Here is a 51,202-nt window from a genome sequence, read left to right on the forward strand (position 1 = left end):
TCCTCTATTTTGTATGTGGGACACCGCCACAGCATGGCTTGATGGTGGTGTGTAGGTCTGCACCAGGGATCCGAACCTGTGAACCCTGAGCCGCTGAAGCAGAGCGTGTGAACCCAACCACTACACCACTGGGCTGGCCCCACAGTATTGTTATTTTTAAGGTAAACATTTTTTTAATTCTTAGGTTTTTTAGGAAGATATTTTTTTAGAGGAGTTTTAGATTCACAGCAAAATTGAGAGGCAGGCTTAGTTTTATTTTCAAGTACTGTAAATTATATCTATATATCTCTCATAAACAAAGGTTCTTTGGGGTCCTCAATAATTTTTGAGTGTCCAGGACTACTGAGACCTGAAAGTTTGAGAACTGCTGCACTTCTTCCAAATGAGGTCATATTATACATGATCTTCTATAATGAGCTTTTCTTGCCTAGCAATATGTAGTGGATCACTAGTTGTCAAGATACAGATCATTATTTTTAATGTCTGCACAATAGTCCATTGTGTGTATGATAACTAGTTGGTCCCTGACTAATGGATATTGAGTTGGTGTCCAGGTTTGGCTATTATAAACAATTCTGGATTGTGAATTTGTCTTTTGATGCTTGTGAGTTCATCTAGAAATAAGATTAAATGGTTTTAAAGACGTGATTAAATTTAAGTTTCTTATTTGGAAACTAAGGTTTCTTCCTCCATTTTGTATTGCTAAATATTAAATACAAACAGAAAAACACATAAAACATATGTGCCGTTTTAACAAATACACCCAACGGTTTGGGGGCCCATTGGTTTGAAAAGGCTGACCTGCTAGTCTCTCAAAATTTAAGAAAACCTGTTCTTCTTTGTAAACTATAATTATTGTCCCTTTTCTACAACTCTTATCCCCTCCTCTGGAAATCTGGATTCTCTCTCTAAATGGCTTTACTGTTGGCTTCACTAACAGGCCTGGACTGTTGTCAATTTGCTTTCAGCACAGGGCTAATATGGACCCAGCTTGAAGGTGCCGCAGAAGGCAAGTCCTACTGGGGGAGCTGCCCAGGAGTGTGGGAAACATTTTGACTTTCAAAGATCTGGAAACAGCTGTTGTTTAATTGATGGGCATCTTGTCAGGGCCTTTCCAAACTCTTTATTGGGCAACTTTAGTAATTCGAGAAGACCAGGGACTTCATAAGAGTACTGGAATTGAAGAGCTATGATATTTAGGATTTATTTACCTCCTCAATGCCTTGGAGACATGTAATTAGCTATGCTAAAAGACTAGGATTGAGGTGGTGGAATAAGATGGCAAATTTTAGTAGATGGGACTACGGGACTTCATAGCCTTCTCTTCCCAACCTGAGGGAAGAAGAACTAGCTTTTTTTTAAATGCCCACTATGCCCAGGCACTTAGTATGTTATTTTGCATGAATTTCACAGCAATCTTCTGAGATAGGTGGTATTATCATTAATTTATAGATAGAAAATAGATTAGGTAATTTGCCCAAGAACCCAGCTAGTAAGTGGGATTCTACCCCCAGTCCACATGACAACAAACTGTGCTCGTGCACTATACAGTGCTGCTATTCAAGCCGGCAAGCATATAAACCCGTGCCTTATTTACTGCAAGACGAAGACATCAATGGCCAGGGCCTAATTACAGCGACACCTCTAAATCCAACTGCAAAGGAAAAAGAAATCACGGAAAGGGAGCTATTGTTTTCTGTGTTCCCAAGGGGACCCCAGCCCAAGCCATTGAAGCATTCAGAATTCCCAGGCAGGGCCGGCCTGGTGGCTTGGCGGTTAGGTGCGCGCGCTCCGCTGCTGGCGGCCCGGGTTCGGATCCCGGGGGCGCAGCGACACACCGCTTCTCAGGCCATGCTGAGGCGGCGTCCCACATACAGCAACTAGAAGGATGTGCAGCTACGACATACAACTATCTACTGGGGCTTTGGGGGGAAAATAAAGAAATAAATAAAATCTTTAAAAAAAAAAAGAATTCCCAGGCAGGCCAGACTCAGCGTTAACTACAAACCTTACAACCTGTGTTTTTTCCTACCGATTAAGATCATGTTTTTCATTGCCTTTGATTTTTTTTTTTTTTTTTTTAGATCAGAGCAACCAAGTCTTTTTTATAAAAACACGATCTAGGGCTTGGGTCCTAAAAGTTCAGTATGTTTTGTCCTGTCAGATTATCTGTTTCCTCTTCAATTTATTTGTAATGTAAACCTCACCCCATTTCTGCTCTGATCTTGTGACTGTGCCCAGCCTCCAGCCTTCCCAGCTGGTATGTCAACACATTTTTAAAGGCAATGATAAGGGTCATGATTGAACAAAAACTAAACACCTCAAACAAAACCAGCTTCCCGCCCCTTCCCCCCCTTCCCCAGCGACTTATTAAAATCAACTTGAAGTAAAACCATGAGCAAATGTGCCTTTTCCAAATTGGCAGCCTCAAGGCAGATGAAATGGTCGGACATTTGCCTTTTAGGGTTGCCCTAGGAGGAGCTAACAAAAGGGGTGGCAGCCCAACAGATGCTTGGGGAGGGGGACATCTGCCTCTGTTGCACCAGCCATTCAGTGCTCAGGCCTTGCCTTGAAAAGAGCATGTGGGGCTGGGGAGCAATAGTTCTGAGGCAGGCAGTTGTATGGCTTTTGTCTTAACGAAGCCACCCATCACTGTAGAGCCATAACTCTCAGGAAGCCAGCTGTCAGGGCTGTGGCGCAGGCCCTCTGCGTGGGAGGCAAGGGGAGAGAAACAGTGTCTGTGGCCAAACTCCTTTTGAGACACCTGAGTCTAGCTGGCTTTGTAACCCTAGAGTTTTGTGTCTTCTCCCCACTCCCATCTTCCCTGGGGAGACCCCAGGGCCCTTCTTGCTCTCCACCCTGGGAGAGGCAGCAGGGACATATCAGGATTCGGATTCCATGGTTTGCAACTCCCTGAGGGCTGGGCTGGGCTGGGCTCCGCTGCGGCTGGCTGGTGTTTGGCGCTCTGATCTAGCGCTTCCCTTTGAAATCTACCCCCTCCTTTTTTTTTTTTTTAACCAGGTATGATGATGTCAAACGTGATGCTGATGCTACAGTTACAGACACGGCCCCTGCTGGCGCAGCCTCTCTGATTCTCTCTCCCTTTCCGCGTCCAGCGCTGGGCTTTTTCAGACAAGTGCATCTCCTAACCAGGTCACATTTCAGCCGCGACCCACTATCCGTCTGTCACCGGAGTCAGACCGCAGGAGGAGGGCTGAGGAACACGACGTTTGCTTCGCTAACTGCAGGGTGAGAGGAAGGACATTAAAATACTGCAGAAGTCAAGACCCCCTAGGTCGCACCCAGACCACGATGCGCGCCCCGGGCTGCGGGCGGCTGGCGCTGCCGCTGCTGCTCCTCGCCGCGGCCGCCCTGGCCGAAGGCCACGCCAAAGGGCTCAAGGAGGGCGAGACCCCCGGCAATTTCATGGAGGACGAGCAATGGCTGTCGTCCATCTCGCAGTACAGCGGCAAGATCAAGCACTGGAACCGCTTCCGAGACGTGAGTCTGCAGCGCCGCGAGGGCCGGCGGCGCGGGTTTAGGGAGGGAGCTTGGGGACAGAGTCCCCGGCGCCGGGAGCGGCGGCTGCACGTCGCAGCCACCGGCTCCCGCAGCCCAGCCACCTAATTGCACCGCGAGTAAACAACGCGCATCCACCCGGGTCGTCACAGCCCGACGCCCCCTCCCCGTGTGCCCCATGGCCCGGGAGCCTGCGGGCTTGGGACCCCCTCAGGCCCACCCCCGCCCCGGGCGAGTCTCGGACGGGGAGTCGCTCCGGGGGCGCGCGCCCGCGACAGGATCTCTCCCGCAAGCCAGGCGCGGAGAGGGGTGCGGGGCGCAGGGGTGGGGGTGCGGGGCGGGAGGGGCGAGGGCCCTGGCTGCGGCTGGGCTCATCTCCCTTTTTGTGGTGAGCCGCCCTCAAGCCTGTCCCCAGCCAAGTGGATGCTGCAGGCTCCACATACGGGGCACTGCAGAAGGGGCAGGTCTGGGTGGGGCTGGCGGGGAAGGGAGCAGCGTCTTGATCGAGTGTTCTCTGTTCCCACCTTGGGTTTTGGGGGAAGCGGGACGGGGCTTTTGGCTGGGGCTTTCAGTTCGGTGTGTGCGTGTGTGTGGGGGGGGTGGTCCTAGCAATCCTCATAAGGCGAGACGGTGAAAGGTGTGTCCGTGATGGGGGGGCGGGCGGCGGCGGCGAAAATACCCGAGGCCACCTCCGGGTGGCCTCCAGAGCCAAGTGTGGGGTCCCCATGCAGAGTGGCGCGAGCACGAACGGAGGCTGGTTTTCCAGGACCAACCTTTCATGGAGGCAGCCCAACCCAGCAGGGGGAGCGGCTCCGATCCAGAGAGAAGACTCAGTCGCCCGGTGGGCTTGAAAAGCAGAGGGAAGAGCCCAGAAGCTGGGTCTGGGGGCCCTTGGCGGACGCCCGCCGGAACCCAGGCTTAACCTTGGGCCGAACTTTGCGGGGTGGGGGGTGGGGAGGCGGCTGCAGAGGAGCCGGCGTCGCTGCCGCACTTTGTTTACGGGCACCTGTAGATCAGAGGGGAAACCGGAGGCGGTGTTCCCAGGGGGGTAAGTGAGAGTGAGGGTGGAGGGCAGAGGGCGTGGCTGGGACCCAGAGAAGGGGGCGGGAGTGTGAAGTGGAGGATGGGCCTGGATGCGGCAGAGGAGACGGACGCTGGTCCCCCGACCTGGTGCTCTCTGACGCCCTGTTCCCGGCAAGTCTCTTCTACGACCCCAGTTCTTGCTCCGCATTGCCCAGATTCCCTCATCGGACCCACTTAGTACCACACAGGCCACACTGTGAACTTGCTCATCTGCTCTTAAATTGCGTGCATCCAGAAGTTCCTTAGAAATGTGTTTAAAACACACATGCTTCATAGGATACCCAGCCAAATGATGGGAAGAGGCAGAGATGCGGATTTTAATGTTATTGTGAGACAAGTGACTGTTTCTCTCCAAAGTCAAACTGGTAGGTTGTAATTCATCAGAAGTAATCGATGCTGCCAGGTCCTTAGGCTGAGTGGCCAGGGCCCCAGAGTGGGCAGTTTGCCCCACCCACAGCTGGTCCAGCCAAGGGAGCCTGGAGCTCCAGCAAGGCCTTTTCCGAGGCCCCTGCAGGCCCTGCACAGATTAGCTGCAGTCTCCTGCCGCTGCCTGGGAAGCAGCCTGGCCGCAGCAGCGAGGGGGCGTCAGCAGGCTGGCCCATCCGCAGTCCATGTGTCACTGATCCAGGCCTCCCTCTGACTAGCTGGCCCTTTGATATTCCAAATGGGACCGGTGGAGGTCAAGGGGAAAAGAAATGCTTAATCAGAACTCGATAGGTTTAAAAATAAAAGATGCTCCCCACCTCCCTTCCTCCACCTGCTTCCAATAGCCAACTCTGTAGGTGAGGATAAATGACTGGCTGCTTGACCCTGTGGCACAGGGCTGCCCACCTGTCTCCCTGTATTGGTGCCAACCACTTCCCCCTTCCTCCCATGCTCATCAGAAGGAAGGCACCAGATTTGAAATTCTACAGGACCTACCTCCATGGGATGCATGGAAAGCTTTAGGGCCTGAGTGGCATCGGGGCCTTTTATAGGGCAGGTTTCCTCTAAAACCCCATTTAAGTTCGCCCTGGCTGCAGGAGGACAGGGTCAGGGAGAGAAGGCGGACAAGGAAGGCTGGGCAGGAGGGTCTGGCTCTGGGGATTCGTTGGCAGCTTCTGCAGAAAGGCAGGAGACTGCTAGCTCGGAGCCACTGCATTGCATAACCCTAGGGGTGCCACAGTGTGAATGGCGCCCCCTGGAGTTGTGCAGTGCACAGACGTTACACAGGGGCTCTGCCAGCACTACAGACACTTCTTGTCCCTCCTCTGTTAGTAGAGGCCCCGCTTCCCACCCTAAGGGCTGAAGGTCCTCTAGTTGGGCACAGCAGCATCAGGCTTTATGTGCATTTCATCAGGCTAGCTTTCTTGAAAATATGCTGCTTGACTCCTCAAAGGAGAGAGAGTTTTTTTGAACCTCTAAGGCATTGCCAGGTTGAGCCAGAACCTTGTTCATAATCAATCAAAAAATGGTGCAGGGTCCCCAGTTTGCCTCGTAGAAGGAAGGCAAGCAAGAGGAGTGGGATAGTCTTGGGGAATAGGATGGAGGAGTTGGCAGTGTGTGTGAGGGACGTGTCTCATCAAATGGTGTTGACTGAACTGAGGGGGAAGATTGAGAGAATCGTGTCGAAGGGGTCAGGAGAACGTAGAAGAGGAGGAAAGCTTGGCCCGTGGCTCCAATGTGGAATTGGACTGAGCTGGTGGGGGGGGAGTTCAGCTTAGCACTCTTTCTCTGAGCTTTAGGATTATAGGGGAGGTAGGATTTACCAGCAGAGTAATCCTCCCCTCCAGCGGGCACAGGGCTCTTGCATCCTGTGCTTGGGTAGATCTCTTCTAATGCCCGGTGCCCTGCTGCCAGGGAGGAGGGCATTTCATGTCAGAGGAGATGGGGAGGTTGTGATCCAGCTGTGCCCTACCCTGGGTGGGCCTGAGCTTTTCGGAGCCCTGCTCCCCAGTGCTACCATCTCCAGCTTCACCCCCTGCAGAACTGGGTGGGATTTTACTGCAGGCTTTAGGAACAAAAGCATCGAGGGCCTCCTAGAAATGGATGGACACTTGAGAGGAGACAGGCCCATTACACAGCATTCTTCCGGGCCAGCTCCAAGAGGCTGGCGAGGCAGCACTGACTGTTCTTTTTCTTCTTGGCTCTTCTCTACTTTGCTCTCTACTTCCATTAAATTTTAATGATATTTCTGAGTGTCTGGCACAGTGCTTGGCACCCAGTTAATTTATGTTGACTCACTGATTGCAGTGAGTGCTTACATCTGCTGGTCCCTGCAGTAAGCATTTGATCTGTATTGTCTCTCGTGCCCCTCAGCAACCTGTGACATAGTTGTCATTACTTTATAGTCTTCCCATTTTATGGTTGAAGAAACGGAGACACAGAGAAGTTAAGTAATTTACCCAGGGGTCAAATAGCTGGTAAGTGGCAGAGGTGGGATTTGAATCCAGGTTGTCTAATTCAACTCTACTGTTGAGGGAACTCTAGGCCTAATCCTTAGTGAAAATGGGAAGGAAGAGTCTACCCTGAAGAATGACGTCTACCCTGGCTTGTGCCCTGTGAGCCTTAAGGATGCCCTGGGCAGAGCAGCACCTCCTAGGAAGGTGGGCCAAAGCCCTCAATGTCTTTCGCAGCCTACTCATAAGCCTGCTCCCCATCCCCTGGCCTAGCGACACTCCAAAGGCAGCTGTCCGCCCAGGAGAGGCAGGAGTGCAGTGTTCTGGGAGAGCTCTGTCCTGGGAGTCGGAAGGCCTGGGTTTGGATTCTGGCTCTGCCACTGGCTGGCCATGTGATGCCAGGTACGTCACATAACCTCTCTGAGCTTCAGTTTCAGGCTAGGAGACTGAAATGAATGCATAAACGTGAAGGCATTTTGTTGGAGGGCTGGAGGGCATCCATTTCAGGCAATGCTCTCCAGCCCCATAGAAAAGCTACAAGATGGATCATCATTTCTGGGGCTAGCCCACACCATGCCTCAGTCCCCATGAGAAAGACGGTGACGTATGTCCGCTAACTTACTACTCACTGCAGGTCTGAGCACCTCCCGTGTGCCAGGGGCTTCACTGTGAGCCTGGGGTCTGGCCCAGGGACACAGTGCCTGCTGCCTACTTATGAGTCTCATGATTGGATAATCACCAAGTAGGCCAGTAGCAAGTTTTAGCCACAAAGGGTCTCCCTTATTATCACCCCTCCCCTCTCCCCACCCCACACACCTAAAGCAATGCACTTGTGGGGATGAGCTGCACAGAGGTTTGTGGATAAGTGTGGGTGTGTGAGAAGAAACCAAAACTGGGTCAGAATGGATTCTACAATTGGGGTTTGGGGATAGGAGGGTGGGTCCTTCCCTCGCCTCCTCCACCCTGGTTTTGAATCCTCTCCCACACTGAAGGGGCTGGCATCTCCCAGAGCGGTGTCAGTATGATGAGGGACTCTTGAACCCCCAGTGGGGCTCAAGGCCTTGGGAGGAGAAGGAGAGAAGAGCACTCTCTGCTGGAGAGGCTGTCATATGCTCCTCTCCTCTGAGGCAGTCTGAAGAGCATGGCAAGCCAACACCATCCCCTCCCAGTCTCAGAAGGTCAGAAGCTGTCAGGAGAAGTGGAAGAAGTCTGGCCTACCTCAGGCCCCAAGGGCTCGGGGAGAGCACTCAGCTGACCTTCCTAGTGAGAGGACAGAACTGGCCATGTGACCTTGCGCAAGCCACTTCACTTCTCTGGCCCTTGATTTTCCCATTGGTTTAATGGGCAGGTTAAACAGAATAATCTACAGAGCACTTAGCATTCTATGACTCCAGGATGATGGCACTGGAGCCTTCAACAGCCCCTCCACCCACAGGCATACCCCACCCTGCCCCACCCAGGGCAGCAAGTCTTTGGATTTGGGGAAAGGATTTTCTTTTGCTTGAGGAAGTACCTTCAAACAGATCAGGGTATGGTAAGTACTAGCCAGAGACGGAGAAGTCTGAGAAACAAGGCCTAATGTCATCTTGGGGCAAACACCAGGCTGGGGATGGAGATGCTGTCTCAGTGTATGTTTCCTTGCAGGTGTGACGTGGGTCTTTTTAGGGCTGTAGACAGGGAAATTATGTGCCCAGGCCTAGGCACCACTGTGTCTAACCTTGGTGGGCAGACCTAGGCCCCGCTGGGGGCTGTAGGGCTATGTGGTAGCTGGGGGCTATAGGGAGATGTGGTCCGTGAAATGTGCCAGCCTCTGACCCCCTGAGGGCTCGGCCAGCATTCAGTTGCAGGTATAGCCCCTTTCTTAGGGTTCCTGCAGCATTTACTGGCCATAAACTCATTTGGCACGTGTTGATGCTACCTCGAGGCGTCTCTTACACCGTGGGCTTGTATCTCAGGAGTCTTCCTGCTGGTATTTTTAACATGAGTTTATCACCTTCCTCCCATGGTAACCCCATGAGGGCAGGGTCTGGGAATAGACTGCCTGTGTGCCTTACCACCCATCCTCAGATCATTGCATGGGGTGTTTGTGCACACAGTCGGGGAGCACGGCCCTGGGGCCTCAGCAGCATTAAGCACTAGGCTCCCACATTTCACAGATGGAGAAACAGACCCAGAGAAGGGCAGGCCCCTGAGAACCCGTCTCCCCTCGCAGCCTCGTGCTCTTTCACCACACCGTGCCTGAGTTTCCTCAGCTCCAATCTCTGGGGTCTTCCTCAGAGATCCCTGGGATTTAAATCCTGCCCCTTACTCATGTTCCAGAAGGGAAACCGAGGTCCTGAGGCAGCTCAGAACAGAACTCCAGGCCACCTCTCCCCTGCACCTCTCCCCTGTTCTCTGCCCTTCATGGACGGATGGGGCTTCTACCTGGCACAGAAACCCAGGGACTGCGGTGGTGGCCTGACATGCCCCTGGGGTAGTGGAGAGGTCAGGCCTGGTGGAATGTGGGGTGGGGGGGCGTTGGTATGGGCATACCTGAGGCCAGGTAGAGCTCCTGGCATGCTGGGAGTGATAAGCACATTTTTGCCCTCCAAGGAAATTCCTCTGAGAGGAGAGGAGGTGAGAGGCAGGGAGTCTGCCAGATGCCTGTCTCCTTCTGTTTGTCCAGGCCTAACACGTAGCGTTCGCCACTCCCTCTGAGAGAGGAACAAATATTTCATGACTGCCTCCCTTCCCAACCTCCTCCACACGGAGGGCACTGCCTCCTCAAGATGCCTTCTGCCCGGGCGTGTGATGAGGGTGTCAGTCCGTAGCTGAGAAGGAGCCCAGGCAGCCCCCACTTCACCTCTTATCATTCCTTCCTGGGTCCCTCACTCTGTGCTCACTGGCTGTTCGCGGGAAGGGGCGGGAAGAGGCCCCAGCCACGAGTCCCTCTACTCCTGGGCCTTCTTGGTGACTAGGCTCCATTGGAGGCTCCCTCGCCTGAGGAATGAGGCAAAAATAACGCTGTGACAGGGCTTTTCAGAGGTGAAGAGAGGCCTGGCCCATTTCCATTTTTAGAGGTTCTTAATCTATTAAAAAATGAAGAAATGCCGTAACAAGTTTACAAAAGTTGTGGTTTATTTAAAGTCTCTTGATGAACATCTTTCGGTCCTGTCGATGTGCCTCTGGCTGTAGATACTCATTTGGTGACATCAAAAGTCTAGATTTGAGGCCCCCTGTGACCGTGAGACCCAAAAGTACCTCTTGGGCCCCCCTCCCCAGGATCCCACCGTGTGCCGAAGAACCTGGGCTTCAGTGGTCCTGTTTTATGGCTTTTGAAAGTACAGAGCTTCACAGTTTACAAGGTACTCTCAGCAATTATCTCGCTGGGTCCCTCCACGGCTCAGGGAGGAAGGCAAGGGGGTCGTCCTCATTTTATAGACAAGGAAGTGGGTCCAGCGAGGGCAAGAATCTCTAGCCCAGAGTCTTGTTGGCAGTCAGAGGCAAGGCTAAGCCGGTTCCCCGTGCCCTGATTCCAGCCCTGGTGGCTGGGGGGTCAGTCTCCCCATCACATGGAGCTGCAAAGAGGTAGGTGGAGGTTTACCCAGGTGGTTCTTAGCCCAATAAATCAGGGCCTTCGGGGGCTGCTCTTCCTTTGCTCGATTCACTGCTGCGTCCCATCCTCCCCACCAGATGGAGAGGCTGGGAGAGATTGGGTTAATTCAAGCTGTGAAGTGAGCGGGTGATTTGGGTGCTAATTAAAATGACAGGAAGTAAACAGCACTTGGAAACACCCAGCATGTGCCCCCCTCTAAGCCTGGCTAGACCTGCGCACGCACTCACCACCACCGCACTCACCACCACCGTTTCTCTCCCAGCTTGGCACAGTGGGCCTGTCTCCACGGCAACCAAGCTGAGCCACAGAGATCAAAGCGGGAGATGGGTTAGCTCCAAACCAGCCCAACCAGGGGCGTGTGAAGGGGTTTCTGGAAAGTGCCTGGAGAAGAGGGGCCCCAGGTGTCTTCCCCCACCACTGCCAGTTCCTCCTCTCTAGCTACAGGACTCCCTGCCTAGGGGTTGAAGCAGAGCTGCTGTGGTGGGAGAAACTACCCACGAGCTGGGATTAGGCCTCTTGGGTCCAGCCCCTGGCCTGGGACTTTCTTCATCTGCTAAAGTTTATGGGTTTATGGAGCAGTCAGAGTCCTGGTTAGGGGCACACATTCTGGAGTCCCAGTTCTGGGGATGCCAACACTCTTCTGCTGTGCAATTGATGTAGGATCCTGCATAAGTCAACCTCCCCAAGCCTCAATTTATCACCCGAGAAATGGGGATAATAATAGTAATTTTCTCTATGGTTGTTGTGAAGAGTAAATGAGCCAATGAATGCAAAGTGCTCAGACAATGCCTCCCACATGGGAGTTGCTGAAAAGCTGTTAGCTGTTATTAGTAGTATTTTTACCATATGCTAGGTGCTGGGCACAGACAGATGAACTTTATGTGGTCTCTGCCCTCACAGAGCTGGCCGTCTCCATAGGGCAGAAGCAACAAACAACATTGCTTTGTGTAACTGGAGCAATAATAAACTTCTACCAGGCGTAGTCAGCCTGAAGGAAAACTAGATATGGGGCGGGTTAGGGAAGATGACGCCCAAGCTGGGTTTTGAAACATGAATAGAAGTTCGGGGGCTGGATGCAAACACACATTCCAGAGGGGGAAGAAGGCTGTGCCAAGGTCTGGCCATGCTGAAACATGCACTGGAAGGACATGGGACTGGGGTAGCCAGGAACAGATCGACAAGATGGACTTTCTTCTGCAGGTGACAGGGAACCAGTGAGGGTTTTTAAAAATATAGTATTTACTGTGGCTTTTTCTCTTCATTAAAAAAGTGGTATATATTAATTGTAGAAGTTTTGGAAACTTGGGAAAAGGCAGAAGGATGCCAAAAGTCTCTGTATTCCTATCCCCCTCACCACTCCCCCCGACTCGAGGAAACCACTCTTAACATTTTGGTACGAATCATTTTTACCTACTCACCTTTAAAAATTTTTTTTAAAATGAGTGAAAACTGTATATTCAGTGAAGGGTTTTAAGGAGGGAGAGATGTGATCAGACTTGTGTTCTAGAAAGATCTCAGTGGCTGCAGTGGTATGGAAGACAGATGAGAGTAGGAAGGATGAGGGCAGGGAGACCGGAGAGAGACTCTGTGGTAATTGAAGCCAGGGTTGTAAGATAGGACCAGTGGGCGTGGTGAGGGAAGGCAGGCTAGAGAGAGATTTAGGAGGTGGAGTGGACAGGTTGGGAAGATAAGGACGGGGCAGAGTCTTTGGCTCGATGTCATAAGATTGGAGACAGTGGTATGATGTGCGCTCCAAAGGAAAAGGCCTGGAGTTGGAAGTCAGGAGACTGGGTTCCAGCCAGTTGGCCTGTTCCTCATGCATTGAGCATCTGCTTTGTGTGAGGCGCCCTCAGAGGGAGGAAAATAGCTGCTCTTTTTCATCCCTGAGGCCGCATGTGAGAGGTGAAGGCACCAGAGAAGATAAGAGCATTAGACATAAGATGCAGGGGGAAAGACCTTACACCTGAGACCTGGCACATTGGGCTCCCTCCACCATGGGCTCCCTCTGCTGCCTGCTTAGCACCAGCAGGAGCTCTACCGGAGCCAGCCCATCCGGGAGATTCCAATGGGCTCAGGTGGTGCTCGGGCAACAGAAGGTTTAAGAAGTTCTGAGAGTGGTTCTAACGTGCACCCACATGGCACAGAGGAGGATACAACCCCGAGAGGGGAAGTAATGTGCCGAGGATGCACAATGAGCCAAGTTTAGAGCAGAATCCAGATCCAAAGTCCTCTCCATCTCTTCCCTGCCCCCTTCTCAGAGCAAGACTCTGCTCTTCTCTCAACAAGAGACCTCCACATTCGTGCAGGGGCAGGTCGGGCCAAGGAGACCCAGCTTGGCTCTTCATCTATCTCATGGCCTTCAGCTGATTGCTCTGCCTCTCCGAGCCTCAGTTTTCTCATTTTTTATGTGGTTGATCCTATCGGTCCTGCCTGCCTCACAGCATTGTGAGGATAAAAGGAAGACAAACACATAAAAATACGTGGAGAGGACTTAATTTAAAAGCACCATGAAATATAAGCCATGGTGCACTTGTACATTCCAAAAGTTTTCCACGGTCCTGCTCTGTGCTGAGCAGGGGGCGTCATGGCTCGTGGTACTAACCAGGTAAAATAACCAGGTAAAATAGATGTGCTCACCTTTAGCCCAGAACTTTGGATCTTGGCCTATGATCCGTCTCCCCTTGGGCCTGGCCCTTGCCTCAGAGTCCTGGAGATGGGCTCTTCCAAGTCCCTGTTTCTCAGGGGAAGATCCGATCGATCAGTCAGCAGCAGAGCCAGGACAGAAGCAGGCCTCTTATTTCCTGAGAAGACCCTGGTGCCTTTACCAGAATTTCTCACTACTGCTTATGAGCCCACTTGGGTGCCATAAATAGACACCGTGGCATTGAAAGGCATTATTCGCACTTGCCAACAAACACCTTTTTCAGCTTATAGACAAGCCAGCCCACACCTGACCTCAGGGGCCCCTACGCATGTCCCTGGGCTCTGCCCCAATGCCACTTGGAGGACTTCCTCATCGCCGCCCCCCCCCCCCACCCCTCAGGCAGCCCTCCTCACACCCCACTGGTCTCTGCCCTCCTCATGGTGGCCTGTCTCTTCTCCATTTGCAGGGGCCCCTCATGTGGCCTCTCCCTGCCCATTTCCTGCCCCTCCACCATTTTCTCCACCTAAAGTCTATGGTCTCTTCTTCTGCTATAACAGCTTTTATTTGTTGAGTACTGTCTGGACACTGGATACCCTGTAGACACCATCTCCTTTAATCTCTGGGTGGTCCCAGGAGACAGGTGCTGAGCTCCTAACGGTCAAGGTGCTTGCCCAAGGTGTGCTGGTAAAGGGAGCATGGGGATTCTGTGTGACTCCAGGGCCCTCTCTCCTCCTCATCCCCCTCTGCAGCTGGCTGCTCCATTCTCCTGGGAGCAGGGTCCTGGGATCCAGAACCACTCAGGCCTCCCTCCACCCCACCCACTGCAGTGAAGACAAAGAGCTTAGCTAGAACCCAGGACAGCACTTGTATACAGAAGGAACTCAATCCCTGCATGCTGAATCGGAGGGAGGGGTCTTACCCATGCTGGGTTGGGGGGTGAGTGGAGATGGCTCTTCAGCAGGGCTCTAACAAAGGGGCTAGAAGGTGAAAGCCCCTTTCTTAGAGCTCCCTCTTTCCTCACCCCACATTGCCCTGGATTTCTAATCAGAAATTCTTAGTCTTGATCTTTGAGAACGCACTTTGTCCTGAGTCCCAAAGACTTCTGCTCACAGCCTGGTTGGAGGTGAGGGCAGCAGGGTGGGGCCAGAGCATGGGAATGAGCAGGCATCGAGGCCCCAGGTCCCTTCCCAGTCCAGCGCAGGTGCGGGTGGGTTCTGAGGCACACAGGCTTTGTTGGTTGGGAGCAGGTGACTCACACCAGCCACTTCCCCCATCCTCGTCACAACCTCATGCCCCCTCCCCTCCCAGGGAACAAAGGAGCAGATGGGAAGACCCTAACTTGATGGAGGTCAGGTCCTACTTTTGCCCCAACCCTAGCCTCAGCCACTTGGCCACTCTCAGCCTCCATTTCCCATCTGTGGTGGAGAGGACACTGGGGGGGACCCCTCCACCCTGAGCAGTTCCTGGAGAAGGGCTGGTCTGGGCTGGCTTCTTTTGGCCCAGCAAATGAGGGAAATTGTGCCTCAGTTCCCTGTCAGATGCTCTGTGGTCTCCTTAGAAGCTTACCCAGGGGCTCCAGAGGGCTCAGGCCAGGCCTGGGGAATTGGGTCTGTCTAGTGCCCCCTGCCCAGGCCAGGTTTCCTGGAAGCCCCACCTGGGCCCAAGGACTGCGGGACACTTGACTGCTTGGACATGTTGCAGGGGCCAGGTGTGGGCAGAGTGAAGGGGGAGAGAGAGAAAAAGAGAAACAGAGGGAGATGGACAAAGAGATGCACAGAGACATGTGTGAAAGCAAGACAGAAAGAGAGCACAGAGCCAGCGCAAGCCAGACCCTCACAGGGTAGGGTCTGCTGGTCTCTTGCCCTCCTCGCTTCCTTCCCATCCCTCCTCACCCTCTCTCTGTGGAAGAGGCAGGAAGGCCAAGCCTGAGGGAGGGCCTTGGCGCCCACATGTGAAAACCTGGGGCTGCTCACAGGAGTGGGCTTTGTTACCTCATTTCTGGATAAAAACCATCTGGCATTGGGTGAGCTGCCTCGAAGTGTCCTTGTTTCCTATGCATATCCAGCATACACTGTTGCTTACACGTGTGTGCATACAGACGCATGCTCACAGACCAGGACACATACACTTGCACACAGACATGCTCTAGAATACGTGCCCGTGAGTGTGCGCGTGTGCACCCAGGGCCCACGCGAATGCACACAGTGTGCAGAAGCACATTCTCAGGTACACACCTGACCACAGTATGTTTTACCTGGGTGGTGATGCCAGATGTCTACCTGGCTCTGGCCCCTTTCTGGCCTTTGCCCAGGAGGCCGTGTTGATAAAGGCCCTCACTCCTGCCTGTTCTTCTGATGCTAGTCAACTTCCAGGGGAGACTTCAGGGCCCCAGAACCCTTGGACTTTCAAAGCCCTTGTGGGTGCCCTCTGTTACAGGAACCCTATGCCCTCTTCCCCCAGGCCTGACAGCGGTCTGGCCCCTTCCCACTCCTACCCCACAGTGTGGCCTCTGCCCCCCTGCCGCCCCTGCAGGCTCTGATCCTTGGGTAGACAGGACTCAGAATGAGGGGTCAGCTGTGCATGGCTCCTCGTGCCCTTCTACCCCCAGCTCCTAGAGCCCCATCTGGAGGAGGCCAGCAGCTGGCTCCTTGGCACTGCCAGCCGCCAGCCCCAAGAAGCCTTCTCTCTGCCTGCTTGGCGGAACTTCCACCGGAGCACCCTGGAGCTGTTGCTGGTTTCCAGCAACTGCCTCTGCCCCATAGGGGAACGCGGGAAAACCACAACAAGTTGGGGGTTTCATGCCAGGGAGCTAGGCTGAGTGGGAGCCACTCTGCCTCTGGCCATGCTGGGCCCAGAGGGCCAGGGGAGGCCCTTGCGGCTGGAGCAGGGTGAGGGGTGATCTCCCATGTGCTTTAGGTCTTAGAGGCTGTGTGTTGTAGCCAGAAGAGAGGTCTGTGCTGGCCATCGGGAAACCTGGGCTCTGCGGCAGTGGGCACTGGGTCAGGTCATTTCCTGTCTCTGGGCCTCCCTGCCTCACCTGCACACGGAGGGGGCTGGGCCAGATCACCTCAGAGGGCCTTTACAGGACCCTCTGACTCTGAAGGTTTGCAGCTGGACCATGGTAACTGAAGAAGCCATTGACATCGGGAGGGACCGTGGCACCCCTTCCTCTCAGTGCACCATCCGAACTCTGCAGAAACCTCAGACCTTGAGTGAAAAACAGTCCCCGTGCAGCCTGGAAGAGAGGCCTTTCCTCTTGCCTCACTCACATAGGGGGCAGGTGTGATAGGGGGCAGGTGTGAAAAGAGGGGACTTCCCAGGGAGGGACTCTGGCAGAGGGAAGGTGGCATTTCTGGGACACCCAGGGCACAGGCATGAGAGTCACTGTTCCCAGGCAGTATGCCCCTGTCCTGGTGATGGGGCCAGGGCTGGGCCACTGGGAGCAGCTTCAGGGCCTGGAGGAGAGGGATGGTCCATGGGCCACAACCCTATGGGTCCTAGGGCCGGCCCTAAGTGGGCCCTGGCCTTAAGTTCTCTGTGGTGAAGACATAGGAATACTGTCCCCGAATTGGAGACCCTAGGGGTCAGAGGACCGTAGCAATCAAAGACCATTGCCCAGCAGCCACAGCCACAGGATGAGGCCTGGGGAGCCCTTGGACCACATGGTCTGAGGGTGGGCCTCACACTGAAAGCTCCGTCTCTCCTTCTCTCCTCCTGCTCCATTTCCTGTGGCCTCCTGCTGCTTCCTGATCCCCAGGAGGTGGAGGTGAGTATTGCCTGGGGCTCCACTGCGTATGGTCCCCCTGCAGCTGCGTACCCCACTCTCCTCCTCTCCCTCCAAACCCTCGCCCTAACTTCTCCTTCCCTGCAGCTTCCGGTGTGGGATGGGGGGAATAAGGAACTTAGGGAGAGGCTGGAAGGGACTCTGCACATTGGTTTAGGGGGATAAAGGTGTGGGGGAGGCAGCTGGCAGGGCCTGGGTGGACAGGGGTCATCTGGGAAGCCACCAGGATGGTGGCAGCTTGCATGTGGAAGCAGTAGCCCAGCCCTCTCTCCTCCTTGGCCCTGGAGTTGAACCTTGGTCAACTCTGGGCTGTGAATCTTCACCCTTCCCTTCTCCCCAACCCGTCTCTGTCCTTCCCCAGGATGACTACATCAAGAGCTGGGAGGACAATCAGCAGGGAGATGAAGGTAACATGCCCCTCCCAGGTAGGGGAAGGTGACTGATACTGATGACGACTTGAGACCAGAGGGCAAGTCTGCTTCTGGCCTTGGGGGCTCCTAGGGCAGCCAGGCCCTGTGGGGTGGGACTTCTGAGCTGGGGAGCTCTGGTTATCAAGGGATGCTGGAGAGAGGGGCTTCCCAGCTCAGAAGCAGGGCTGGAGGCTCCTGGGAGGCTCCTGTGCTCTCTGGCACCGATTCCCAGGTGACCTGTGCCCTGACCCTATGTCCCTACAGCTCTGGACACCACCAAGGACCCCTGCCAGAAGGTGAAGTGCAGCCGTCATAAGGTGTGCATCGCCCAGGGCTACCAGCGGGCCATGTGCATCAGCCGCAAGAAGCTGGAGCACAGGTGAGGGGCTTGGGAAGGTCGAGCCTGCGGAGGCAGGGTTTGCTTAAAGAGCAAAGGGCTTGGCTGACCCTCTCCTATGTATTAGTTATCTATTGCTGTGAAACAAACTACCCCAAGACTTAGTGGCTTAAAATAACAAACCTGTATTACCTTACACAGTTTCCGAGGGTCAGGAATCCGGAAGTGGTTCTGTTGAATGGCTCTGGCTCAGGATGTGTCAAGAGGTTACAATCAAGATGCTGGCTGGGGCTACATCATCTTAAGGCTGGACCAGGGCTGGAGGATCCACTTCCAAGCTCACTTACATGGCTATTGGCCCTAGTCATGTAGACCTCTCCATAGGGATGCTTGAGTGTCCTCACAACATGGCAGCTGGCTTCCCCTAAGGCGAGTCATCCAAGGGAGAGAGAGAGCAAGGAGGGAGCCACAATGTCATTATGACCTAGTCTCGGAAATCACATGTCATTACTTTGCTACTTCTATTTTTTAGGAGTGAGTCATAAGTACTGACACATTCTAGAGGAGTGGGATTGGGCTCCATCTTTTGAAGGGAGGAGTGACAAAGAATTTGTAGACGTATTTTAAAACCACCACACTCTATGAGATCAATTACCAAAGAGTGTGGGACCCAGGGAAAGTTGCATCTCCTCTCTGAGCCTCGGTGTCCATATCTATAAGACAAGTAGGTTGGACCAGATAGTTTGAGGTTCCTTCCAGCTCTGATATGCAACAACTTCACAAAATATTTACAGTTGCAGCTTCTGAGGCTGGCAAAGGAGGGAGGGGGTGAGGGGCATTTGAGGTCTTAGCTCCAGCCCAAGGACAGGACCTTGCCTGGCTCCATGACCCCTGGAAAAGGTCCCATTTCCCTCCTCATTCTCTTGAATCATAGAATCAGGGACCAGAGACTTAGGGTTGCAATCTTAGATGGCTTCAGGGGCCTGGCACATAATGCAAATGTGTGAAGAGAGCTCAGTGACAGACCACTCTGGTGAGCCCAGGCCCTGTGGAAAGAGGGCAGCTGTGTCTCGGCATTGGCTGATTACAGCTATGTGGACATACAGGACCAGGACTGCCACATCTTCCATTTTACTAAGAAAAGCCAGGAATCCAGATTTTTATGTGAACTCTTCCATTTTGTAAATATTGGTGAATAACTCAATTAAACCCAAAACCCTTGGTGGCCAAACAAAGTGAGTCTACAGGCCAGATGTGGCCCGCAGGCCATCAGTTTGCAACCTCTCATTTGGTCTGACCCTTACGCAAGGTGCGACTACCTTTCACATCTTGCAGTCGGACCTGGAGTTGCTGCCTAAAGGCCCTGATGGCTTCAGTAAACCTGGGAAGGGGAAGCTGGGGGTCTGTACCCTGCCCAGAGGGTTCCACCTTTAGGAGCTAGGGGAGGGTCTGGCTGGGGATGATGGGGGAGTGTGGGCAGGGGAAGGGAGGCTGCTGTAGATGGCCCGTACCAGCTTCTTGTTGGAACCAGTCTCCTGAACTTTCCCTTCCCCTGTCCCTCTCTCGTTTTTGCCTCCATCCCTGTGCCCTTCCTGTCTCTCTCCTGTAGGATCAAGCAGCCTGCCCTGAAAGTCCATGGAAATAAAGACTCCGTCTGCAAGCCCTGTCACATGGCCCAGCTTGCCTCCATCTGCGGCTCTGATGGCCACACTTACAGCTCGGTGGTGAGGAGCCCCAGTTCCAGGTGGGGGTGGGGGTGTACCTCAGGTCACAGGCAGCAGAGAGGATGACTTGGCTGGGGCCCCCTGAGGGGTTCCCAGTGCTGACGTGGGGCCAGATGTGCTGGGTCAGGGCCTTCAGTGCGGCCAACCACAGTAGGGACACCTGAGCCCTGGGCTGGGGCTGCCTGAGAGTCCGAGCCAGACCCTGCTCCTGACCTTGGGCAGGTGCTGGTAGGTGGTGGGGCCTGGAAGAGGCAGGCGGGCAGGTAACTGCACGTCAGAGTAGGTGAGGTAGGGGCCTCATGAGAGTAGCGAGGGCTATGGAAAGAAGGGGCTCTGTTGTCCTATTGTTGGAGGGTGAAGGGTGGAGCTTCCCACAGGCAGATTCCCACACGGAGGGGACGGTGTTCACCAGCAAGCACCGGGCATTCCGTGGCAGGAGGAAATAATCCTCCATGAGACGACCATGTGGAGGGAACGATGGTTGGGGGAACAAATTCCCACCTTATGGGATTTTTGTGAAGATTAAATGAGACAATATCTGTGAAAACATTTTATAGAAATGCAAGTGCTGATTATGAATGCTTCTACTAACAACGAGGGCTTGGGAGTTGCTTGCTCTTTGGAGGGCGCTGACTGTTTGGGTTGGGCCCTAGAGCTCAGGAAGCCTTTTGGGGTGAGATGCAGATTTGAGTCACCTGCTGTGGGTGATTATTGAAATTGGGGAGGGGATGAGGTCCCCCAGAGAAGAGAGGTGGGGGAGAGACAGTGGGCAAGAGGCTGAGGGCAGAAGCTGCACTGAGGAGGCAGGGGTGGGGGGTGCGGGTACAAAGGAAGTGGGGGGCTGATAGAGGGAGGAGAAGAGCGCTGTGTCATACAACCCCAGGGCAAAGCAAGCTTTGGGCAAGAAGCTGTGGTCTCAGGGTCACACGCTGTCCTGTAGGGAGGAAGAGGTCAGGAAGTCTGGCTTCCATCCCAGCCTCGTGGCCCTGGGCCTCTCTGAGCTTCCATGTTCTCTGCCGAGTGGGAGAAATACAAATCCTCCCTCGCAGAGCTGTCAAGGACCAAGTGAGATAACGTAAAATGCTGCGACGACCAGCTTCTCATTAGCGGTCATCCCACGGAGAAACCAGACATGACCAAGGGAAAATGGGCACGTTTAGGGGCAAGGAGTGGATGAGCCCCTCTCAGAAGCTGGCTTTAGCAACAGCTGTGGCAGAGTGTTTTTTAGTGAAGGCCGGGGAATTAGCAGATGTTCAATAGCCGATAGCTGTTTGTTATCAAGAGAGCTAAGCAAAGCCCACTGGAGTGACTGTGGGAAGACCAGCTGGCAGCCAGTTACCCGGGGACTCGGGGACTGTGGTGAGGAGGAGGAGAGGCCATGAGGGCAAGGAGAGGGTGGGCAATAGACAGCTCCACAGGGAAAGTGGGTGGGTGGGGGTGAGGGGATGGGGAGATGGGTGTCCTGGGAAAGAGAAAGGTGCAGAAAGGGTGGGCTGGGTGCAGAGTGGGGTTCGTGGAGGCCTTTGATTCCCTGGGACCCCGCTTCGTGGGCCTGCTGCCCCTTACCACTGTGCATCTGTGGCCTGCAGAGGGACTAGGAGGGTTCTTCCGGGCTGTCATGGGTGCCGTCCCTCCTGTCTCCAATGGGAAAGGCAGATGTGGCTGCCACGGTAGGCTTGAGAGTGCCATCAGCTGCAGAGACCCGTGGGTGAGCCCCACATCACCCAGGCCGACTTTTCTTCTTGCGCAGTGTAAGCTGGAGCAGCAGGCATGTCTGAGCAGCAAGCAGCTGATGGTGAGATGTGAGGGCCCCTGTCCCTGCCCCACAGACCAGGCCTCCACCTCCACCACCGACGGCAAACCAGGTAACGAGGAGTGCTGGGCCGCAGCCAGGCTGGGGGTCCTCCCTCACGGCTCTGGGATGGTAAGAGAGGTTTGCAGGGTGGGAAGGGAGAAGTGGCAGAAACAGGCACAGGCCTGAAGGATCTGTGGGTCATGGGGCCTGGTTAACACAGAACAGGAGGGCTTGGGCCTCAGCCACAGGGAGCCCGCACTGTGTGTTTTTAGTGCTTGGGGGAAAGGGGAGGAGGAAGATGGGAGAGGATGGGAGAGGGAGCCTCTGATTTCTAACTCCCCTTCCCTCCGGCGTCTCTGACCACTGCCCAGCCTCCTGGCCTGTAGGGCAGCAGCCCGAGCTTGCTGCTTCACCTCACCTTCACCCTCCACCCCCTTCTCTCTATTCTGCCGGCTACAGAGACCTGCACGGGTCAGGACCTGGCCGACCTGGGGGATCGGCTGCGGGACTGGTTCCAGCTCCTTCATGAGAACTCCAAGCAGAACGGCTCAGCCAGCAGCGGAGCCAGCCTGGCCGGTGGTACAGGAGCTGGTTGCCCCACCTGGGAGGAGGGAGGGAGATGGGGAGACAGGTGTGCACTGGGGCCAGCCTGCCTTGTGCTCTCTCCTGCCAGACTCTGAGCCCCTAAAAGAGCCTAAACCTTGGAACAAAGGGTGGTAGGCTTCAACCAGACAGGAGGGATTCGGGTTAGCTAATAGGAAGAACTTCTTAAGATGAGTGGAAGGAGCTTAAACCCTGAGATGGGTAGCCAAGGGAAGGTAAAGAATTATTTTTCCTGAAGGGCTTTCAAAGCAGGGTTTTGAAGGGTTTAGGTGTAGTCCTATGTAGAGGCACGGGGATGGACCATCAGCCATTCTTGAGTTTCTCACCCCCATAGTTAGTTCCGAACTGCCCTGACCCTGAACCGAGAGCTGGGGCTGATGGAGAGGTGGAGGGATGGGTGGACAGATGGATGGAGTGGTTTGCCTTGAGCATGTCTGAACCTTGGCCTTCTCCCCAGGGCTGGACAAGAGCCTGGGGGCCAGCTGCAAGGACTCCATCGGCTGGATGTTCTCCAAGCTGGACACCAGTGCCGACCTCTTCCTGGACCAGATGGAGCTGGCCGCCATCAACCTGGACAAGTACGAGGTCTGCATCCGCCCCTTCTTCAACTCCTGCGACACCTACAAGGATGGCCGTGTCTCCACCGCTGAGTGGTGCTTCTGCTTCTGGAGGGAAAGTAAGTGTGGCCCCCTCACTGGGGCCCTGGCCCTCCTGCGTGGGTTCTGCCCCTCGCCCCAGGTTCTCTGTGGGAGTTAGCGTGGCTCCCTCTTGGCTGCCTTCCCAGGCCCAGAACGTTTCCAGCTCACCTACTTCCTGCACTCTCTCAGCGCCGCGTCTGCGTAAGTCCAGGGAAGCCCACACTTGAGCTCCCCTCCTTGGCAGGCTCTGAGGCGGATCAAAATGTTGTGGGTCCCGAAGCTTATGCACTTTTGGAGGCCTTCTTTAAAGAGTATTAAAAACTACAAGTGTAAAATTTCTAGGGCCCCTGGGAGAGCCTTTGAGGGGGCTGAGGGTCCTGAAGCTGAAGCTACATCGGCTTTCAGTGGTTCCACTTCTGGGCACATCTCACATTATTTGCCCCAAATATGTCATTATGTAGGTGATCATTAGCCGTAGAGATGTGGCGTCATTTGCTAGCTTTATGTATCCTGAACCGGAACTGGACATGTGCTCAGAGATCGTCTAGGCCAAGTGGCAACCACCATTGGTCATCATCATGGGGAAACTGAGGTTCCGAGGGGTCAGCTGGCCTGTCCAGCCCGGAGGTGGGGTAGGCCCTGGTGCTCTGCCTGGGTCCTGCTGTGGTCGTGTGGTGGAAGCAGTACAGCATCCGTGGCCCGAGGCTGAGGCCTCGGCTTAGCTTCACCATATGCTGGTTTGGGCCCCTGGGCAGCAAACTGAATCCTTCCCGAGTTTGGTTTCTTCATCCGATTTGGAGATAACAGTACCTACCCGGAGACTGTTGTGAGGATGAACTGAGAAAATCTGGGTGCAGAGCACTGTGTAAATCCCGATTCCCTCTGCCAAGGCAAGGTATTTTGATCAGCGTTATTGCCCCTAACTGCCCAGACTTCCCGCTATCTGCATTGCACCAACACTTTACTTTCCAGGCCTCTGAAGCTCATTCCGTCCATTCTGGACAGCAGCCTCCTTGGGCAGGAGACTGGTAACTGATCGCATCTTACAATCAGCCAGGCTTCCACTTGGAAGCACTAGGGCACTTCTCAAGGTCACAGACAAGTTAGATTTGGCTGCCAGTTATTTTCAGGCCGCTGTCTAACATTTCCTTTGGTCTTATGTTCCCCCTGGGGCCTCTAACACTGGGGTATCCATCTGTTCATCACACCTCGTCTTCTGAATCCTGTTTACTCATTCCCTGGGTCCCCAACAGAGACATAGGCTTCTTGGAGGACCTCAGCCCATCCCACAGCCTTGGAATGGCCTCCCTCAATGGGAGCCTGGGTGTTTTTATTCCACAGAGTTCTTGAGTCAGGTTTGGAGACCTTGGAGGGATCAGTGCATCCTGCCACCACCATGGGGTAGCCCTGTATCAGAGCCTGGGTATTTTCATCTTGCAGAGCCCCCTGCCTGGGTTTCTAAGCCCTGGGGGGCTCAGTGAATCCTACCAGCAGCATGGGATGGCCCCCATCAGAGGCTGCTTCTCTCCCCACAGAGCCCCCCTGCCTGGCAGAGCTGGAGCGTATCCAGATCCAGGAAGCTGCCAAGAAGAAGCCAGGTGAGGGGGCTGGGCTAGGCACTCAGGAAGAGGCAGGGAAGGGTGCCCTGGGGGCCCTCTGAGGCCCAGAGAGTCCGGCCCCTTATCGTTATAGAAGACGCTGAGCCCAGAGGAGGCACGGGGCCAGGAAGACAGGAGAGGGAAACCCCCTTCCTGTTTTTATGTTTTTGTTCTCGTGGTAGGGCAGGGTCTCCCAGTCAGCCCTCAGTAAGTGTGTTCTAAGCACAAATTTTGTGCCCGTCTGTGCTGGGGCTGGAGTTGGATACAGAAGGATCCTAGAGCCCTCCATTCAATGCAGTTCAGTAAGAGCATGTGCAAAGCTCGGGGAAGGCCCTCCACAGCAGACGCTCACTCAGCAAACACTCGAGTGCCAGCCCTGGAGAGACAGAACAACAACAGACCCAGCCCAGGTCAGAACTAAGGGCAAGACAGCCTGGTTCCTGGCCCCATAAAGCACACAGTCTCCTCAGGGAAGTACCACACACAACGGACACACCAAAGAGAAAGAGCTCCCAACTGTGGCTTGCGTATGTATGGTGCTGAGGGAGAATGCAAGTGGACAGAGGTTAGCCTGGGGTCAGCGAAGGCCTCTCTGCGGGGCTGGTGTTCAAGAGGAGACCTGAGGATGAGAACGAGCCAGCCAAGTGCAGAGCCCAGGGCGGGAAAAAGCACGAGGTTCTTGGGGAACAGAAAGAAAGGACGCATGTGGCTGGAGTGTGGTGGTTGAGGGGACGGTGGTCCAAGGGGCAGATAGATCCTTGAGAGCTGCTTCCATTTAACTGGGCTGATGAGACCAGCACCCAGAAAGCCAGACACTGGAACTACCCTGCAAAGCCATATTGACTGTGAGCCCAGTGGCCTTCTGTGGTAGGCGTTAGCGCCACTTCTGCCAGGAAGCCACCATCTTCCCTTCCGGAAGCAATCCTCTCTGGTCTGTATCCCCAAGCATGCTCGTGGGCCTTGGGGCACCCATCCTGTGGTGCCTGGGATTATTATTTCTATGTGTCTCACTGCTCCTAAGTGGGCAGAGTCTGTCTCTGGGTCCCCAGAGTGGTGATCTCAGAAGAGGTTCACAGAGTGGACAGAGGAGCCGCAGTTCTGGGCCTGAGGGAAAGTGGTCGGGCCCTGAGGGCAGGTCAGAATCAGAGGGGCTGAGAGGAGAAACTGGGCATTCCTGGCAGGGGAGGCCAGGCCAGAGGAGCAGCTGTAGGATCGAGGGTGTTGAGCATGATGAGATCAGACTGGCTGTCCTACAAGACTTGGGCCAAGGAGTCAAGAAGGGCCGATGGGAGCCCTTGGGGGCCTGAGCAGGTCGTCTAGGGGGGCAGGTTTTCTCGTCTCCAGTCAGTGGAGCTGGAAGAAACGCTGGAGTCCAGCCCTGGACGTCTGGGCTTGTTGGGTGATCGGTACCTGGGCTGGCTGTGCTCTAGTGGGGTCTGGACCCCTGTGCGAGCCCCAGGCTCCAGAGCCACCTCTCTGGAGAGCCCATACCCAAGGCCCCTCCTCTGACCCTGCTGGGCCCTGTCAACTTCAGGAGTCTTCATCCCGAGCTGCGACGAGGATGGTTACTACCGGAAGATGCAGTGTGACCAGAGCAGTGGTGACTGCTGGTGTGTGGACCAGCTGGGCCTGGAGCTGACCGGCACCCGCACGCACGGGAGCCCCGACTGTGGTAAGGGCCCAGCACAGCGTGGGTGCCTCTGACCCGAGCCTGGGAGGGCCAGGGAGGGGGCCTAGCTCCGGCTGGCAGGATTCTGGATGGCAGGGAGGAGAGGCGACCACAGAGTCCTAACTTGCCCCTTGGCTTATTCACCTCACAGACGACATCGTGGGCTTCTCAGGGGACTTTGGGAGCGGTGTCGGCTGGGAGGACGAGGAGGAGAAGGAGACGGAAGAAGCGGGCGAGGAGGCTGAGGAGGAGGAGGGTGAGGCGGGCGAGGCTGACGACGGAGGCTACATCTGGTAGAAGGCCCGCAGGGAGCCGGGGCAGGCCAGGGTGCCGACGGCCGGGGGAAAAGGGCCAGCAGAGACCTGGAGAGAAGCAGGCAGCGTACAGGTGGATCCAGAAAATACAGTCGGAAGGACCCTGGCTCCCATGGGGAGGACTGGATGTATGAGTGTGCATGACACACATGTGGGATGTACGGCTGCGACGTATGAATGAACGTTTGTGTGTGTGTGTGTGTGTGTGTGTGGCATGTGCTGCACGTGTCCTTGTCCACACTGCTCCTGGCAGAGTGAGGCACCCAGAGGCCCCTTCGACCTCCTTGTAGTTGTCTTCTTTCCATTTGTTGTTGGTTTTAAAATACACACATTCACACACCACAAGGGCAAAACTGATGAAATGAGATGCCCCCTTGCCACATCCCCTAGCCCCATCCGGCCTCACCCTGACTCCTTTGTCCTAATTTGCTACCCTTGGCTCAACCAGCCCTGCCTCCTTCTGCCCGGGCCTGCCCTTCTCCCTCCCCTTTCTGGGGTCAAGCTGTGGCCTGCAGGCGTGTCCGCATTGCAGAGAGGCAGGAGGGCAGGGAGCTGTCTGCTGGCTGGGGGTCCTCCCGAAGCTGGCCCAGTTTGGCTGTGACATCCCCACCAGCCTCAGATGAGCAGGGCTGGGACACCCACCACAGCAAGCCCCTTCCCTTTGCTAGGCTCCCAGCACTAGAGAAACTCTCCTAACCCAAGCCAGTGGGACCAGAGGTGGCCAAGAAGGAGCCAGAGGTGGTGGCGAGGGTGTCTTAGGTGGGGGCTTGGTCTGGGGCGCTCGCTTGGAGGCAGTGGGAGGTAGTTATACGGGGAGCTCTGCCTGGCCCTGTGGGGTGCTGCACCTACCCCCGCCCCTCTTGCTGGTCCACTCTGGAAGCCTGAGGATCGGGCAGCAGGTGAAGAGCCTGGGTTTTGGCCAGGGGTGTGTGTGTGCACCCACCTCCTCCCTGACCCCTTAATTAAGTGCTTCCCGCCCACCCAGACCCATAGAAAGGGTTGTCCCTGAGACCCTGTGAAGGAGCAGCAGTGGAAAGCTGCAACCTTCTTGCTCTCCAGGACCACAACCTTTCTCCATCTCTCCTCCTCAAGGGAAAGGCACCCAGGGGCCGTTTCCGTCCCCACTCCTCTCAGCCCCCGAGGTTTCCCTCTGTCCCCTCCGAGGGTCCCCTAGGGCTGCTGTAATGGAGGGGCTTCTCCAGGCTCTGTTTTGAAGCCTTAACATATTCAAGAGCTGTGAAAAGTCAGAGGGGACGAGACGGGGGCAACCAGAGTCTGAGGCCACACCTTGCTCTTCCCTTGAATTTCCTTACCAGGTGGGAGCCAGGATGGATGAGAAAGTGCCCCATATATTTTTTTCCCTAATCTGTCCAGTTCTCCCTGTTGAAGCAAATTCCTTAACACCTTTGGTGAAGAATTTCTTGCCCGAATGTGGGCCTCTGATGCCCTCCAGTGTGCGGTGAGTGCAGTGTGTGTGTGTGTGTGTGCTTGTGTGTGAGCCTAGGGGCCGTGCCTGAGGGCCTGGGACTCGAGGAGGGTGCCCCTGTGTGCTGTGTGGGCGGCAGGGTGTGGGGTCCACGCAGCGAGGTTCCCTGGGCAAGGCTCCCTGCCTGGCTCTCCCCAGCTTCTGCTGCATCTGCTGTGTCTTTGGACTTTGTGGAATAACCTCACCCAGGCCGCCCCTTTACTCCACCATGGAATCAACATCTTCTCAGCCCTCTGTTGGGGGAGATAATGAAACTCCAGTTAGCCCTCTGACCGCTTCTCATTCCGCAGCACAGTTCTGACCACTAAGGTGTCTCGCTGTTCCAGATGCCCCACGTCCCATCTCCCGCCTCTCCCCTTCCTGTCCTCCCACCTCCCCCTGCTGGTCCCCGGCTCGGTTCAGGGAAATGCCATCTCGCCTCAGCCCTCTGCTGCTCCTCTCACTCAGAGCTACTTGAAACTTCCTGCTCTTGCTAGGATCGGAGCCTGTGTGTCTCTTCCCTCTGCCCCAGCTCAGACTTCTGGAACTGTCCTCCTGGGGGCGCTGTTGAGGATGCTGGGGCATTCTGGGGTGGCAAGGGGGTGGAGAGGAGGGAACACCCCTCTCCTCTCACTGTTGCCTTCCCCCCTGGGGGACGCGTGCTCTCTCTGTGTCTCTGGGTCTTCTGGCTGTGCACGTTCTTATGACCTTGTAAATATGTTGTAGAAAGAAAGCAAAAGGCACTGAACTAGACCCTGGTGGGACTCAGGGGTCCAACCTTGCCGTCTCTGAAGCACCCACACTGCTTTTCACCCCATTCTCTGAATCTGAGACCCCCCAAAGCTAGACAAAGCGGCTTGTTCCCAGTGGGCTGAAGGCCTCCACGTGACTTCTTGCCAGACCAGCTCGAGGTTTCCCCATGGGCAAAGTTGCAGGGTAGTCCTTCCTCGGCTCCTCAGATTCGTGCCCTTGACCAAGCTGCCTGCCACCCAGCCCCTCCCTGGTCCCTCTACTCGGACGTCCTCTCTCCGTCCTGTCTCCACTCCCCTTGCCTAGGCAGGCAGCGGAATTAGGGCTGCATTGAAAAGAGCTCAACCAAATTTTAGAAGAAAGGTTTCTTGCCTGGCCCCAGAGCTGCCCTTGGCTATGGCAGGCCTCCTGACCCATGGGTGCTGGGAGATATGAGTGTGTCTAAGATGGGGTAGGTTGGAATTGAGAGAACGAATGTGCCTTGAGAGACCACTCAGAGAGGGTCCAAGGGTAATGGGGGAGGAGGCACGGCGTGGGAGCTCAGGAAGGAGGGAGAGGGAGGTGAAGCAGAGGAGAGCATGATGGGGCATCATGACTGCTCGCTACTGTCCTGCTGGGGCTGTGACCACATGGGGTCAGTGGTCACCCTTCCTCATGCCAGCCCTCCTGGTTTTAGTGTGCAGGCCACTCACTCAACCTTTCATGAGCTCCATCTGCTTCCAGCTTCACCTCTGAGTGGGTGGGTCCATTGGGATCAACACTGGAACCCTCCATTTCACCAAAGCCTCACCCTCAGCCCTTGGGGAGAATGAATGGCTAATCCACTGACATCTGGCGTCATCGTGAGGCTGTGGGCTGGCAGGGTTCAAAGGGAAGAGACAGTGGGGGTGCAAAAGGAGACTCGAGACATCCCGAGGAAGTCCCAAGCAGAGCAAACTGCTTTATAGCCTGAAGCCTACTTAAACTGTGTTATGTGCAATAACTGAGCTTAGAGTTAAGAATTGTGTTCAAGTGCTTGGATTTCCGTCTGTATATTTAAGTGCTGAAATCGTATCTCTCAGTAATTTTAGACGTCTTTAAAAAAATCGAAAAACAAAGTGTTAGACCGTGTGTGTGCATTGATGGGCACTCAAGTGTCCTGTGGATCACCCCACTTTCTCCCTTTCCCCTGTGCCCCCGTCTCCTCACACCCAGCCCCGCCTCCACTTGGGGCCCCCGCCTCGTGTTGTCTTTATCTGCCTATTACTCAGCCTAAGGAAATACGTACACGCCACACATGCATAAAGGAAATCAAATGTTATTTTTAAGAAAACAGAAAATAAAGACTTTATAAACACCACCTACTGGCAGTACCCTGATTATTCTTCCTCTTGGTGCCATTTTTCACAGAAAGGGCAGTCACGAATGAGGTCCCAGAGTACGGGGTGTGGTCAGCTTCTCTTCCTCACCTTCCATCTTCGAGACCCCGGAGAGGGTGGGGCTGGGAGGAGGGGCCTGATTTACGGAGGGGAGGACCAGGAGCAACGTAGAAATAGTTTTGGTATTATTGCAAATATGTCTGCAATCTATATTTGTATTTATGCCAATAACTACATCTCTATCACAAAGCAGAGATCAAACTTGATGTCCTGCTTTTTCCATTTAACCTATTAGGAACCTTTCCCCATGGTATTAAAATTATTTGAAGACATGACTTTAATAGTTACATAGTATTCCACAATATGGAGGTACTCTAATGAATTTGACCATTTCTCTCTTTTTGGACATTTATATTATTTCTAATTCTTGATACCTTCAACTCTAACCCTAGAACTTGCTAACCCTGGTCTTGGGCAAGTCATCTGGCAGATGGAGAGAAGAACCCCTCTCACAAGGATCACAGGTGCCTTCTAACCAGTGAAAGCCCGGCATGAATGTCACGTTAAGCCCCCTGGGCCAGGCCACAGCCAGGGCAGGCTCTGGCCGTCTGGCTAGAATGGACCCTCAGGAAGGGGAGCTCCCTCCCCGGGGGTGGGAGGTCATGCAGGTGGTTTTCTGCCACCATGTTTCTATCATGGTTTCTCATGGCCACCTGCAAGGTCAGACTTGGAGGCTCAGGAGTCTTTCTGGAAGGAAGTGTGAGGAGGGATAGGACTTGCCGTGGAGCTGCTGCCAGCACTCAGGATGAAGGGGAAAGTGCGTGGAGATGGGGACGGAGATCCCTGGATACTGGTCCACTTGTAGGAAGCTGTGGTTTGGGGAGCAGAGAAGCCATGGTGGGGGAGGGTGCCTTGAGATTGAAATTGGTCAGTGGAAGCATCTTATATCAGCCCATGAGATAGGTACTGTTATTAATGCCCCTTTTGCAGATGAGGAAACCGAGTCTCAGAGAGGTTGAGTAGCTTGACCAAGGATATACAGCTGGATTCTGCTTCCTATCTACCATCTGACACAAAGCAGGCTGCCATCAGTGCCCAATGACTGTGCTCCTCATATGGTCCCCAGGAGCTCAGAGAAGGAGGGTCACCTGCACAGGGTAAGTTCAGGAAGGCTTCATGGAGGAAGGGGACTTCAACTAGGCTCCCTAGATGGGTAGGAATGATCTGATGGCTCAATCCTGGCTGCACATTGGAAACATTTGGGGACGTCTAGGTCCCCAGGCCTCACCCCTAGAGATTCTGATTTTGATGTTCTGGGCGGGGGCCCGGGCATCAGTATATTTTAAAAGGTTCCCAGGTAATGCCAATGTGCAGCCAGATGTGTGCTGCCAGACTAAGCAGACACACGACATGGCCCTCAGGTGGGGACAGGGTGTGCGAGAGGCCAGTGCAGGAAGAAGCCCATGGGGAGCTAGGCCTGGGCCCTCATCTCGGGGTCAGGGCAGTATGAGGCCCGCAGGCCAGTTCAGGGGCAAGAGCAGGAAGCTCCAGGGTTCCCTGGCAGGAGGGCTTTCGTTTTATCGTTTCATCCAACAATTTATCAGCCACGAAGCCAGGCCTGGGTACCCGGTCACTGAGGAGCCTGCAGCCTGCTGAGGGCACCTGCATCCGTGGGAACCCTCTGAGGGAGCATCCTCACCCTGCAGGGAAATGAGGCATTTGTACTGATGATCAACATCTGTTCAGGCGATGGGGCGGTAGAGGCCAGGCAGGGCCCCGCCGTCTGGAACAATACATCCATTGTCACCGTATCCCGACAACCTGGGTTCCCAGGGCCAGCGGCAAACAGCATTGCTGGGACAGGCCCAGGTGCTGACAGCCGTTTGGGAAGCGCCCGCTGCCCGCGCTCCTCCTGGACGTGCTCCCTCCCCAGCACCGTCCTCCCACCCTCTCCCTGGCCACCTCATTCTGGCGCCTTGTTTTTCCTCAGGATTTTGCCTTCTGGGGACAGGGACAGGGATTGGATATTTACTGCCCTCAGGTGAATTACCCCGGGCCCGAGAACAACTATGAAAGAAAAAATCGAACAGCACACAAATCCATATAGCTACCAAGACTAGCCTCCCCCGCTGCCCCCCGGCCCCTGTGTCCTGGCTGGTGTCACACCTTTGGAGGGGCTCGGGGTGGGGGGCTTGACCGAGAACAGATAAGGAAACACAAAACATCAACAAAAAAACCTAACAAAAAAATTTTTTTTTAATTTATTTTTGAGCACAATAGGCGAGGGAGAGGAAAGCAGGAGCGTTTCCCTGTTGCCATCAACGTCCTGCGTGCTTTTTACATTATGTTGTCTGATCCTCCCCACACCCCCAGGCAGAAATTGTTAGGCACCCGCCCCGTTCATACGTTCATACGGGGACAACCACGCTGCGGGGGGTAAGCCTGGTTCAAGCGTTGTGCCGGGTGGAGCCACGATGTCACCCCAGGCCTGGCTGACTCCAAGGTTGGCCCCGCGTTCTGCTGCCCCTCCTGGTGTTGTTCCCACAGTGAGAGAATCAATACCACAGAGAACCCGAGTCCTCATAAACAAGTCCCGAATATGGATGGGAGGGAGTCTGAGTGTGGGAGAGAGGACGGGAGAGTGAGGACTCTTGGATGTTGCCCGGCCCTGCCTCTGAACTTGGGTCAGCACCTCTCCTTGAGCCTCAGTTTCCCCATCTGTAAGAGGAAGGGATTGGATAGATTGCCCAGTTTGGTGATTCTGTGCAAGAGTGCAAAGGCATGATCCAGAACTGGGTTTCTGTTAGGTTCAGGACTTCCTTGCTCTCTCTCTGTCTCTGACATTCCACACTCGTCTAATTAACCCCAAGGGCTAGCACATTTGCAAAGCAAAATTGTGCTTTAAAAAGAACACTAGAGAAGGACTATGAGCAGCAGCAGCCATCCTTCTGAAGGCTCAAAGGACTAAGTGCTTCTGTTTGTGACATTCAGAGGTGCATGAGGTCCAGGCAGGGGGATGCTTAGAATTTGTGGAGGCTGTGGCCAGACTTTGGAGCACGGCGCTTCCTACAGTTGGGGAAATGGGCTGGAAGAGGCAAGCACCATCGCCTTCAGCCTGGGCACGCGGCCATGTGACAACCACAGAGGCGGAGGCAGATGTTGACCTCAGGCCCGGCCGGGCCAGGCCTTCCCCCATGATTTCATCTGGGTCTTACAGCAGTCCTCATCCTCTTACAGATGAAGAGACTAGTCCCACAACCACCTGAGACAAGTCCTCTCTCTAGCCCCCTTTACAGATGGTGAGGCTGAGGCACAGGTAGCAAAGGGCACACGGCTGAGTGAGTGACCGAGCTGGGACTTGAACCCAGGCCCTGGCACCAGGGGCCGTGCTCTGAGCTGCTACTTGATATGACTCTGTGCTCTTCTCTAGAAGACTGGGCAGCCTTGAAGCCTCTCCCGCTGGGATGAGTTGGCCCCTAGAGAAATGCTGGGCTGACCTGCGGGTCAGCCTCCTGCACAGCTCCCATTTCTCCCTGATCCCCACCGTGCAGTGAGAGGGTGGGCGGTTTCCTTCTAGGTTTCCCTGGAACATTTGCTTCCGGGCCCTGTGGCAAAGAAGACCTCGCCCTGCACCGTGTCCTCTCAGTCACATTTAGGGTCAGTGACAGACACCCCCAGGATCTGCACCCTGAGCAAGGCAGCCTTTCCTCCATCCTACCTCCGGCCTCCTCCCCGAACCCGTGCCAGGCAGCTGTCCCCGCTGCCTCCTCCAACACTTACCTTGCCAGACCAGGGCCTGGCAGCACAGTATATACAAGAAGTATATCTGCCCAAGGACCCTCCAAACCAGCCAGGAGGGGCCCACATCAGCCAAGACAAGGTTCCCGGGCCAGGGTGAGGGCTCCTGTTCACTTGCAGAGCAGCTGAGCTCCGCCCTGCAGCAGCGAGCAGGGCTGAGAGTGAGGCTGGGCTCCTCCCTTGCTCTCCCCTGCCACTGACGCCCTGCAGGCTCCAACTTCCGCTGGCTGGGTCTCTTTGGTTTGGCTCCTCGTCTGTTCTCTCTGCCCACATGTTGGGCTCCAGAGCCGGCCTTGCTCAGGACTCAGGTGGCCACGTTGAATCTGAGATTCTCAGACTCAGAGGATCCTGGAACCGTCAAATCTCAGGGATGTCAGAGCTCATCTGTCTACTCCTTCCCCAGGGCAATGCCATCCTTGACCCATGGAGATGGGAAGTTCCACGCAGCTGAGTTTATTGAGCTCCTTTTGGATGCAAGGCTCTCTGCTTATCAGCGCATGGAGAGAGGGAGTTGGGTGGTGGGAAAGAGGAAACAGGGAGAAATAAGATCCAGCGGCCTGAGGAACCCCGCAGACCAACTGAGAAACAGTCTCGCACACCAGAACACAAGTGTGAGTGTGGTTCTTGCTGGCGCAGGAAGGTGCTCTCCCAGGGTTGCAAACTCTGTGAAAGGTTAACAGGGCCTGGGTGACCATAGGGAGGGCTGGGAACCGTGACACTTTGGCAGGGACACACCTTGTGCAAAGGGGGCTCCTGCTACTCAGATCTGGTCTGTATTATGACCGGGAGTCAGGAAGAGGCTCAGAGGGAGGCTGGAGAAGTAGTTGGGGCCAATCTGGCAAGGTTTGTCCTTTGCATATTGTTCCAGACTTTTAAGGCCCAGGTCAAACGCCCCTTCTTTGGGCACCGTGCAGATCAGAGTTAGCACAGCAGGCCTGAGACTGCTGTCATTTGAAAGGCCTGCTTGCAAGCCTGGCCCTTGGCTGGAGTCCGGGAACTTGGATTTCGGGAGAGTTCCCATGATTCTCTGAGAAGGGGGCTCCCTGTGCCTAAATCATCTGTGCAAACAATATGGCTTATGCTGAACACCTGCTTCCCTTCGGGGTCGGGAGTGTTGGTATGTGCTAGGCAGGGGGTACCCATGTGACGGGCCCCCAATAAACACCCAATAAACAGCTGGGTACCTAATGAGCTTCCCTAGCAGAAAACGCTTCACATGTGTTGTCCCAACTCGTTGCTGGAGGCATTAAGCGTGTCTGTCCTGTGACTCCACTGGGTGGGGACTCTGGGCAGCCTGTACCTGGTTTCCCGCAGCCTTTTCCCTGGGCTGACTTTGCTCCATGTCCTTTCACTGTAGTAGATCTTAGCCGTGAGTGTGACTACACGTGGACTCCTGCGAGTCCTCCTAGCAAATCATCGAACCTGGGGTTGGTCTTGGGCACCCCTGATCCAGGAAGCCCCTCTGGTCAGTAAGCGTCATAGTTCGTCTCTTCTTTCTCAGGATCTTGCAGAATAGAGAGGTTCCTTGGATGCGGGATGAAGAGTGTGTGTAAATTGTTGGGTGTTGGGAGCTCCTAGCCTGGGCTCCTGGAGACCGTGACACTGTTCACTGGCTGAGCAAGGAGGATGAGCAGGCTTGGAGGGGAAACAATGACGCCAATGGCTTCACTCACCAAGGGCTTCTCCGTCCTGGGCCCTGTGCAGTGGGCTGCACCCACATGGGTCATCTTGTTCACCCCTCAGAGAGTCTAAAGGGCATGGGGAGCTCTGAGAGCCATTGGTGTCCGAAGAGTGACACGGGGTGTGGAGGAGGGCCTCCCTGTCCCTGGCATGCAGCCTCCGGGGCCTGTGTGCTCAGGCGACAGATCCCCAAACCCATGGATCCCTAACAGTCCCTCAAACACAGGCTAGGGCAGAGGCCCCTAGATGACCCCATGTCCACTATTCCCTTCTGTAGTGACAGAACCCCCCATTTCTAGCTGGGCACCTGGCTGCCCAGACAAAGACCACACTTCCCAGCTCCCTCGCAGCCCCATGTGGCCAGGTGACCCCTTGGTGAACAGCAGGATGTAAGCAGGGGTGATGGACGCCACTTCCTGGCTGTGGCCTTCAAGAAAAGAGGCCGTGCCCTCCCCTCTCCTTCTGCCTCTTCCCACTGGCTGGAACACGGACACAGCGGCTTCATCTCGTCCATGCAGCAACCAGGAGGAAGGAGCCTGGGCCCCACACACCCCGAAGTCACTGTTCCAGCCCAGGTCTGCCCAGGCCTGACCGTCACGGAGAGAGATACAGATATTTATTTTGTTTAAGCCATTGTTATTTTTGGTCTCTGGTACAACAGCCAAATCTATATCCTAATTCTGAGGGTCTAGAACTTTTTTGCCATGACCACAGAAAGAAGATTTTACTTGGTACTGTGTGTGTAACTGGGACAAGGCTTCGTGAAGCAATATTAACACTTACTGTGCACTCTGCATCCTAATATTTTAATACTATTTAGTTTCTTTAAAAATGCTGGTTGTGGGGCCGGCCCAGCGGCGTAGCAGTTGGGTTCGCGCACTCTGCTTTGGCAGCCCAGGGTTCACAGGTTTGGATCCCGGGCGCGCACTGATGCACCGCTTGGCAAGCCATGCTGTGGCGGTGTCCCATGTAAAGTGGAGGAAGAAGGGCACGGATGTTAGCCCACGCCCAGTCTTCCTCAGCAAAAAAGAGGAGGATTGGCATCAGATGTTAGCTCAGAGCTAATCTTCCTCACACACGCACACAAAATGCTGGTTGTGGGCTCACTAAATTGTTGTGACCTGAAGTCTAAAAAACACTGTCTTGACTGTGGCCCAGGCTAAACTTGCTCCCCTCAGGCCACCAGCTTTCCCATTTCTCTGCCATCCCCACCCCCCTCGGCACTACTTCCCTCACACCACTCTTTTTTCCCTCTTTCAAACCATCATTCACTCAATAAACATTTATGGAATGTTCACTCTGGGCCAGAATCCACTCCAGTGGTCATCCTGGTAAAAGTGGCAGGAGCTGAGAGAGGGAGGGATGAATCTGACTGGCAGTGATCAGGGGAGGCTTCCTGGTGGAGGTGGTGTTTGCACTGGGCATCAAGGGCAGAGAGAAATGTGGAAGGGCCATGCCCTGCAGGACTGGCCCCAGCTCCACTGCAGCCTCCATTTGAGCCTCTCCTGGCCTCACAGTCATGAGGCTTTAGCCACACTGGTCTTCCTTCTGTGCGTGAATCTTTCCCACTTCAGGACCCCCACATTCTGTTCCCTCTGTCTGGAATGCTCTTCCTCTGCCTCCCTCTTGGTCACCCAACTGCCACCCACTGCTGAATCCCCTGCAGTGACAGCCTGGACTAGTGCCTGCCTCTAGTCAGGTGGCGATCAATACATAGCTGTTGAATGAATGAATTCCAACTCAGCCCTGGCCACCTACCACTTGGACAACTGCAGCTGCCTCCAACCTGGTCTTCTAGTCCCTTCCTTTCCAGCAATCCTGGTCCATCTTTCTCACAACTGCCATGGAGACAGGGTGATTTCCTTCCCCTACATAAAACCCTCAGTGGCTCCCTATGACCCACAGGGTAGTTCCTTTTGACTGGCTTTTTGGAAGCCTGGTGGTTTGGCACCCACACTCCTCACCAACATCTTCTCCTTCCTTTCCACCTTCTGTGCCTCAGAGCCTTAGCTTAGGTTGTACTGCTACCTGAAAACTTTTTCCATTCTCCTTCTTTACCTAGCAAACTCCTACACATCCTTCAAAACCCAGTTCCAACATCATATCTCCCTCCTTCTTCCTCAGACAAAGAGGACGAAGCCACCTCTGTTCCTCACTGGCCTTGTGCAGGCCTATGTCCCCTGGGCTGCATCTCCTTGATTCCCTGGGTTTTCCCCTGCTGGATTTCCTTGAGGGCACGGATCATGTCTTGTCACATCTGGGTCCCTGAGTCCTGAGGCACAGGGCAGGTAGCCAGGATGTATATGTTAGATAAATGAATGACTAGTTGAAGTATCTTGTCCCAATTTAGCGCTGACATCACCTTTGTCTAAAATGTTTGTCATCACTCCTGGTGCTGTTTATCACCGTTAGAGATTCACTTCTCTTCAGCTGCTTGAGTGATTTTACCTTTTCCTATAGAACCTTTCTGCAAATTGCTTCTAAGCTAAAATATCCCAAGTGTTTCTTGTTGGAAACCAGAATGTCAACATTTTATACGAATTGCTGAAAACTTTATATTTAGTTAAAAGAAACAAGTTTTTGGTAATTTTGATAATTTAGTAAATTTGGTGCATTCATCTAAGGCATATTGATTTTTGGCAAAATGGCCTACTTTCTGCCTCCTGAACTTCTCTCCCAGCTTATACTTACATTTCAAAAGGAGACTTAACCCAAAGGAATGAATCTCTAAGGGTGGAAATGCATGTCTTTTGGGGCGGAAATATTACAGAAAGGCTTCCATTTGTTATCTTCTCTGCCCTTATCTGTATTTTACTTGGATTCACATCCTGTGCTTTTTCAACTTCACCCTAACAGCACCAAGTGCTCACATGCTCACCAGAAAGGGCCTAGGGTGACTTCTCTCAACTGGAGGGAGGGCTGCTGGCCTGGACGGGCACCACCCTCCTTTGTTCTCATTGGCTGCTTGGGCAGCAGGGGGAGAGTTTTTGAAACAGGACCGTAGCATCCAGGACTCTTTGGTTGCAAATGACAGAAATCCAACTCAGGCTGGCCTGGACAGAGAAGGAACTTATTAATCCTCGTGAAGGGGGAGGATGTTGGGACAGCTCTTGGAAGTGAAGGAAGAAGTCTAGGAACCAGGGCCTGGGGGATGGCAACTGTGAGGTTAGTGCCCTCAGGACTCCACTGTGCTGGCCATCGCTCATCTCCACTTTACTCTGTTTCTTGTCATCCATTGGCCACATTCTCTCCCACTCATTCTCTCCCATGGGCGTTCTCCATGTGGCAGCGAGCATGCTGCTCCAGCAGAGAAAGAGAGAGAGCTGCTGCTCCCAGAGTCTGTATATCATCCCAGGGAAGGCCTCCCACTGGACCTGTTACTGCTGCCAGGTGGATGGAGTGCTGTGACTGGCCAGGATCCTGTGACCACGCTTGTGTTGCTCTGGGTCTGTTACCAGAGAATGGGACACAGGGAAGCTCCCTAAAAAGATACAAAACCAATAGTCCTCTGCACAAGAGGAGAGCGGGGTGGTTTAGCTCGAAGAAAAAGACCCAGGAGTGTGGCTAAATGTCACATACTCTACTTAGCATGCTTGGGAGCCCAGGATTTTTAAAAATTTAGACCCTTCACTATTAATTCCAACCTCCTGACCCCACGCAGCCACACACCTCCATTCCAGCTAAGCTCACTACTTGCTGCTCAGCAAATAACTAGTGATGGAAGGGATGAATGAATATCTCTGCATATGGCCCCCACTTCCCTACTTCTGGCCCTTCCTCTGCTCTGTCACCTGGAACATGCCTACCACCGCACCTGTTTCTACTTGTTTTGATCATATCCATCCTTTAAGGCCCAGTTCAAGTGCTACCTCCTCCATGAAGCCTCCCCTGATCCCACAACAAGCAGGGTTTTGTTTCTTTTTAGGCCTTTGTTTCCCCCACTCTTTATAGACTCTCACCTGATTTTATGTTATTTGTAGTATATATTGGTTTAGTAGAAAGAACCTTCCAACAATTAGTCCATCACACAGATGGGAGGTAATGAGCTCTCTGTACCTGGAGTTTTAGAGCAGAGGCCTATTGGGGGATGTTGTAGAAAGGTGAGGACTTCTTGAGGATTGTATATTAGTCTCCTGGGCTGCCGTAACCGATTACCACAAACTGGGTAGCTTAAACAACAGAAACATATTCTCTCACAGTTCTGGAGACCAAAAGTTGAAAATTAAAGTGCCAGTGGGGTGAGTTCCTTCTGGAGGCTCTGAGGGAGAATCCGTTCCGTGCCTCTCCCAGTTTCTGGTGGTGGTCGGCAACCCTTGGTGTTCCTTGGCTTGTAGACACATCACTCCAATCTCTCTCTCCGTCTTCATGCGATATTGTCCCCGGTGTCTCTCTGTTTCCTCTCCTCTTCTTATAAGGACACCAGTCCTTGGACTTAGGGCCCACCCTAAATCCAGGATGATTTTTTCTCAAGATCTTTAACTTACTGCATCTGCAAAGACTGTATTCCCAAATAAGGCCACATTCTGAGGTTCCGGGTGGATGTGAATATTTGGGAGGCACTATTCAACACACTACAGGGATCCTATGTAGGATAAACTGAACACAGACCAAAGTGGCTGCATTGAGGCCAGGCAGGTAACCAGAGAGCACTGACCGACCTCAGCCCCAGTCATCATTAGACCCAGTTTTCAAAAGAAACCAGAGATCTGGCCTTTTATGTAAAACATCCAGACTTTTAAATGCTGGTAACATATTCAGAACGTTTCTAAGCATGTTGATCCATACATGTATACATTTATAGACAGTACATCTCTAAGTCAGGGTTGGCTCGTGGAGCACAAATCTGTGACCTCTAGTGGAAACTCAAATTTGTTTTCTGTGGGCTCAGAAAAGAACATGGTCTGTGCACTTCTGCCATAAGCCACCAGATGGCACGCCAGTCATTGCGATAGGCAGGCCTCCTCCACCCTGGCCTGGGAGATGTCCAGGGGCTGAAATCCAACACTGGGGGCTTTTCAAGTCAGAGGTGAGGGGCAGGTGGGAGAATGAGATGAAGCTAACGGCCAGAGTTCATTGCACTTTAAACTTACTCTTCCATCATTATCTCAATCTTTGATGCCTACTACCGCTTGTTAGCTAGTGATACCCGCTCCCTCGGCAGACAAAATGAGTTCAAAGGCAGCAAAGATATACTACAGGAAAAAGAGAGAAACCGCCAACAGGACCTGTTCAACAGCTTTTCTTTATTCTAAATAAATCAATTAACTTAAAAGAATTGACACATGCACACAGCAAAAAGAAATTCAAACAACACAGTATATTCCTGCTCCCACTGCCGACCCTGCTTTCTCTGTTAATACTACTTCATTGCCTTAACAGCTCTGAATTTGGGGATTGGGATTATTTTCTGTTGTTGCACATATATAATACACTTTTCTTGCAAGGAAAATTCTGCATTGTTTGCACGATGGAATCAATTACATCGGTACAGATGGTTACTGGCTTCTATATAAATATGACCCTGATAATCCTTATAAAAATCACAGGATGAGTGCATAATAGTTATAGGGAAGGGGAATTTCCAGACATTTAATTACATCTAATCACAGTTTGACTTTTAGATGCAATGCTTAATGATGTATTTCCAATATTTATTTATTTATTTTTTTCCCCCAAAGCCCAAACATAGAGAGTTGTATGTCATAGATGCACATCCTTCTAGTTGCTGTACGTGGGACGTGGCCTCAGCATGGAGGGAGAAGCGGTGCGTCGGTGCGCGCCGGGGATCCCAACCTGGGCCGCCAGCAGCGGAGTGCGCGCACTTAACCGCTAAGCCATGGCGCCGGCCCCTATTTCCAATATTTAATACGAATTTATTTTTACTTTTTATTATGGAAATGTTCAAACATTCACAAAAATGGAGAGACTAGTACAATGAACCTTCGTGCTTCAACCATTGGCAACTCATGACCACACTTTCCCCCACCCCCATGTGTACTTTTTGTTGGTATGTTTGCTAGAGTATTTCAAAGCAAATCTCAGGCATTGTGTCATTTCATCCAAAAATACTTCAGTAGTACACATTCTTTTGCTTTGTTCCTTTGTTGTTCTTTTTTTCACAAGAGAACTCATGGCCAACTGGCTCAAGACTGATCACCATCCAACCCAGGCCAGTGAGAGCCCCTCTTGACTCCCTCTTGACCTCAATGGTTTTAGGGGTGGGAGCCCACACCTTTTTCATCATTCCTATCAGCAAGTTCGCTTTTCTGTTTTCCACACATTTTTTAAAAATCAGATAATATGGGTAAAACTCAATAGTGTATTCAAATAATTGCCCAAAACTCAAGCAAAGATGGCCATTGCCAAAGTCCATGTCTTGGCCAACACTCAGTGTCCCTGTGGCTCCATAGTTCAAAGTATTTGTGGGTCAACTGAGGCCTGAAAAGGCTGAATTTTTGTGTAGATAAAAGGTAGTCTGAGGATGCCAATGTCGAATGTATGAGGATCAAATATCATAGGGCTTCCATCTGCCTCAGTTTGTCTTTACCTGCCCTGGATATTGGTAATGGCTCTGTGTGGAAGATTATATCTTCCAGAGATGGTTGCAACAACATCTCCCAATCTACATGCTATTGAGTGACCTTGACACTCGTCCCATTGAGAGGTGAAGTCTATGTCCTCTCTCCTTGAATCTGATGGTCCTGTGGCTTGCTTAACCAATAGAATGCAATGGAAGTAACACTGAAGACTTCCAACACTGGCCACAAAACGTGACGCAGCTTCTGCCTGGTTGGCTAGAACACTCGGGGCTTGAAGCCCTGAGCCTCCAGGTAAGTAGGTTGATGGTCCTGAGGCCACCATGCTGTTAGGAAGCTCAAATTATCCTGCGTGAGGAGATCACAAGGAGGCCCTGAGGCTCCACAAAGACAAAGATGCTCGCCACCCCCTGGCTGCCCCAGTCTCATGCTTTTCCAACACCAGCCTCCCTCTGACCACAACCTCATGAGATTCTGAGCCAGAACCACCCAACCGAGCTGTCCTTAATTTCTTGGCCCACAGAAATCATGAGAGATAATAAAATGATTGTTGTTGCTTTAGGCCACTAAGTTTTGGGGTGAATTGTTATTAGCAATAGATAACCATATTGTTGGTTTTGTGACAATTATCATAGCATGTTATTTTTGTTACTGTTGTTGTGTTGTTGCTATTGTTATTTATTACCGTAATTTCAGTTTGTCTCTACTAGAGAATCTCAACAGGAGCTGGCAGCCTGACTGTCTCCTTCCCTCCACCAGACTCTATCTCTGACTGTGCTGGGAACCTCTTAGTGCCTGTCAGGAACTCCTCACCATTCAATATTTATTTATTGTTGACAACTAGAGCCTCCTGTCTGCTAGTGATACCCGCTTCCTTAGCAGAGCACCCCCTGCTTCCCCGAGGGTGGGTAGTAAGAACCTCCCAGCCTTGGGCAGAGTGAATAGCTTTCTGTGTGCTCTGACTTCACTAACTCCCAAACATTCTGCTACTTATGCCAGAAGGTCCACCGTTACTGGCTGATTCTGGCGTGTGTTGCTGCCTCTCCTGGCAAGAGGTGAGCAGAGAGCGTTTCTGACCCCATCTCACCCTCCCCTCTGTGAGGGAATGCGTCAGCTCCTTTCCTGAATGGGGCCAGCAGAGGGGGGCTGCAAGGCGTTCCCCTGAACAGACCTTCTGATATTTGCAGACCCCTCAGCCTCATATCAGGGAGCAGGAGGGGACGCATCACACACTGTTTATGAACCACGTCCCTCCCCACCCTGCCCCACCTCTCCAGAGAACTCTCCACCCCCTTTAACACCAAAAGCAGTCATTTAATTTTCTTCTATGGACACTAGGAATTAGTAACTGACCACATTTCTGTTTTTGCTTTGGTTGCTAGAAAATGTACAGCCAATGTTGTGGCTCACCGTGATAAGGGTATAGATCACGCTGGCAGAAAAACAAAGAAAAAAACTCAGTTACATTTCTGTCCCAGAGATAAGGAGACTGGATTTTGTGGTATGGCTTCCTAGACTACACGCAAACATAAAAGTGAGAATTTACAGCACACACAGTTTATATATAACATAAGTATCTTGTCATGGCATTATGTACCCTTCTCTAGTATAGCGACTCTTAATTTCTTGGGGGCCACAGTCATTTCAAGAAGCTCATGAGACTTCTAGTCCCCTTCCTAGAAGAATACCCTTAGGCGTATGCATGAGACTTCGGCATTAGGCTCCATAAATAAATAAACTATTTACATATCAATTAGGTTCTATAGCTGTAATTTCCATTTTTATGACTGCATAATATTCAATTGCGTGGCTATATTGTAATTTATGTAACCAATCTCCTGTCGTTGGACATTTAGGCTGCTTCTAATGGTCCACTGTTTTAAATTATACAAAAAATCTGTAGCAAAATCATTCTGAGCATCTCGTCCAGTCTTAATTTAAGCTGGTTGAATCTTCTGTGTCCTTGGGGCTCGTTTACTTCTTCTCTGGAACAAGGCAGGGTGTGTTTAAATACACACACTGTTTTAAAAAGGGAGAAATACATAAGTCAGACCCGCCCCCCTGCCGTGACCTTAGGGTGCAGCCCAAGGGCTCCCGGCTCAGCCTCAGCCAGGGCCGAGGGAGGAAGGGGCTGGGCGTGGTTTCCAGCCAGCAGGGTGTTGAGGACGCCTGTGGCACAGGCTGCAGGGGGGCACGTGGCCCTGGCTGCCTAGCCCGAGGAGCAGTGATTTGTGACGTGGAAGAACAGGGGCTGTGTGTTCCCTCTGGATCCAGGGCCGGGCAGACCAGGGGGTGGGGGAGTGGGGCCGGAATGTGGCAGGAGGGTGGAAACAGCTGGCTTCCAAGGGCCCGGGTGCACCGGCCGGCAAATCTTTATGTCCATAAAGTGAGCCTTCAATAGCGGGCAGGGGCCTGTCCTGGTGCTGCCAGCCGCAGCCAGAGGCTGCCCACGGACGTGGGCAGGGCCCCGCACAAACAGCTGGCAGAGAAAGGGGCCTCTGTGGCGAGCAGAGGGCGGCTGCTGGACTGGAGGCAGGGCGCCAGCGCCATGTGGCCAACGAGGTGGCTGGCAGGTGCTGCTCCCAAGTCGCCCGACCCTGTTGCACTGGGGAGTCGGGGCGGCGGCGGGGGCGGAGGGGGGGTGCTGTATGCTAGAGGTTGGGAGCTTTGCTCTCCAGAGCACTTCCTTTTTGTTGTTGCTGTTCTTTCTTCATTTTTCTAAAAGAGGCTTTTCTCTTTATTAATTTTGGTAATTGCAAGAGTGACATGTGCTCCTTTACCTGGTGAATCCATACAAAGGTGGAGAAAGGGCATAGGGAGCCCTTTCTCCCCCACCCCCACAACGGCCCTGGGCCCTTCCACACCTCCCGCTGTCTCTACAAGCACACACAAACGCTGTGCAGCTGGGGTCTCACCACTGTTTGTAAAACAAAACAAAAACAAAACACCCCACATCACAGTGGTTTTTAGCATGGAATATTTGGAAACATGCTAAGGCTTTTTTGTTCTCTTTTTTGACAATGAGGGGGCACGATTGGTGAGGCGTGAAGGGACAAAGGATGTTAAATGTCCCGCAGCCTGTGGGGCCGTTTTGCACATCGAATTGTCTTGCCTATGGTTCCCATAGTGTCCCAACTCTGCAACCTGCTCTCTCAATTTAGCAATACGTACACAGCCCCCCAGATCGTGGAGCTGGACTTAATCCATTCTTTTTAACAGATGCACGATATGCAACAGTACAAATCTCCCAGTGTTTATTCAGCCACTTCTCTTATAGAGAAATGGCCATTCAGATACCTAGGTTTTTTCACTATTTCAAACAATATGGCAAAACCACTCCTTTTTATATCCTATTGGTGGGTGCTCTTATTCCTCTAGGAAACTTGTCAATGTTAGGGCTGATGGGCTAAATTGTGTGTTTCCTATTTTAGAAGAAAATGTCAGATTATTTTCCAAAAGAGTGATGCAACACACTCACAAGAAAGTGCAGTTCCCAGACGTCCTCAGTACCACTGGCAATTATAGTTTGTTTTAAATTCTTGCCTGTTTGTGGTTGAAAAATAGTATCTCATTGTCGCTTTAATTTGCATTTCCCTGGACTCTGATGAGGCTGAGCATCTTTTCAAATTTTTATTGGCCACTGGCTTTCCTCTTCTCAATTCCTGCTTCATAGACACCTCTGGGGAGGCAGTCCCTCATGGAGTGGGGGGAGACCATAACAGTAAAGTGCCGTTCTCATCCCATGATATCAAAGGTATATGGTGTCAACACGACATATCACTGTTGATGCTAACCTGGCTGAATAACCTTTGAACAAGGGCCTCACATTTTCAGGTTGCGCGGGGCCCTGCCTCTAATCCACACATCCTTCAGGACCTGCTGGTGTAGCCACCCAGGGCTCCTGCCTTCAGGAACCAGCTTCTCCAGCACCTCAGAGTCGAGGGGGCACAGGCCAAGCTCTCCCGACAACTCTGCCTATGCTTTTTGGTCATCAGATGGCAGCCCCTCCTCCTCACAGGAATCCCCAGTCTCCATGCAGAATTCTGAGAGTCCCCTTGACACTTGGCTGGGGACAGGGTGACAGGGTGAGCCACTGTCCCACCATGTGACCAGGGGGAAATAGCTGCTCACCCCCCGCATGCTTTTCCCACGCGAGGAAACTCATCCCTCCATGCTCCACCTTGATCGGGCGAGGATGGGGGCTCTGGAGTGGGGTCAGCTCTGCCGTCCTGATGGGCTTGGGGGGGAGGTGTCTGGCGCCAACTGGGCTCTCTTAAAACCTGGGTCCCAGCACCTCTTTGAGGTCCTCTGCTTTGCTTCTCTGCTGCCCTTTGGAACCACAGGACAAGTCCCTCTCATCCTCCTGTTACGCCATTGAATGATCAAGGGAATCCTGATGACGATTCTGGGCCCCGTTCATAGGGCCTGAGCACCTGCTGCCCGCCAGCCTGTGCTGGGCGCTGCGAGGCCGAGGTGAGGCAGGGCCAGACGAGGCCTGGACTCCGCGGGGCTCACAGCCTGAAGGTCTGGGGTGATGAATCCGAAATAAAGCAGATAACCAATAGTCACCAGGCATGAAGAACACCCAGCAGGTGGGGGCAGGAAGTGGGTGCTCTACACAGGCAGGTCGGGGGGCCTTCCTGAGAAGGAGACTTGAAACTGAGACCCAAAGGGTGAGGGACAGGAATTTCCAGGAGGAAGAGTCAACAGCTCGGCACCCTGCCAGGGGGTAAGGGCCATCCCCAGGGTCATTCTCACTCCCTCCGGCCAGCCGCAGCTCAGGTAGGATTTTCCTGAGGTGAGCCCAGCCCTCCCTGAGGCCCCCAGGCACACCTTGCTGCAGGTGTCTGTCTCTACAGCTGCCAGCCACCCCTGGGCAGGAAAGCATGGGGGTCAGGCCTGCTCCTGCCTATTCTTCTGTCCTCCAGCCCCGCCCTGGCCTCCCCACCACCGCCCTGTAATTTCGCTGTCTGCCACGGGAGCTTATTCGGGTCTTACCCAGGCAGGGTCTCTCTCAGCAGGAGAACACGGACGTCAGCCCCCTGCCTGAGACAGAACCTCGGCGCCCCCCCACCATCACCACCCTGCAGGTGCCACAGGTGTGAGGGACAGCAGTGGCCCGAAGGCGGGGTGCTCAGACCTTGTCCTGACCCTGCTGTGGCTCACTGACCCCAGCGTGTCACCGATCCTCTCTGGGCCTTTACAAACTAATAGCACAGAGTTCAACTGAAGGGAAATTAGAAACCCCTGAGAATCTCAGATGACAAGGAGCCGAGTATTGTCCCCCTGCTACAGAGGGGGAAACTGAGGTCAAATCACAACTTGCTTGTTCAGAGGCTTTATGGTGTGGGGACAAGAAGCCAGGCCTAGACAGCAGAGCCTGTGTCCTAGTCCCATCTCTGACCCCCACCAGCCATGAGGCATGGCCATGTAAGACTCTCAGAACCTCAGTTTCCCAATCTGTAAAATGGAGATGAGGCTCTCTTTCGCTCAGGGTTGCCATGAGGTTAAAATGAGATACACAGCATTAACGGGCCTCATATAGAGCAGCTCCTGGGGAAGGGGACTTGTTATCTGCCGGATGAGACCCTAGCCTCAGCCCTGCCCAAGCCTCTGAGTATATAAACCTCGTGCAGCTTCAGAGTTCAGAGGAGCAGATGTTGGAGATGTGTCTTCCCTGGTGGCCAGGAGGAATTCAGGAGGGGCAATGTGACAGGAAGCAGATATTCCTCAAGGGTGTCTGTGTGACAGTGGCCAATTTTGCCAATGTCCCTGAACTCAAGTTTCCCTGTCTGCAAATAAGAATCCTAATACTTCATGGATGCACGGATTAGCAACTCCCCAAATTAGAAGCCATTATTATTATTATTATTACTATTAGCTGCTTTGCATCGATGAGGGAGATGTGAGGCAGGCGTATTTGTCCCCATTTTCAGCTGAGGAGGGTGAGTGATGGAGGAACCCCAGTGACGAACTAGGTCCCTCTCAACCTGTTCTCCAGGCGGAAAGGAGTGGGCTCCAGAGACTAGAAGGAGGGTCAGGGGAGGCCTGAGAACCAGGGGACAGGCTCCAGCCTTCAACTCTGAAAAATCAGATTAGGTCACTGGGGGACAGGGTGCTCGAGGAGACAAAAACAAGCCCAGACCATTTCCTGGTTGGGCACTGAAAGCCAACACTAACTCTTTTCACTCCATAAATAAATTTCACATTTAAATAAATACGGAATGACCTGACATTTTTTTCCTTCTGCGAAAGAAAAGAGCATTTATCCTGTCTGCAGAAACTCTTTTTTTATTTCCAGCTCCTCTCTGACATCACCCAGGGACAGAATGGGAGGAATTTTCTCTTCTCATCCCCTGGGGGAGTCAGGCCCAGCAAGGATGGGCAGCTCTTGGTCCCCAAGCCGCAGACAGGCTTTCTTCCCACAATTTTTCTATAGGTGATTGTTGGGAACTCAGAGTGGATGTTTCCTCTGAAGCAATATTTTCCATGGTTCTTGGTTCCCAGGCTAAACCACCAGCCCACTCTGGAGGCAGGGAGGGAAAAGTGAGGGCTTTGGAGTCAGATCACCTGGTGTAACCCTAGCTCTGCTGCGTCCCAGCCTGTGATCCTGGGGAAGGGCTCAGCTTCTCAGTGCCTGACTTCCCCAGTCTGTCCATGTCAGGAGACAATGCTCCAGAGACGCTCTGGAGTTTCTCCAAGTCTTGTGACAGCTTTTGCTCTGGACTATGTTTGTTTAGCAAACAGCCTTGGAAGATAAAGGTAGTGTCCCCCTCTAGGGCAGAGGGCAGGTTTGTTTGCTTTCCAGAATAACAAAACAATGTCTCCCTCCAGGGCAAAGATTGGGTAGGTTTGCTGGAAGCCCCCTTCTAAGATTGGGGGTTTCCTAACCTCATGGTTCCTCAGTTGTGACACAAATCCACTGTGGGCACAGCATCCACCTGGGCCCACCTCCCAGTTGGCCCGTGAGACAAGGTGGCCAAGGGGACCAATGAGAATACGGAGTTTGTGTGCCTGCTTTGCCTGGAGTAATAAGTCCTGTGTCTCTGTCCCAGAAGTCTCGTGTCTTCTGCCAGCATTCATGGAAGGGGCAGGCTGACTGCCAGCTGTAAGCAGAGTAAGATCGCAGACCTGCCACAGTTCTTGGCAGTCCATGCCTAGCTCTAATACCCATTCTGTTGCTAGGAGGGTGGGATGCCAGGCTGTGCCTGGCCCTTGGTGGGTAGTTAATAAATGGTGGTTGGAACAATTTTGCTATCAGTGGATGGGAACTTGGTTATTCGCAAGCTACTCAGAATTTCCGCCTAGGATACCAGAAGTGCAGCATGGCCTTGGCTCTGGGATTAGGAATTCCATCCCATCTGGGATGCTTGGGACCTACCTAGGGCAAAGGCTCCAGAAGGTTAGAGTTCAAGTCCTTCTTGAGCACCCCTTCCACCCCCTCCCCTCTCAGAGGCAGCCTCTATCATCAGTTTTGAAATATACCTTTCCAGACTTTTCCCTGTGCATAAATATGTGTAGAGAATGTATAGTTTATTTTTACATAAATGATTTACACTGCATGTATTGTCTTGCAATTTTCATTTTTCACTTAAAAATACATCCTGAGGGCCGGCCCAGTGGCATTGTGGTTAAGTTCGCGTGCTCCACTTCGGTGGTCCCGGGATTCACAAGTTCGGATCCCGGGCGCAGACCTATGTACCACTTATCAAGCCACGCTGTGGCAGGCGTCCCACATATAAAATAGAGGAAGATGGGCACAGATGTTAGCAATGGGCAATGGATGTTAGCTCAGGGCTAATCTTCCTCACCAAAAAAAAAAAAAAAGACATCCTGGACACTTTTCTGTGTCAGTTCACTGGGGTTTTAAGAACTGCTAGATAATGTTGATTATATGAGCAACCACCATTTACTCACCACTGCCCTCTGGATGGACATTTGGTTGCTTCCACTTTTCATCAGTACAAAGATGCACATCACACATGTTGAAACGCCTGCTTGGGTGTATGGGTGAGGGCTTCTCCAGGGCAGAAATGAAGACGCTGTCCCCCCCACCCCCTGCATATTACAAATATGGAAATGGAGACCCCGAGAAGCTGCAGACTTCCCTAAGATCACACTGGGGTTGGAGCAGCCCGTCTCAGCCCCAGTGTTCCCCTCTTCCTCTCCACTAGGAGTCTCCACCCTGAAAGAGGTGAGAAGGGGTCAGGGCACCAGGCTGAGGTAAAGGAGGGAAGGGGTCACCGGGTCACTGTGTCCCAGTGGTCACAGTGGGACAACTGGTGAGCAGCACAGAGGCCCCTGAGGAGCCACCATGTGGGTGCCAGAGGGGAAATATGGGCCACCAAGGGCCACCGGACCCCAGGTTTTCTAAGAACCCTTCCTGGGTGCCCACTTTGGAAGGAGGCTCTGTCAAGGGTGACACTGGATTCAAAAGTTGTGGGGTCCCCTTGGGAGCCCAGTCCCCTCCAGCTCAACCTAGAATCTGTCCACTAGCCCTAAGGCCCCCTAGGTTGCTGCTACCTGTCACATATTCTTGTGGCCCAGGCATCGCAGACCAAACCAGTGAGGTCAGCCAACAGGGCAAGGCCCGTGGGTAAGGCCAGCCAAGACACCAGGCCAGCTGACAAAAGTGCCAGCGTGTGTTCTCTGTGCCGGGCCTGCTGGAGACATCCATGGAAGGCACAGATTGCTGAGGTCAGGCTGGCAGAAGGATGTGACATCAAACAGGACAAGCAGAGCAGAATGAACTAACAGTTAATTAACTAACCACTTACTGGGTGCTAATGTGCCGGGCTCTATGCTAAGCTCTTCATCCCATCCCTCCTAGCCTCACAGAAACCGTGTAGGTAGGTATTATTGCAACCCCCATTTTACAGATGAGGAAATCAGAGACGTTAAGGAACCTGGTCCAGGTCCCATGGCTAGTAAATGATGCACCTGGGGCTCAAACCCTGTGTGACTCTGGCCTTCTGCTATCAAATTGTTTTTACTCTTTAGAGAGTCGTGGACCCCTGTGAGATTCTGAAGAAAGCCCCGAGCCTTCTAATCAGAAAAGCGCCTGCAGTATAAACACGCAATCTACCCGGATGGGCCGACCCCACTTCCTGGATGTGCGGCCTGTGCGGTCACACGGGGCCTGTCTCAGAAGGGACTCGTGCCTGGTTTACTGTTCTGCTGTTGCCATCATGAAATTCTTAATCCCTTTTGAACATCAGGTCCCACATTTTCATTTTGTACTGGGTCCCGCAAATATGTCTTACATCTGCCTGCACTTTACACACACAAGCGCACACACACACCACAATTGTGCAAACAACTTTAGCTGTGCAGGAATCCCCCGAGGCCATTCAAAGCCTCAAGGAAGACACTTTTTGCTGTCCCCTGCTTCCTAGAAGGCTGTGTATGTGTGCATGTGTGTGTTTGCAGGTGTGTGTATGTGAGTGTGCGTGTGTAGGTATGCGGCAAGTTGTCAGGTGGAACCGTGTGTCTGGGCACGAGCTGGGCCAGCGAGCAGAGCCAGC

The 51,202-nt window shown here is 53.2% G+C and overlaps 1 protein-coding gene across 1 annotated transcript; it reads left to right on the forward strand.

Annotated features, from left to right (window-relative positions):
* The first annotated feature begins 3,029 nt into the window (after positions 1-3,029).
* SPOCK2 (SPARC (osteonectin), cwcv and kazal like domains proteoglycan 2) lies at positions 3,030-29,645 on the forward strand. Its single transcript, XM_058543236.1, has 11 exons — positions 3,030-3,501; positions 16,977-16,985; positions 17,365-17,410; positions 17,678-17,792; positions 19,360-19,474; positions 21,225-21,339; positions 21,729-21,848; positions 22,330-22,548; positions 24,046-24,108; positions 25,643-25,780; positions 25,929-29,645. Exons 1-11 carry the CDS (start codon positions 3,313-3,315, stop codon positions 26,072-26,074), a joined length of 1,275 nt encoding a protein of 424 aa, XP_058399219.1. The 5' UTR covers positions 3,030-3,312; the 3' UTR covers positions 26,075-29,645.
* The last annotated feature ends 21,557 nt before the right edge of the window (positions 29,646-51,202 follow it).

The sequence above is a fragment of the Diceros bicornis genome, chromosome 6, assembly GCF_020826845.1.
Source record: "Diceros bicornis minor isolate mBicDic1 chromosome 6, mDicBic1.mat.cur, whole genome shotgun sequence".
Lineage (NCBI taxonomy): Eukaryota > Metazoa > Chordata > Mammalia > Perissodactyla > Rhinocerotidae > Diceros > Diceros bicornis.

Excerpts from the sequence above, each read along its gene's own strand:
- SPOCK2 (XM_058543236.1), top strand. The coding sequence starts at position 3,313 with ATGCGCGCCCCGGGCTGCGGGCGGCTGGCGCTGCCGCTGCTGCTCCTC. Across the intron at positions 19,475-21,224 it reads GCCACACTTACAGCTCGGTG|TGTAAGCTGGAGCAGCAGGC; the intron begins GTGAGGAGCCCC and ends CTTCTTGCGCAG. Across the intron at positions 21,849-22,329 it reads CGGAGCCAGCCTGGCCGGTG|GGCTGGACAAGAGCCTGGGG; the intron begins GTACAGGAGCTG and ends CCTTCTCCCCAG.